The sequence below is a fragment of the Hakea prostrata genome, chromosome 3 (assembly GCF_041222555.1).
Source record: "Hakea prostrata isolate BN-2017 chromosome 3, UWA_Hpros_2, whole genome shotgun sequence".
Classification (NCBI taxonomy): Eukaryota; Viridiplantae; Streptophyta; class Magnoliopsida; order Proteales; family Proteaceae; genus Hakea; species Hakea prostrata.
The window spans coordinates 50,550,696-50,622,784 of NC_142602.1; the positions used below are offsets into that span (position 1 = coordinate 50,550,696).

The 72,089-nt window shown below is 39.5% G+C and overlaps 1 protein-coding gene, 1 non-coding gene and 1 pseudogene across 2 annotated transcripts; 2 read left to right on the forward strand and 1 right to left on the reverse strand.

Moving 5' to 3' along the window:
- Positions 1-2,705: 2,705 nt before the first annotated feature.
- On the forward strand, positions 2,706-43,673 carry LOC149022418 (two-component response regulator ARR9-like). Its single transcript, XM_089147620.1, has 6 exons — positions 2,706-2,838; positions 3,120-3,208; positions 3,345-3,422; positions 3,514-3,584; positions 3,684-3,788; positions 43,283-43,673. Exons 1-6 carry the CDS (start codon positions 2,706-2,708, stop codon positions 43,671-43,673), a joined length of 867 nt encoding a protein of 288 aa, XP_089003746.1.
- A 2,265-nt stretch (positions 43,674-45,938) lies between these two features.
- On the forward strand, positions 45,939-48,738 carry LOC149022419 (pentatricopeptide repeat-containing protein At2g40720 pseudogene; annotated as a pseudogene).
- A 7,096-nt stretch (positions 48,739-55,834) lies between these two features.
- Positions 55,835-55,941, reverse strand: LOC149022420 (small nucleolar RNA R71). Its single transcript, XR_016172605.1, has one exon. It is a non-coding gene; the product is annotated as a small nucleolar RNA R71 (small nucleolar RNA).
- Between the last annotated feature and the right edge of the window lie 16,148 nt (positions 55,942-72,089).

The following is a 72,089-nucleotide window of genomic DNA, read 5'->3' on the forward strand; positions in this document are numbered from 1 at the left end:
CTTCGGATGTTTGCATATCGTAGGGATTTTCCTAATATGTTGTATATACTTGTTAGGACCTCTCTCAAGTTTGCCAAGATCTACTTGATTTCTTAGGATTTTTGCGAGTTATAAAAGGTAAGGATGGTTATTTCCTTAATTACATAGATAGCATGAATCTAGTTTCTATATTTGAATATCATTAATATGTTCTTAAATTAGATTCTTACAATGATATACTACCGTTGCATAACTTTGATTACGGTAGCATTACTTATTCATATTGAATTGATCATGTATGATTTACACCAATGTTATACAAATGATTGTAAATATTGATCTTCCATATATGGAGTTACCATATATGTGATGATATGAATTGATGCATGTGTATGCTTACGTATGGTTTGGAAAGGAGAGGTGTCCTGACACGCCTTGGACTACTACGGGAATATTATGGGATGTTCCGGAGATGCCCTCTGGACACCTTCCTAAACTGTTGGATGACAAATAGGATTGTCTAGTAGTGTTTGGCAGGATGTCGTATGCGACCCAATCGGAGGGGTATTGAGACCGAACGACCCGTGTAGCAATGGGGATCATGGGCGCTCAAGACCGGTAACCAACCCGTGAGAGGACAGAATCACATGGGGCCAATGTAGGGTTGCAATGGTAGACTGGGCCACCGCAAGACCGGTAACCAACCCGTGAAAGGACGTGAGAGCTTCCGACCAATGTGGATGATCGATAGGGTTGGGAGTCCGTAGTCGGGACATGAGGACTCTAGTGTGAAGGATACCGAAAGGATCGCGGGGACGAGGAATGAAGTATCCGGATCGACGATAACCAAGTAGAAGACTGCATTTGGCTAGGAACCACGACATGCGCAGACTTATACCAAATGGTGTGAGAGAGTGTGTGACAACCCCCCCAAGGTTTGTCCGAGGGATAAGGACCCAACCAATCGGTCGCGAGATATCTTAAATGGTTGGAGGAATCCAAGATATCTTAAATGGTTGAGGATGTGAGTGGACTTCCTAAAGAAGTATGGTGCTATGACTTAAAGCATTCCCCAAAGAGACCAGATACATAGAGTTAGAATCATTCATTCATGTTGTCTCATATCATATTGCAATGTGTCGGAATTCCATTATGTATATGATAACGCCGAGCTTAAACTCATTCCATTGTACAATGTTGTTAGACATCCTCAGTACGAAACTATGACGGTCCCAAAACCAACGAAGAGACATACTCCGGAAGGTGATTCGGTACCACAATACTCAAGATCCCACGGTGTAGCTCCGACGATGCTAGTCCGACCATTGAGTGGAAGCGCGTCAATGAGATCACACCACAAGGATGCGCACAAAGTGAGAATAAAGTTACCCAATGTACCCCGGGATTAGCTATCTAGATCGAGCTACCGGGGAAAGTGGATTTCCACTTTACATCAACACTCGAATATCATTATCGCAGATCCATCTATATTGAATCTATGATTTACCCCACTATGCATGATAGAGAGGGAGGGATCACCGAAGATCGGACAACCGTACAAGCCGGGAGGCAGATAAACACCAAAACCTCACACCAACAAGGTGGGGGATCGAAAAAAACTACCAGACCGAGTGAAACGAAACCAAATACCGCCATCAGATCACTTCCGTTTCTCACCTAGCGCCGTTGATTAAGTTCATAACCGACTTAGCCTTCGAGGTGGACTCGACCCAGCGGTCGGGCCACACGCTGTTGGACATCACCCGGAGATCCAAGGGTTGAGCAGATTTTGGACGCATCAATATGAAAATTACATATAGACCCCTAGATCTACAATCAATTACAGCTAATTACCCTAAAAAGAAATCAATTACAAATATTTTTTTTACTATTAGGTAATAAAGTTCAAGGGATGATATTAATTAAAGGTAGCAAATATAATTAATCGCAAATCTAGGCTGGGAGTTTATATGTAATTTACCCTTTAATACATTCTCCAACTTATATAGTTATACCAAAAAAAAAAAAAAAAGTGGAAGCTTCGTTTGAACGACTTCCTCAATGCCCAATTCGAAATGAAGGGCAACTCACGAGTGAACCATTTATAGCTAGTAGATTTTTATTTTTATTCTTATTTTGTCTTATTTTTTGTTTTTGAATATAAATTGTAGATCACGAGTCACAAATACTTATTTTTTTCGTAAAATTAAATACTTTTGGTGGGCCCACATGGTTAAAATAGAATTTTATTTAAAATAAAAACGAAAAAGAAAGAACATTAAAATCTTTTCAGAGAGTTCAATCGAATGGGCTGGAAGAAAAGATATTCTGATTGTCGGATATACTGGAGAAGAAGATATGAGAGACGTAAGTGATGAGATACGGATACACTGGAGAAGAAGATGAAGAAGTAAAAACCCAGAACAAGATATTCTTCTCTTCTGGAACCCAGAAGATTTAGATTTGGTTAGAATTAACTTTGGAATTTTTGAATTTTCATCCAAAATAGCTTTTAAACCATCACGGAATATCTGTGAACCCATTGATTCCTCCCTGATTTCTCACCTTTTTTAACTTACAGTCGTCTCTATAATAATATTCTTATTACATCCACATCAACTCATTCGTTTCCCTTTCTCTCTCTCTCTCTCCTTGATCTGTGTCTCTTTTTCTAATTTTTTGTTTTCTTCCATTTGATTTTCTATTTCTGGTTTTGACTTCGAATGATGACAAGTTCGACTTCATCACGGTTTAAAATTGATGAAAATGTTGGTGAAGAGCTTCATGTTCTTGCTGTAGATGATAGTATCATTGACAGGAGGCTTCTGGAGATGTTGCTCAAGAAGTCTGCTTGTAAAGGTGCCACTTTCATGATTTATATTCTTCTGTGTATTATGTACAGATGATAGATGAGAAGGGATCCTATTTTTGTCTGTCTTATATCTCTCTGTCAGAAAGGACCTCTGTTAGTCTCCTTATAGAGAGGGGAGTCACATTTGAATTTAATTTCTTGTGGAACCTTCACTCTTTTTTATTTAAAGATAATAAAACCTCGCCCTAAACATAAGTTGATTGAGGTTTCTTTGTCATGGATGTAGGCTACCACGTTAATTTGGGTTTTGTGTGAATGTTTCTTACAGTGACTATGGCAGAAAATGGGCAAACGGCACTGGAGTTTCTGGGTTTGGGTAGCAGTGATCAGAGTCATGCCTCTCCAATAATAAACACTGTAAGTTAATTTCTTTCTCTTCCTTTAGGAACTCAGATTCCTCGAAGCTCCAAATCTGATGGAATGCATTAAATCATGCATTTTAACATATCTGATGCTTTTTCTCTTGCTAAATCTATATTAATTCTTCATGCAGGGAGTGAAGGTAAACCTGGTTGTCACAGACTACAGTATGCCAGGAATGACTGGCTACGATCTGCTAAAAAAAATTAAGGTTAGTAATCCTTACTGTTTATCACTTCGTTTCTCTCTTAACAGAAGTGAAGCTCACTTTGTTGGATACACTAATTAATATCTGCGAGCAGGAATCATCAACCATGAAGGAGGTTCCAGTAGTGATTGTATCTTCTGACAACATCCCAACTCGAATTAACAAGTAGTTCTCATTACCATTCATGTACTTCTGTTTCACATTCTAATTAATTTATTTTTTCGTTCTATTAATGTGTGAGTTTTGTAACTTTCTTCTGGATAGGTGCTTAGAGGAAGGCGCACAGGAGTTTATACTGAAACCACTTCAACAATCAGATGTAAAGAAACTGACAAGTCATATGATGAAACCCCAAGTAGGAATAGCTAGGTGAAAGATTAGTTATTTTTTTTTGGTGAAATAAAAGGTTTCATTAGAAAAGAAATTAGTGCTGGAAGCACTTACATATAGGGTCTATACTTAGACTAGATTGCGAGCCCGACGGCGCATACATGCATATTTCAAAAATAATTGGAGCACGGGTTTGGAGAATGCAGCATATTCATATGTTTGGTAGCGTTAGCCAGCTCCATTAGTGTTGTTAATTTGTCAAGGGGCCATCCATAGTGTTGTTAATTGCAAGGGGCCACTCGCTATAGATGGCCATGGCAAGAGCTGTGATTAGGTGGTGATTAGTCCATATTCATCAACTTGTCCCCCCTCGCAGCTCTTATCATTCCCCTGTATTGCATAAAGTGTGGTGCCAAAATCCCTTAGTCTCCTTTCCAAAATTGACGGCCGTAGATGTCCGTCTCTGCATATCCCAAAGCTCCACCCGACCCTAGTGTTGGTGAGATAGCCCCGCACATATCAAAATATTTATTAGTTTGGGGCAAATAACACACCAATTCTTCCATTCATCAGTTGACAACATGAAGTCATAATCAAGGTCACTCGGTGCCCTATTCTTTTGAAGCCAAATCCTTAATCCAGGATTGTATAATACCACACCGGATTCGGTGTTGTTGTTAAACAGCTTCTCATTTCTTCTCCAAATAAAGTAACAAGTAAATGAACACCGACAATACCCATCGCCTATCCTGTGCTCAATGTGTGGACATATCATGACAGAATGATCAACGATGAGTCGCGCGTCGACGCAACCAAGCGGCCAGAGCAGGATCGCCCCAATCACATGAAATAAAATGTGCCAATCGTCGGATTTCCGCATATACACACCGCATATGCCGACCAGGGCAAGTAGCCCGATCGGATCCCTCATAATACACGCCAAAAGAAAACAAAGGGTGAAGGTAGATCCACATTGGGTCCACCACGGCCAAGAAATAATCATGGTTTGAGAACCTGTTTAATATTCAAACGCCAACAAAAACCCAGGAGAAACGAGAAGACCACGAGTCTTCATGTTCCTCAAGGTGAATGGAATGGATTATAGTTGAAAGAGAGAGAGAGAGTTTGAGTAAGGCTCCCTGTGTTGATTTTGATGTTCGTCCACCATGCACCGAATATGTCTGGCCATCTGCTGAAGTCCTGATTTGTTGCTATCAGTTGTGCTTGGTGTTGTTGTTCCCATGGGTCGAACCAGAACGATGTGTTTTGTTCGTTTCCTATCCTCCTTTCCACCATCTTCCTCAGCTGTGGTAGAATGCTTGTAATGCTATTCCAAATCCAAGATCCCCTTTTCTTCCGAACCATTTAACCATGAAAAGAGGTGTATCAGTCAATAGAAGAAAGAACTTGCATATATAAGGATATCTAGTTATAATTGCTTTGAGTACTCATATAATTGTGTGGCTTGAATGTGATCAAATTGAGGAATGTGTTTAAATGGAATAAGTTGTTATCTTCAGTGTTACTTCTGACCAGCTAACCCTAAACCTAAACAAGAGATGGTGCAGTAAGGAGACCTCAACAAAAAATCATTAGGGTTTGGCTTTCCTGATCCCTAACTATATCCATTTGCACTTGGTTGGGCAATAGGTTGGGCTTGGCTCATCTTGGACAACCCAAGAAGTTGTGGATTAGGTTTGACAGTAATATTACGCTTGAGAAAAAGTAGTTGTTGCTCATGACCGGCCGGCGGTTGATACTATTTGACCGATATATCAATTGGTGCTCGGCTCATGCCTGTTGGAATAGTAGCTCTTGCCATCAGTTGGTATGTAGAAGTTGGCTGATTCACAATGCCATGGTGATACATATGGGGTGGCAAATGGGGTATTTCAGGGTCCCGGTCTTGAAATGGGATGAAATTCGTTATGTTGATCCAAAACTAGCTTGTGAGAAGGAAACACCAATTTGCAATGATGGTCATTGTTTTTTCACATTTCGGACGTTTTGGGCATTTTACTGTTTCCAGTGGCATTTTCATAATTTTGTATTTTTTTTCTTTTTTAGGGTTTCTTGGCACTATAAAATCATGTTTTGTATGTCTTTTGGAGGACAACTGAATATTGTTGTTTCTGAAGAAACTTTTGAGAGACAAAGTTTTCCATTTTTCTATCCATTCTTCTATTTGGCCTTATTTCTTTGTCATTTTGGCGTCACATGGGGTGCATGAGGAGCACTTGAGCTGCATCAACCAATAGGTACTTGTTGTTTGATGGAATCTTTGAGTAGTGATTACTCTTAGCTCTAGAGTATTGATAACTCCAGTTGATTTTATTGATGGAAGCTTAGATCAACTCCATTTTGCTTCACTTTCATCATGCCTCAAATGGTAAACTTAATTGAGAAGGATTGATATCCTTCTGAACGTGAGATTTACTTCTACAAAATTTGATGGGGGGAACAAAGTGGAATACCCATCGAGAACCACAAGCTTATCTTATCTTTAATTGGTTTTTTCTCACTTGAATGCTGCATGCAATGTCAGAATATTAATAAAATATTCTACATAAGATGGGTTTCATTGATTGTGTTACACTTTGATTTGGTTTCCCTATTGGTCTGATATGGGTAATATATAGTTACTAAAATTGTTTTATGGACTGGCTAGTGTGGGCCATTAGATCTTGATGGGCGATCTAACAAGTTTGCCTATATAAAGGATGCTAGGTCCTTCTTCTAAACCCTAATTTTTATCATAGGGGACGGGCGGGCGGTTGAGTCACCCAACCGGCTACTCAACCAGTCCATGTTTAGACCCCCATCCGGAGTCCGATTCCATTGATTTTCTGTGAAATTGCTCACAAATTCTAATTCGAAAATCTATGTTGTAGGTCTAAAGACCCAAAGTCAAGGTAGAAGACAGTTGTGGACCCTCTCTGTTGAACCCATTGGCTCTGACCTAGAACCAATGAAGATTGATAGTAAAGATCCCATTATGGAAACCTTGTTCAGTTTTGAGAGAAGATGTAGCCTGAATGATGATGGACTTGGGAAGTGGACTTTGAGTACACTATTGACACCTTCGGAAGGTCATATGAAGTCAAGTAAGACCCTTCATTATGTTGGTTGAGGACCCAAGTGGTGGTTTTGGCTTCTGGGAACCAAAATTCAGTAGTTTGACCTAAGGCATTGCCTTAGTCAATTGCTAATGTGAGATCCCACCTATTTCTAACCATGCTGTTGTACTAAATACATATATACCATATGCATTGTTCGATTTATTCTCTGCGTTGTACGAATTGCCTAGTTTTGTTTGGTAGAAGTTTACCCCAAAACTGAACTATTCTCTCCACGATTTCTTCGTGTGCCTTACATTCCCTTTGATATGAGGATGATCTTAAATCATTCCCATGACTGATCCTTCTATCCCTGCTGTTCTAGAGTGGATCTCCATACACTCTATAACCTTGTGAATTCTCCACATGATGATTTCGAAGAGAAATCAAGTGTGATCTTCATGATTTGTTATTCCTTCTAATTGTTTCAAGACTTCAAGCTTTTCATCTCCTATTCTTCAATCAAAGAATTGTAATCTCTCTTGTGTTGTATTGATCTACTCTTGCTATGATTTATTCTTTGAGATTGAGATTATGAAGTAGATGTTGCATCCTTGCAATATATTGATCCTTGCAACCATCTCTTCTACAATCTACTTTCATTCTTAAGTTTTATGATCTTCATATTAATCTTCGCCATGATCCTTGTGAAATCTTCATGAAGCCATGATCATACTTTCGATTTGATTTCAAAGCATGTCAGATATATTCCTTGTTTACTTACATAAGACTTATTGTTATTTGTTTTTCGTGGACTTTGGGTAAAGGAAGCCAAGATAATAGGAAAGTACCCCTGCCTTTTTAAAACCAAGCACTCTCCCAATTTTGAGGACGAAATTATTTTAAGGGGGGCGGAGAATGTGAAATCCAGCCCAAACCTAGCCAGGGCACCCTATCTGTTTTGGGTAAAGAAGGGTTTGTTTAAATGTTGACTTTGAAGTTGGACTGTGATTTCAGTTTTACTATCTTTGAAAATCATAGGAAGCCATGTCAGACCTTTCTCTTAGGGTTGATCCAATGTCCCAAAATGAGGGATGATGTCTTTGTGGGCCATCTCAGTAGAAGATATGGTGTTTGACCCAAATCCCATGGATATTGATGATGGTGTTTCCTTATGGAAACCTTAATTGATTTGGTATTGAACTACTCACTAGTGAAGAAGAACTTGGTTGATGGACCTAAAGCTTAGTTGGACCTGGTTTGAAGACATCCCTCCATACTAGGTAAGTAGTATGATGTGTTGAAAGAAGCCCATCCAAAAATATTGAAGTTAGGCCCATTAAATCCCTATTTTTGAACAAGCTGTCAGGCAGTGGCATTTTGGTAATTTTCTGTTTTTAAGGTTTTTAAAAGCTTTATTTCTTTTAATTTCGTGGTAAACATTCCCACTAGGTTTCTAACTCTCTAGAGAATGTGGAAAGGACCTTAGAACTTCCTCTTTGGCAACCAATCAATCAACAGGGTCAGTTTGGTCAGTTTGGTGAAATCCTAGTAATTCTTGGACACTGTGTGCTATTTAAAGAGGGGGAACTCCATGTTTTGCCAATCACAATTTGTTCTAAAGCTTTGGAGAACGTGGGAAGAGCCCTAGATTCTCTCCTTCGAAGCCAAGGAAGACCCTCAAGCATCTGTTCAGATTTCTTCATCAGTTTCTCTTCTAAAAGGTTAATATTCAATTCGCTTCTTCTTTAATTCATTCTTTCTTCTCTACTTCTGATATTCTGATTATGAGAAGGGTATTACACTGCTGTAATGACCTCTTCTCTAATTCTTTTAGCCCTAGAGTGAATCCCCCAATTCACTCTATGTTCTTGAAGCCATATGGCGATGATTCTTGAATTTGACTCCACCAAAATCTTGATGATACTTTCCCTGAATTTTCTACCTATCTTTATGATTGTGGGGAAGGTCTCATACAATTACCATGACCTTCCCTTGTGTCCTCATGATTGAGGAGTTGATCCTTGTTTTTCCTTGGACCATTGGAAACCAAAAGGGTAAGATTTTGAGGGGAAATTCTTGGGTAACTCTCATGAGAGGGTAACCAATTGGAAACCCTTCTATTTTTATTAATTCATTGGATCCTTCCCAAGACTTTCTTTATTATGAATTCTTTATCTTTATTCCCTAGGGTGAATCTTTATTCTCCCTAGTCTTCCCATGGGATATTAGGATTTCTTTCCTTTGAATTTATTTACATTCTTTTCTCTCATTGGTAGACCCTTCCTAATTCCATTCTTGATTTTGAAATACTAATGAGATGTTCCTTTATCTATCTTGAGTTGTTTTTGTGAGAGTTAATTATGGGTAACTCTCATGGGAGGTAACCAACTCTTATGAGAGGTAACCATATCTGAGACCCTAATGTTCTTTTATCTGTTGGAAACTTCCCAACACCTTTTTAGATTGTGCATTCTTTGTTTCTCTTTCCCTAGGGTGAATCTTGATTACCCCTAGCCTTGCCATGAGAGCCATCAGTTTTGTTCTGAATTTGCGCACCGAAGATGGGTGAATTAGTTGAAATACCTAATGAACTCCTGTGCTCAATCCGATTATATTTTCCGAAACTAGACTTCTTAATGGACTTCCAGGAGAAAACCCCACTCAATTTGATCCCATATAACCTTCCAAATCCCTGTCCGAAGTTGCTGAACTATGTCTGTCAAATCCTGCTTGCGCATCAAAGAAGATGAGCTTAGTTGGTGGACCTAATGAACTCCCATTCTTAATCTGAAAGTATCTCTGGAAACTATACTTCTTGATTTACTCGTAGAAGAAAACCTCACTCAATTTGACCTTGTATAGCCCTCCGAATCCCTGTTTGAACCTTGCTGTCCTGATTGGTCGATTCATTGGTCGATTGGACCAACAGACCAATCAATCGACCAATGGTGTCTGAATTTACCAATTTGGTCCTGTCTCTTCTATTTAAGTCTAATCTCGGGAATACTCTGCCTCCTCTGCCTCCTATGCCTCTGGAACGAGTTAGAACCCTAATCTAACCCATTCCCTTGCATTCTTTGGTGATTTCTCGCAAAGACTTGAAGAATTCTTCATCTTCCTACGGCAAAGGTATGTTTCACTCACTCTGTCTTCTATCTCTGATTTTTTTTCTTTTATTCTGTTCTTCATTGAGATCAGAAAGATGATGAAGCATTCTTGTAATCATCAATTCTCTGATCTCACCATATTCTTTAAGACTCATGATCATCATCATGATCTTAAACCCTCCCTGTTGAATTCTTGAAAACCTAACCCTAATTCTTTGAAACCATAACTTGTGTGATTGTCTGGAGAACTTTTGGTAACCTACCTTGTGAAAGGGAAATCCTTTTTGGGTGACCTTGTGTTAACCTAAAACTTAATCATCTATATTTTCCTGTTTTGATTTGTCTTTGTTCATTCTGATCTCACAATTATTTGTCCAGGGAGCCAAAAGGGTGAAACCCTAATTTTTCTTGGATTAAACCCAGGAACCCCCTTGTTGATCATGTTAACCCAATTATTATGTTTTCTTTAGTAGATCTGAATTCTTTCTTATCCTAGTTCATTATCTTTAATTTTTCTATTTTTCCCTCCTAACCTATGTTCAACCAAATTAGGTTAACCTCATGATTTCTAGGTTGTAACTTGAGAACTTGTTTTGATTTATGATTTGATATTCTCTATACCCTAGAATACTACCATGAGAATTCCCCTCTGATTTGTATCCTTTTGAACCATCGAATTCGGTTCTGGATTCTCAAAATTCGGATTCTTGCAGGCCACTGTCTGCATTGGTCGACTGGTCCAGCAGACCAATCAATCGACCAATGAGTACAACAACCTCAATCTTGGTCTATTTCGATTGATTTATGATCTTTTCCTTTATGCATCTTTCCTAACATGTTGTGTGCACTTGTTTAGGACTATCTTCTCAGGTTTTGTCAAGATCATACTTGATTCTTTAAGATTCCATTCAAGTTAGAAGGTAAGGACAGTTATCTCCTTAACTACATAGATTGCATACTCTCTGGTTTCTACTTTACGAAACTATGAGTTGTTTACTGTTTGTACACTTTATATTCTGATTTACTACTGTGAGAACATTAGCTCTTTATCATGTTTCTTTTATTACTTAGACTTATGTGAGATTGCTTATTACTATATTGTTTATGAATTGATCATGATCTTATATTCTCTTTTATATGATGAAGTGTTGACTGTGTATGTCATGACTGATCTGAATGTGTTTGTTTAAGTTTGGTTTGGGATTGGGGAGTATCCTTTTGATGCTTCTGTCCTTGGACATCGGAGGGAATAGTATGGGATGTTCTTCGAAGATGCCCATCGACGCTTTCCCGAATCAATGGTTGTCATACCTAGGGATGTCTAGCAGGGTTTGGCTAGGATACACCCCTGTTATATCAGACCCGATTCGGAAGGGTATTGAGACCGAACGACCCGTGGTAGAATTGGGGATTCACGGGCGCTCAAGACCGGTGAAATGATCCGTGAGAGGACGGGAATCACATTGTGGGGGCCATTTATTGGAGGGTTGCATATGGCTAGACTTGGGCTCATGGGCGCTCAAGACCAGTGAAATGATCCGTGAGGGGACATGAGAGCTTCCAGTTTACCATATGTGGATAACCAATAGGGTTGATGAGTCCGGTGAGTAATATCCGTGACTCTAGTGGAAAGGATGTCACATCCTCCCAGCCGGTACCCTATCTGGCATACCCGAGAGTGTGATCCACAGCCCGAAGATCAGGTATCGAGTAATCAACCTCCCACATAAACAATAACATAATCATGAACAATAAATAATAAAAGTGCGGAAGATAAACCATAGATCCAAATAAGAAAAGATGAATCATATATAACTCAGAGTACTGGATATAATCAGAGTGTCTAAATCAGATAAGTAAAGTGAGGCGAAATCCCACTCTACAACCAGCGGAAAAGTAGTTCTAAAAGAGAATAAGCAAGATAGAATCTAATCCCAATAGCAGGTACAATAGGTAACTAAATTGTTCTCAATCTTATAGACAACATCCCTATAAGTATAAATCTCATAAACAGCACAAGGGCGCTTCCACTCTATGGTCGGACTAAGCATCGTACGGAGCATAACCACCCGCGGAATCTTCAGTGTAATTGTTGTAACCGCAATCACCTTCCTGGAGATATGCCTCTTCTCCTTGCGCTTCTTCATACGGGCCGTCATGATATTCAGAACCTGTAGAATAGTCTAACAAACATTGTACAATAAAGGAATGAGTTTCAAAGAAACTTAGTAAGGCAGTTAAATCCATAATAACATAAATGGCAGGATTTCAGAACAAACATAAATGCAATATGGTATGAAACAAACAATGAATGTATGAATCTAACTCTACATATGCTGGTCTCTATTGGCAGACATGCTTTAAGTCATAGCACCGTACTTCTTTGGGAAGGTCTCAATCACTCATCATCAGTTGGTAATGGGTCCGGCATCCCTCGGGACATTCCATGGCTGGGGGTATAGGTCACCACTCTCTCACATCACCATTGGTCTAAGTACCGGCGCATGTCAGGGTTAAAGCCTAGCCAAATGCAAGTCTTCTACTTAGTTACATCAAGTCAGATCCAGATACGTCCATTCCTCGTCCCTGACGATCCTTTCCGGTATCCTTCACACTAGAGTCCTCATAGTCCCTGACTACGGACTCATCAACCCTATTGGTCATCCACATATGGTAAACGGGAAGCTCTCACGTCCTCTCACGGGTTGGTTACCGGTCTTGAGCGCCCGTGAGCCCAAGTCTATCCATATGCAACCCTACCAATAAATGGCCCCCACAATGTGATGCCTGTCCTCTCACGGGTTGGTTACCGGTCTTGAGCGCCCATGAATCCCCATTGCTACCACGGGTCGTTCGGTCTCAATACCCCTCCGATTAGGGTCTGACATAACGGGACATCCTAGCCAAACACTACTAGACAGTCCTACATATGTCATCCAACAATTTAGGAAGGTGTCCAGAGGGCATCTTCGGAAACATCCCATAATATTCCCGTAGTAGTCCAAGGATAGAAGTGTCAAAAGGACACCTCTCCTTTCCAAACCATACTTAAGCATACACAAGCATCAATTCATAACATCACATATATGGTAACTTCATATATGGAAAGAAATCAATAATTACAATCAACTTGTATATAACTGGTAAGTAAATCATACATGAGTCAATTTAATATAAATAAGTAATGCTACTGATATCAAGACAGTACCACAGTAGTATAACATTATAAGAATCTAATTAAAGAAATAACTTAACAAGATTCTAATACAGAAACTAAGATATGGAATTTATGTTGTTAAAGAAGTAACCATCCTTACCTTTTATAACTTGCAAAGGAATCCTAAGAAATCAAGTAAGATCTTGACAAACTTTAGAAGAAGGTCCTAAACAAGTCTATACAACATATTAGGAAAGATCCCTAACAGAAAAGATACCAAAACATCCAAAACAGACCAATTCTGGAGTTGCTGTACTCATTGGTCGACTGGTCCAGTTGACCAATCAGTCGATCCAATGCAGACAGTAGCCTATAAAATCAGAGTTTTAAGATATAAAATCCGAATTTGGTGGTTCAAAAGGGTACTAATCAAGGGGTAAACTACATTAGTAGTATCCTAACATATAGGGGATCTCAAAACACTAATCAAATCAAGTCATCAAGATACAAATTAGGAAACAAAAAGTTACCATAATTAGATCAATCATGGTTCTTGAAGAATTCAAGATAGAAATCAAAGACAAGAACAATAGGAGAATGAATCATTGATTCAGGTAAAGGTATCATGAAAAGCATACTTAGATCTTCTAGAAAATAGACCTAAGAGCATTAATCTAAATAAGGAAACAAAACCTACCATATATGTAACTATCATGATTCATGAAGAAAACATGGTATGGTAGAAGAGAAACAACTAGAGATTGATAGATCATGGATCATGAAAAGAAAACACAGCAATTGACTACTAACATGATCAATATAGTAGATCTAAGGAGATCAGAATTCAAATCAAAAGATAAACAAAGACTAGATCATGGTTTGATCATGATTCCTTCAAAAGCTTGCAATGATCATGGTTAAGATCATTGCATTAGCCATTAATCCTTAGGAAGATCATGAGAGACAAGTCCAGAGATGTTTGCAACAGAGAATGCAGCATCTCCTCTACTGTCTCAACTCAAAAAGGAAAGAAAAATAGAGATGGAGAAGAAGAAGAGAGTGTAGACATACCTTTGATGCAAAAGGAAGAGTTTTGACGAAGATCCGTCAAGAAAAACACCAAGGATGCAAGGGAGATGACTTGCAGAGGTCTTTGGTTCGTTCCAAAGAGTTTGGAGGCAGAAAATACGAAGTAGACTCGAGATTGGACTTAAATAGAGCAAGCAAGACCTAATTGCCAAAGACAGCACCCATTGGTCGAGTGGATTGGTCGACTGGTCCAGTCGACCAATCAGTTCAGCAACTCCTAAACATGGAATTGAAGACCTAGATCAAATCCAATCCTAAAGGGGTTTTGCACACATATCAAGTGACTTACCAAATAAGTAGAAATGCCTTCAAACCATGATAGAGCGGACTCCAAGTCCATCAACTAATCCGATCTTCATCAAGATTCAATTTCCATAAATAGAACCTCATCATCAACTCTCATGGATTCAAAGCCAGACACCAAGTCCTCCACTGGGATGGCCCAAAACTGACTTCTTACTTTACTTCGGGTCACTGGACCTACAAATAACAAGGTTTCCGGGTCAAGGTTAGGGCTGGGTTTTACAAAGGATATCGGAAAGGATCGCCCGGGGCGAGGAATGGAAGTATCTGGACCTAAGTTGATGTAATTGAGTAGATGACTTGCATTGGGCTAGGCTTTTCCTTGACATGCGCCAGTACTTATGCCAAATGGTTGTGAGAGAGTGTGTTGACTTAACCCCTGCCATGGTTTGTCCTGAGGGATGAAGGACCCATTACCAACCGGCTGCCCAAGATACCTTAAATGGGTGAGGGAACCCAAGATATCTTATATGGTTGAGGATGTGAGCGGACTTTCCCAAAGAAGTACGGTGCTATGACTTAAAGCATGTCCGCCATAGAGACCAGCATACATAGAGTTTAGATGCATACATACATTACTTGTTTCATATTGCATTGCATCTTGTTATGGTTTGCTTCCATGTTGTTTATGTTGTTATGGATTAACTTGCCTTACTGAGTTTCTTTCGAAACTCATTCCTTTTTGTACAATTTGTTGTTAGACTTCTCTATAGGTTCGGATTTCTTTGACGGTACGTATGAGGAAGCACAAGGTGAAGAAGATGAAGACTGAAGAGCAAGAAGAGATGACTGAAGATGTGGATTAGATTTCTTTTGTTTCTTCTAGACTTATCTTTTACTTTACTTGTATTAGCTTAGAGCTTTATTTAGATTTCGATCTACCTTCCGCATGTGTTTGTAGGGTATATTTCCGCTATACTCTACAGTTGTCTTTTGATTTGGTATCTTGTTATTCCGCACTCTGATATTCTATAGTGATCCTTCTAAGATCCTTTCTTGACTTTTATTATAAATTACTTGAACATTATGATTTGTTCTTGCTTTTGATTATGTTATTGTGCGAAATGGATATGATCGTTCCTAAACTTGATGTTTTGGGCTATGGATCACACTCCCGGGTATGCCAGTTAGGGTACCGGCTAGGAGGATGTGACAGCTTTGGTCAATCCAATCGACCAAGACTACCGACCAAAGCAAGCCCAGGGACATAATCGACTATTTTGGGAAATTTAGGTTTTTGGAGCCTTATATATTCAAACTTTGATATAATTCGTACCACTTTGCCTCTTAGCCTCTAGAGAACATGAGAAGAACTCTAGAGCTTCCTCCTCAAGCCAAAAGTTGATTCCAAGCATCCAAGCAAAATTCCTCCATTGAATCTTCTTCTACAAGGTTAGTATTCGATTCTATTCTCTATTGATCTATTCTCTCTGTTGAAGTATATGTAAATTTGGTAGTTTTACTGTTCACGTTACTATTCACGTTACTATTCACGTGAACAGTGTTTTTACTGTTCACGTGAACAGTAAAACTACCAAATTTACATCCTATCTTTACCTATATTGCCCTTTTACCTACCTACTTGATCTGTAGTTACCCATACTACCTTATCTACTTGGTCCGTAGTAACCCATACTGTCTTTTACCTTACCTACTTGGTCCGCAGTAACCCATACTGTTTTCTACCTACCCATACTTTACCTGTTACTTGCCTTCTTGTGAAGCATTTAAACAGTAACGTGAATAGTAAAACTACCAAATTTACATATACTTCAACACTCTCTACTGTTTCTACTATTCATTTTGATTGTGGGGAAGGTCTTACACTACTATAATTACGTAATCTTAGATCCTCATAGTCTTGGAGTGAATTCCCATTCACTCTATTCTCTTTGTAGACAATACAGTGTGATTTCGATGTTTTGACCTAGCATGAGATGATGATCTATTCTTACTGTAGTTATTTGATTATAATCTATGTTAAATCTATTCCTAGGTGGTTTTCTATGCATGATCTACTGTTTTCTTATCTCTAGAATGAGTCCCCATTCATTCTAGTCTTTCAGTAAGAATCCACGGATTAAGCCTATCAGGTTATTTATTAGATTTCTATTCCAATGACCTTATTTGATGTGTAGATCATCATAGATAGTCTCTATATGTTACTTTAGAATTTTCCTATTAATTTTGTAGTGTTCTGATGTCGTTCAAAGAGTTTCCGACCAAAGTTGGAAGTTACTGTCCGTAAATAGTAGCTTTTGGTCGATCGCTTTGGTCGATCCAATAGACCAAAGGCCAATCGACCAAAGGGGGCTCAGATAACAATTTTGTTTGTTTTGCCTTCGTTTCATATCCGATCATTAGAGTCCCTTATACTCTCTACATGTTTGTTTAGGTTGTTTTGGTGATTTTGGACTTGCTCTTTGATCTCTTACTTGGAGTGAAGTTGAATATAAGGTGAGTACGTTCATTCACAATTTGCCCAAACATATGCTTTGATATGTTAGGACTTATATGCATGAGTTAGCTACACCTGTGAAATCCAGCCCTATCCTAACCCTGACCTTGACTCCAAAACCCGGTTGTTTGTAGGTCTGAAGACCCAGAATAAAGGAAGAAGCCAACTATGGGCCATTTCAGTGGAAGACATGGTGTTTGACCCAAAACCCATGGAAGTAAATGATGGAGTTCCATACTTGGAAGACTGCGCTGATCTGGAAAGGAAGCTGCAGTTTGATGAAGGTGAGTCAAGTTGATGGACTTAAAGTATAGTTGGACATGATTCAAAGGCATTTCTTTATACTAGGTAAGTCATATGTTGTGTTGGGAGAAGCCCATGAGGTTTGGACTTGAGTTGGGCTTCCAATTCCCTGTTTGGACCTTACTGACCAGCTTGGTCGACTGGTTGGTTGATTGGGCAAATCGACCAACAGGTCCAGTAATCTCCTTCCATTCTTAAGGGTTTATGATCATCATAGTGACGTTAACCCTAACCCTAGTAAATTCTTCTTGAAACCCTAGTTCTTCTTTTGGATCTAATTTCTTAACATGATTGGATCTAATTTTAATGATGGAATTGTGAATGACTTCTGATTATTTCCTACTAGGATGAGATCTATCATCTCTAGTCTTTCCCATGGATTCATAGTATATATTTTTCATCGAAAACTAGGGTTTTCACCAAATTAGGGAATCATGATTTCAAATTGGGAGGTAGTATTTTAATCATTATTAATGCCTAATCTATACTCCTTTAGTGTTAGAATACTATTCTAAAGGTTTCCTCCAAGTTTCGTAGAGTTTCGAATCTCGTAGATTGAGTTTCGGATCAAAATCCATGTTTTTGCTTCATACTGACTCAGTTGGTCGACTAGGTTAGTAGACCAACCAATCGACCAAGCAAGTCAGTAGCTCTGTTTTCCGCTCGATTTGATTTGTTTGCTCTCCAATCTTTTGGGCCTCTTTCCTAATGTTGTATCTATGATTGTTGGGGTTTATTTGCTAGGTTTGGAACCTCTCTCTTTGATCTTTGGATAATCATCAACGCTATTAAGGTAAGGACAGTTATCATCATAATAACATAGACTGCGTGTAGTTTAGTTTCTGATTTCGAAAACTCTTAGATTCGCTACTGATATTGTACTTTCTATTTATGATGTATTGCTGTAAGTACAGTAGCACCTTACTTATATTTTCTCTTTCATTATTCGAGCATATATGCATGCTTACTCATGTATGTTGTTTAATGAATTGATCATGCTTTTACATATTCTTTTATGTGATGATATGTCAGTTATGTATGATGTGACTGATCTGAGAATGTGTATGAATAGGTATGATTTGGGATTGGGAAGTGTCATTTTGACACTTCTGTCCTTGGACATTAGTGGGAATAGTATGAGATATTTCCAATGGTGCCCCTTGACGCTTTCCCGGATTATTGGTTGGCATACCTAGGGCTATCTAGCAGTGTTTGGCTAGGATGTCCCCGTTATATCAAACCCGATTCGGAAGGGTATTGAGGACCGAATGACCCGTGGATGCAATGGGGATTCATGGGTGTTCAAGACTGGTAACCAATCCGTGAGAGGATAGGAATCATATTGTGGGGGCCATTTATTGGTAGGGTTGCATATGGATAGACTTGGGCTCACAGGCACTCAAGACCGATAACCAACCCATGAGGGGACATGAGAGCTTCCTGTTTATCATATGTGGATGACCTATAGGGTTGATGAGTCAATAGTCAGGGACTATGAGGACTCTAGTGTGAAGGATGCCGGAAAGGATCGCCAGGGGCGAGGAATGGACGTATCTAGATCTGACTTGATGTATCTAAGTAGGAGACTTGCATTCGGCTAGGCTTTGACCCTGACATGCGCCAGTACTTAGACCAATGGTGATGTGAGAGAGTGGTGACTTAACCCCCATCCATGGAATGTCCCGAGGGATGCCGGACCCACTACCAAACAACGTTATGTGATGAGACCTTCCTAAAGAAGGACGGTGCTATGACTTAAAGCATGTCTGCCTATAGAGACCAGCATACATAGAGTTAGATTCATACATTCATTGTCTGTTACATATTGCATTGCATCATGTTATGTTCTGAAATCATGTTATATGTTGTTATGAATTAACTTGCCTTATTGAGTTCATTCGAACTCACTCCTTTTTGTGCAACCTCTTGTGTTAGATTACTTTACAGGTACTGATTACTATGAAGGCCAATATGAAGAAGCACCAGTTGAAGAAGCGTACTACACGCAAGGTGTTGGCAACAATGAAGATCAAATTGATGATCCCACGTTTGATCACGTTGCGTATTATGATTAGACCTAATGTGGAGTGGGAACGTCTGAGTTGGATTGATGAAGTCCATTATTCGTTATCTATAAACTAGAAGACTCTTAGTCTAGTTGATTTCCATTTCTTTACTTTCTTTAAGAATAGTTGTATTTCTTTTTAGACTTACGTGCTACATTCCGCTGTAATTGTGGAGTGAGATTCCGCCTCACTCTACTCCTTTTTGATGTTAACATCTGGTATCATTTTTCCGCACTCTGATTATTTTGTCATTCTTTTCCTTATTTGGATCTCTTATTTATAATATTATACTTTGATTATAACCGTTCATGATTATGTTATTGCTTATGTGGGAGGATGATTTCCTCGATACTTGATCTTCAGGGCTGTGGATCACACACTCGGGTATGCCAGATAGGGTACCGGCTGGGTGGATGTGACAACATCAGTTATACTTTTTTATATTGTTATATTTCTGTAATTACAATAGGCTATTCATGATATGATTTTCATACTATATGAATGATGTGATTGTGAGTTGGACTCTATTGTGACATTTATGGAATCATGATGTGTTGTGATTGCCTAAGTGTGGTTGTGGATTGGGGAATGTCCTTTTAGCGTTTCTGTTATTGGACATCAGTGGAGGTGGAATGGGACGCATTCCTATGGTGCCCTTTGACACTTTTCTCAACTACTGGATGACATAACTATGATTGGTATAGATGAGTTTGGCTAGGGAAACCCTGTCATATTTGACCCTATCAGAAGGGGAAAGACCGAGTGACCCGTGGCAACAATGGTGATTTCTCAAAAAACGTGCATAAGAGTCGTGAGAGGACGTAAATCATATTGTGGGGGCCATTCATTGGTAGGGTTGCACATAATAAACCTGGGCTTATGGGCGCTCAAGACCGGTAACCAACTCGTGAGAGGACATGAGAGCTTCCTGTTTATTATATGTGGATGACCAATAGGGTTGATGTGAAACCCAGCCCTATTCTAACCCTGACCCTGACCCGGAACCCTTGATGTTTGTAGGTCCAAAGACCCGGGAGTGGAAGAAGGAGAGACTTGTGGGCCGTCTCAATTGAAGATTTGGTGCTAGATTCTGAGCCCATGGACATTGACAGTGATGCCCCTTACTTGGATACATTGTCAGTGTTCAGTGAGAAACTACACTTAGAAGAAGGGAAGCTTAGTTGAAGTGCTTGATGCGCTTCTGGTCTTGTTTTGAAGGTATTTCTCTAATCTAGACTTGTTAATTGACTTGTAGGAGAAAACCCACCTCAATCGGATCATTCTAGCCCTTCAATTCCCTAATCAAGCTTGCTGTCACTACTTGGTCCACTGAATTGGTTGACTGGGTCAGTCGACCAAGCCAGTCGACCAAAGGATTCCAAAATCCGAGTAAAAGATGCTTTTTGGATATTCTCTTCTCTACTTAAGTGAGCCTCGTGTCTTGAACCCTATTTTACACTTCTAGCTTGCCGAGAATGAGGGGAGAGCTTCCCAAAGCACTTCCTTGGTAGTGGTGAAGATCATTCCATTCAAATCATTGCCTCTTGTCTCCATTAGCATCTACAAGGTATGATTCCTCTCTCTTGCTCTCTATTCTACTCTTTTCTCTTCTTCTGTTTGCTATTGTAACCTTGAAGTTGGGGCTGCAACCTTGCAGCCACCACTTCAAGTGTTAATTCATTGCTAATGCATGATCTCATTCCATTTCTACCTATGCTATGCTCTCATTTTGATTCTTGCATATGCACTTATATGATTCTCTTCTTAGCATATTGTATACTTGTCCTAAACTAAAGTATGAAGCATGCTAAGTCTGATTTCTATGCTAGCATATGATCCTAATCTATTGCTTATCAATTCCTCTAGCTAATTCCCTAATTCCCCTTGCAACTTCCTTTGATTTCAATTGATGTTATGATTCCTATCTTTAGAACTTAGGGTTTCAATTTGGGGATTCCTAATTAGACCTTTAGATTATGCTAATTACTTGCTAGATAGCGTTCTTATACTGTTACAATCAATCCCTCAAAGTTTCGGATCGATCTGAGCCCCGGAAGCTAGGTTTCAAATCAAATTTCACTATTCATCCCCGCACTATTCACTTGGTCGACTGACCCCAGTTGACCAAGTCAGTCAACCAATTGATTGCTAAACTGTGTGCTTCGCTAATTTGATCCGTTCGACCTCCGATTTTCCCGATTTCTTCTCTAATCTTTTATTTATGTTTGTCTAGGGTCTATATACCATCTTTGGATCATCCTCTTGTGACCTTTGGATTAGGTTCTCATCGACTCAAGGTAAGGACGATTATCACCATAAATGAATAGACTATGTGATTATTACATTGATTTTGACAACTTAGTAGGCTTAGCTTATTGGTTGTATTTAGACATTATATGACTATTGTAGGTACCTTATGATAGTAGTATCATGTTTACATACTTTTGCTTATCATGATTATTATTTCTTGTCAATTTCATATATGATTGATCATGTGATGTTATGACTTATCTTTCAATATGATGAAGTATCATGTATGTATGAAATGGTGAGATTGAGAATGTGATTGGATAAATATGATTTGGGATTGGGGAATGTCCTTTTGACATTTTTGTCCTTGGACATCGAAGGGAATAGTATGGGATGTTCTCCGAAGATGCCCATCGACACTTTCCCGGATTATTGGATTACATACATAGGACTTGTCTAGTGGTGTTGGCTAGGATGTCCTTGTTGTATCAAACCCGAATCGGAAGGGCATTGAGACCGAACGATCTGTGGTAGTAGAGTGATTTGATGGGCGCTCAAGACTGGTGAGTTATATCCGTGAGAGGACATAAATCACATTGCGGATACCCGAAAGAGGCCATTTATTGGTAAGGTGGCAAATGGATAGACTTGGGCTCAGCGCTTGAGACTAGTTAGTCATATCCGTGAGAGGACGTGAGAGCTTCCTGTCTACTATTTGCCGATGACGAATAGGGTTGGTGAGTCCGTATTTGAGAGAGTCGGATACGCTGACTCTAGTGTGAAGGATACCAGAAAGGATCCCGAGAGGGGAGGAAGGAAGTATCCGGATCTGACATGATACGACTGATTAGATGACTTGCATTGGGCTAGGCTTTACCTTGACATGAGCCAATACTTAGACCAAATGGTGATGTGAGAGAGTGGTGACTGAAACTGTCACATCCACCCAACCGGTACCCTACCTAGCATACCTGGGTATGTGATCCACAGTCCAAGGATCAAGCATCGAGAGACCATGCCTCCCACATACGTGATAACACAATCATGAACAATAATAATCAAAAAGCAATAATAAAAGCAATCATGGGTATGATAAGAACAGATAATCAGAGAACGAAAATAGATATGATACCAAAAGTTTAAGTGTGATCAAAAGAAAGAGAGAGTGAGCGGAAGTCACTCCCTCAGTGGTAGCGGAAAAGTAGTAAGAAATCAATTAAGTTACAATCCAACATCTAAAGAGTAACTCAGTGAAAGTTAATTACATATCCAAGTGTTTAACAAAATCCAGGGGTGGGGGACTAGACAAGTGTTTCCTCCATCTTAATAAGTACGTCCTCATAAGTGTAGAGGAAGAAATCCCAACACGGTCGCTCCCTCACCACTGTAGAGCTAACCCTGGTACGTAGTGTAATCCTCCTCGGTACCATAACCCTGATCTTCATAGTAGCCACCACCCGGAGGGTAGTATGCGAAATCATGGTCTGTCTCATAGGTCGTACCATCTAGGTCTTCAACACCTGTGGAATAATCTAACAAATATTTGCACAAAAGGAATGAGTTCAAAAGAACTCAGCAAGGCAATTATTCCAAAATTCATACACCATATGAGTACAAATCATAACAGGATGTAATATGATATGAGACACATGATGCAAATATGATTCTAACTCTATGAATGCTAGTCTCTAAGGTAGACATGCTTTAAGTCATAGCACCATACTTATTTAGGTAAGTCTCAGTCACTTAACACCGGAGGGAATTGGGTCCTGCATCCCTCTCGAACAATCCATGGCTGGGGTTTCGGTCATCGCTCTCTCACATCACCATTTGGTCTAAGTATTGGCACATGTCAAGGTAAGGCCTAGCCCAATGCAAGTCATCTACTCAGTCGCATCAAGTTAGATCCGGATACTTCCATTCCTCCCATCCCGGGATCCTTTCCGGTATCCTTCACACTAGAGTCACGGATATTACCCACCGGACTCACCAACCCTATTGGTCATCCAAAAATAGTAGACAGGAAGTTCTCACGTCCTCTTATGGATATGACTCACTGGTCTCGAGGGCCCGTGAGCCCAAGTCTAGCTATTTGCAACCCTACCAATAAATGGCCCCTTTCGAGTATCCGTAGCATGGTTTATGTCCTCTCAAGGGTTGGTTACCGGTCTGGAATCAAACCATACACTACCATGGGTCGTTCGGTCTCAATGCCCTTCCAATTCGGGTCTGACACAACAAGGACATCCTAGCCACACAACTAGACAATCCTATGTATGTCATCCAATAATCCTGAAAAGTGTCGATGGGCACCTTTGGAGAACATCCCATACTATTCCCTCTAACACCCAAGGACAGAAGCGTCAATAGGACACTCCCCAATCCCAAATTATACCTAAGCAATCACATGCTCAAGTCCATTATACCATACACAAATGATACATCATCATAATAGAGTTAAGTCATAACATCGCAATGATTCATCATATATATAATTAACAAGAATGACTAACCATTATAACAAGAATAAATATAAACACAATACTACTGTTCTAAGCATGTATAGCAGTCCTATGATATTCTAAAATAATAAGGAAACTATGTTCACTAAGTCATGAACATCAAGACATAGTCACATAGCCTATGTATTTATGGCGATAACCGTCCTTACCTTACGCTATGATGATGATGATCCAAAGGTCACACAAGAATAATCCAATGATGGTAATAAGACCCTAGACAAACATAAATGAAAGATTAAAGAAGAAATCAAGAAAATCGGAGGTCGAACGGGTCAAAATGGCGAAGGACACAATTTAGCAGCATGCTTGGTCGATGCTCCTTGGTCGATGGGATCGACCAAGTAGGATCGACCAACGACAGTCTCGGGGCTGCATAGTGGATTTTGGGATTTTGGTCGGAAACCGGTGTTCCGGGGCTCGGATCGATACGGAACTTGGAGGGATGATTAATAACAGTATTAGAACACTACTAATCAAGTAATTAACACAATATAAAGGTCTAATTAAAAAGCCCGAAATTGGATTACTAAGTTCTATAGACAAGAATCACAGCATGGATTGAAATCAAATGAATATGCATTGGAGATGAATGAATTAGCTAGGGGAACTAATAGGAATTTGGTTAGAATCATATGCTAGCAATAAACATAGACATAGCACACTATATACCTCAGTTTAGGACAAGAATGCATGAAGTTAAGAAGAGAATCAAAGGAATGCATATGCAAGGATTGAAGTGAGAGCATAGCATCAATGGAAATGGAATAAGATCAATGATTAGCTAAGAGTGTACACTTGGAGTGATGGTTGTAAGGTTGCAGCATCAACTCCAAGGTTGCAATAGCAAGAAAAGAAAAGAAAAGAGTAGGATAGAGAGTGAAGATGAGAGTTCATACCTTGTAGATGAATATGGGGCAAGAATCAAATGATTGGCAATGATTAGAGTAGAATCTCCTTCACCAATACCAAGGAGGAGCTTTGGGGAACCTTCTCCATGTTCTCAGGTGTTGCAATGATTAGAATAGGGTTCAAAACACGAGGCTAGCATAAATAGGGTAGGGAATATTCCAAAGGAATCATTAACTTGAATCTGGCAGCCTTGGTCGATGCTCCTTGGTTGATGGGATCGACCAAGCATAGTTCAGCAGAAAATCAACACTAGTTCAGCAACTTCGGACAAGGATTCGGAAGGCTATACGGGGTCAAATTGAGTGGGGTTTTCTTCTACAAGTCAATCAAGAAGTCTAGTTTCAGAAAATACCTTCGGATCATAGACGGGAGTTCATTAGGTACTTCAACTAGTTCACCCCTCTTCGATGCTTAGATTTTCACTAAACACTGACAATGTGCTTAAGTAAGGGGCATCATTGTCAATGTCCATGGGATTGGACTCTAACACTAGATCATCAAATAGTAGGGTCCACAAGTCTCTTCTACCACCCCTTTGGGTCTTCGGACCTACAAACATCAACGGTTCCGGGTCAGGGTAAGGATAGGGCTGGATTTCACAGAAACCCCAGCCATGGATTGTCCGAGATGGATGCAGGACCCATTACCAACCGGAGCTGAGTGATTGAGACTTACCCAAAGAAGAATGGTGCTATGACTTAAAGCATATCTACCATAGAGACTAGCATGTATAGAGTTAGAATCATATTTGCATCATCTGTTTCATATCATCTTGCATCATGTTATGTTTTGTATTATATGACTTATGTATTATGGAATAACTGCCTTGCTGAGTTCTCTAGAACTCATTCCTTTTTGTGAAATTTTTTTGTTAGATTACTCTGTAGGTATCGAAGAACCTGATGGCTCCTTCATCGAGATGGACCCGTATGCCTCATACTACTCTCAAGGTCTTGGCTACTATGAAGATCACATTGAAGATCCCGAGGGTGGTTACCCTCCGTACCAAGATTAGCTCGACCTTAGTGTGGGAAAGGCCGTGTTTGGTCCCTATGTTTATACCTATGAGGATATCTTGTATAAGACCGAGGAGACCTTAGTTTAGACTTTTATATGGTTATAGTCTTTTAAAGTCTTGGATCTGTAACCTTAACTTTAACTAATCTACATTCCGTTGTTATTGAGGGAGTGATTTCCACTCAGTTCCTTCTTTTTGACTATATATATTGGTATCGTTTAATTTCGCACTCTAATTATCTTGTTTTTATCTTATTCATGATTTCTTTTATTATATGCTTTAACCTTGATTATTATTGTTCATGATTGTATTATCGCGTAAGTGGGAGGCATGGTTGCTCGATACTTGATCCTTGGGACTGTGGATCACATACCTGGGTATGCCAGGTAGGGTACCGGTTGGGTGGATGTGACGGTTGAGAGTTTACATATCCGAGAGGGAGATGGTGACTCTAGGGAGGGAGATACTGGAACAAACTGCCTAGGCACGGAAGGGAGGCTAGGAGACGAGGCTATCATACCGGAATAGACTGTCTAGTGCACGGAAGGGAGGCATCCGACTCCGAGTAGATGTGATTCAATAGATGACTTGCATTGGGCTAGGTATAACCCTGACACATGCCAGTAGTCAGACCAATGGTGGTGAGTGATAGTGTTAACCTAAACCCCAGCCATGGAATGTTGAGAAGGATGCTAGGACCCAATTACCACCGGAGATCCCAAAAGACGTGCATCAGAACCGTGAGGGAGAGTGATTTAAGAACTACCCAAAGGAGTGTGAAATCAAGCCCTAACCCGAAGCCAAAACATTGTTGTTTGTAGGTCCAAAGACCCAAAGTTATGGAAGAAGGCAACTTTGGGCCATCTCAATGGAAGACACGGTGTTTGTGACATCCAGCCCAAACCTAGCCCGGGATACCCTATTTGTTTTGGGATAAAGAAAGACTTGTTTAATGTTAGACCTTGAAGTTGGACCTTGATTTCAATGTTGTTGTCCTTGAAAGCCTTAGGAGGCCATATCCGACCTTATCCTTACCCCGGACCCGGCCCGGAATTTGATTGTCTGTTGATCCAATGACCCGAAGTGGTGGGAAAAGTCCTGTATACCCTTTGGTTGATGATTTGGTGTCGGAGCCCAAGCCCATGGACATTGACGATGATGCCCCTCACTTGAGAGCGTTGTCAGTGTTAGTTTTGAATCTGCGCACCGAAGAGGGGTGAATTAATTGGTAGACCTAATGAATACCTGTGCACAATACAAAAGTATTCCCGAAACTAGACTTCTTGATGGACTGTAGGATAAAACCCCACCCAAGACCCCAATAGCCCTCCAAATCCCTGTCCGAAGTTGCTGAACTATGTCCGGCAAACCTGCTGCGCATCGAAGAAGGTGAGCTTAGTTTGTAGACCTAATGAACTCCCATGCTTGATCCAAAGGTATTTCTGGAAACTAGACTTCTTATTGACTTGTAGGAGAAAACCCACTCAATTTGACCTTGTATAGCCTTCCGAATCCCGTGAAGTTGCGAACTATTCCGAGAATTCTGTTGAAACGCGTGGTCGATACTATTGGTCGATACCATCAACCAAAGGTATCGACCAAAACAAGCAGAATCGTGAGAAAGATGCTGTTTGGATATTCCTTTGTCCTTTAAGTGAAACCTCGAACCTAAATCATTATTTCACTCATTTCAACATCTAAGAACGTGGGAAAGCTCCCTAAGCCCCTCCTTGGCTGGGTGATGATCTTCTACAAGAATCATTGTTTCTCTTCTCTAATCTCTTCTCCAAGGTATGTAATCTCTCACTCTCTCTCTAATCTACTTCTACCTCATCTTGTTCTTGCTACGAGTTCGTGGAGAAGGTGCTGCAACCTGCAACCACCTCTTCTACAAGCCTCTTGGGTTGATTAAACCTCTCTTCATTCTTTCCATGCTATGATTCTCATACATGATGTTCTTGCTTCTTATTTTGATTTTCCCCTTTACAACATGAATTCATCCTTAATCTGATTTCTCTTCAATTAGGTCTGATTATATGTTAGTAATTGTCATATCTGCTGCTCATCATCTATTGATTAAATTCCTAAGTTCTCTTGCAATTGTAATGGTTTTCATTGAAGAACATGGGTCTTGCAAGTTTGAACCTAGGACCTCAAATTGGGGTTTTCAACCGACCATTGGATCATGTTAATTCTTCTACGTAGTCTCCGCACTGTTCTTAAGCATCCCTCCAAGTCAATCGATCCGAGACCCGGAAGACCCATTTGAGCAAAAACCCAAAAATCCCATTCCGTCCAAGACTCGTTGGTCGATACTATTGGTCGATACCATCAACCCAATGTATCAACCAACAAGGCCGTCGAAACTTTTGCCCAGTTTGATCCGTTCGATCTCCGATTGTTTGATTTCTCTCTAATCCTTCATATATGTTTGTTTAGGGTTTAAGACTATAGTTGGACCATTCTCTTGTGACTTCGGATCACTCTCACAATTTGAGGTAAGGATGGTTATTGCCATATAACATAGCCGATGACACACCGCTGTTGGTAACTTAGTAGACTTAACATTAATTGATTTTAGACATCATATGACTACGAGTTACCTTATGACAGAACACCATGCTTAATTACTTGATTTATCATGTTTACTTATTCTTGTCATTTATTTATATCCCGTATTATGAGATGTTATGACATGTTTTCAATATGATAATGTATTGTTGATATGTAATGGATGGAAATAAGCATGTGATTGCTAGGTATGATTTGGGATTGGGGAGTGCCCCACGGTACCGTCCTTGGACATCGGAGGGAATAGTATGGGATGTCTCCGAAGATGCCCATCGACGCTTCGGATCATGGATGACATACATAGGACTTGTCAGATGTATGGCTAGGATGCCGTCATATCAGACCCGAATCGGAAGGGCATTGAGACCGAACGACCCGGGAGTAGTATGGATTTGTGGGCGTCAAGACAGGTAACCACTCCGGAGAGGACATAAATTGCATTGCGGATACCGGAAGGGGCCATTTATTGGTAGGGTTGCAAATGGCTAGACTTGGGCTCACGGGCACTCAAGACTGGTGAAATGATCCGTGAGGGGACGGAGAGCCCGTACCATTGTGGATGACCAATAGGGTGATGAGTCCGGTGAGTAATATCCGTGACTCTAGTGTGAAGGATATCGGAAAGGATCCCGAGAGGGGAGGAATGGACGTATCGGAACCGACATGATATGACTAAGTAGATGACTTGCATTGGGCTAGGCTTTACTGACATGCGCCAAACTTAGACCAAATGGTGATGTGAGAGAGTGGTGACCGAAACCCCCAACAGGATGTCCGAGAGGGATGCAGGACCCAACCCCCCGTGATGAGTGGCGAGACTACCTAAAGAAGTATGGTGCTATGACTTAAAGCATGTCTACCATAGAGACCAGCATACTTAGAGTTAGAATCATATTTGCATCTTATGTCTCATACACGCATCAGTCATGATTGATATCATATGGCTTATGTATTATGGAATAACCCCCGAGTCGAACTCACTCCTGCAACATATTTTGTTAGACCCGGACTCCCGCCGTGACGGTTAACACTTGAGGACTAAGTTGGTGACTCATACCACGGCACGGGACACACGGGAAGGCACGCAAGACTCAATTGCGGGAGAGATCCGGCCGGCAGTTCTTATGATTATGTTATTGAGGAGACATGTATAAGTAGAAGAAAGCGAACAGTGCTTAACTTTATTCCCTGGAGATTTGGTGTAACCCCACGCTACCCCGCACGTTGTCTTTTGATTTGGTACTGTATCCGCACCGAGCGGTGATCCCGGATCATTCTTAACTTATTATTAGATTACTTGAATACTATAAATTGCTCTTGCTTTTGATTATATTATTGTGATAAGTGGATATGATCGTCCTAAACTGGACGTTGGGTGTGGATCACTCCAGTAACGGTAGGGTACCCCCTGGGTGGATTCAGGGCGGGATGTGACGGTGTTTGACCCAGAACCCATGGAAATTGATGATTGTGAAATCCAGCCCTATCCTAACCCTGACATTGACCCGGAAACCCGGTTGTTTGTAGATCCGAAGACCCGAAGCAAAGGAAGGAGCCAACTATGGGCCATCTCAGTAGAAGACATGGTGTTTGACCCATAACCCATGGAGATTGATGATGGAGTTCCATACTTGGAAGTCTGTGCAAATTTGGAAAGAAAGCTGCAGCTTGATGAAGGTGAGTCTAATTGATGGACTTGCAGTATAGTTATACATGATTTGCAGGCATTTTCTATACTAGATAAGTCTTATGTTGTGTTGGGAGAAGCCCATGAGGTTTGGACTTAAGTTGGGCCTCCAATTCCCTGTTTGGGCCTTGCTGACCAGCTTGGTCGATTGATTGGTCGACTGGGCCAATCGACCAAGCAGTCGACCAACAGGGTGTTAAATCCAAGAAAATCCAATTTTAGGGTTTTTCACTTTCTTTTTAAGTTAACTTCGTGTTTCTTAGTATCCTCTGCCTCCAAAACTCTCTAAGAACGTGGGAAGACTCTTTCAAAGCTCTCTTTGGTGATTTCGAAGGATCTTTGCGAGATCTGAAGCTTCTCATCTCCGATCTGTCAATCCAAGGTTAGTGATCCTTTATGTGTTGTGAATTATTCTTCTACGATCTTATTCTTGATTGAGATTGAAAAGAAGATGCTGCATTCTTGCAACCATCTCTTCCATGATCTCATTCTTTTCTTTAGGGTTTATGATCAACATTATAATCTTAACCCTAATCCTTGATAAACTCCTTTTGAAACCCTAATTTTACCCTTTTGATTCACTTTCTTAACATGATTGAATCCAATTCTCATGACGTACTTGTGTTTGATTTTGATTACCTTCTTCTAGGATGAGATCTGATCATCCCTAGTCTTTTCCGTGATTTCATAGTATATTTTTCATCGAATTCTAGGATTTTCACCCAATTGGGGAAACCATGATTTCAAATTGGAAGGTAGTGTTTTTAATCATTATTAAGGCCTAATCTATACTCCTTTAGTGTTAGAATACTGTTCTAAAGGTTTCCTCCAAGTTTAGTGAAGTTTCGAATCTTGTAGATTGAGTTTCGGATCAAAATCCACTGATTTGCTTCATACTAACTCAGTTGGTCGATTGGTTGGTTGATTGGGTCAGTAGACCAACCAATTGACCAAGCAAGTCAGTAGCTTTGTTTTTCACTCAGTTTGATTCGTTTGCTCTCCAATCTTTTAGGCTTCTTTCCTAATGTTGTATATATGATTGTCTAGGGTTTATTTGCTAGGCTTGGAACCTCTCTCTCTTTGATCCTTGGGTAATCATCAACGCTATTTAAGGTAAGGACAGTTATCTTCATAATGACATGGATTGTGTCTATGTTAGTTTCTGATTTCGGAAACTCTTAAATACGATATTGATATTGTACTTTCTATTTATGGTGTACTGCTGTAAGTACAGTAGTACCTTACTTATGTTGTCTTTTCAATATTCAAGTATATATGTATGCTTACTCATGTATGTTGTTAATGAATGCTTTTACATATTCTTTTATGTGATGAGATGTCGGTAATGTATGATGTGAATGATCTGAGAATGTGATTGATTAGGTATGATTTGGGAATGGGAAATGTCCTTTTGACATTTTTGTCCTTGGACATCCGAGGGAATAGTATGGGATGTTCTCCGAAGATGCCCATTGACACTTTCCCGGATTATTGGATGTCATACCTGGGGCTATCTAGCAGTGTTTGTTTAGGATGTCCCCGTTATATCAGACCCGATTCGGAAGGGTATTGAGACCGAACGACCTGTGGTAGCAATGGAGATTCATGGGTGCTCAAGACCGGTAACCAACCTGTGAGAGGACATGAATCATATTGTGGGGGCCATTTATTGGTAGGGTTGCATATAGTAGACTTGGGCTCATGGGCGCTCAAGACCGGTAACCAACCCGTGAGGGGACATGAGAGCTTCCCGTCTATTATATGTGGATGATCAATAGGGTTGATGAGTTCACAATCAAGGACTATGTTGACTCTAGTGTGAAGGATACCGGAAAGGATCATCAGAGTTGAGGAATGGACGTATCTGGAACTTAGTAGATGACTTGCATCGGGCTAGGCTTAACCTTGACATGTAGCAGTACTTAGACCAATGGTGATGTGAGAGAGCTGACCTAAACCCCAGCCATGGATTGTCCCTAGGGATGAAGGACCCACTACCAACCGGCGTTGTGTGATGAGACCCTCCTAAAGAAGTACTGTGCTATGACTTAAAGCATGTCTGCCTATAGAGACCAGCATACATAGTGTTTAGATTCATACATATATTGTCTGATTCATATTGCATTGCATTTTGTTATGTTCTGCAGCATGTTATTTATGTTGTTATGATTTAACTTGCCTTACCGAGTTCATTCGTACTCACTCCTTTTTGTGCAACCTCTTGTGTTAGATTCCTCTACAAGTACTAATTACTATGAAGGGCAATATGAAGAAGCACCAGTTGAAGAAGCGTACTACACACAAGGTGCTGGCTACAATGAAAATCACATTGATGATCCCACGTTTGGTCACGTTGAGTACTACGATTAGACCTAATGTAGAGTGGGAACGTCTTAGTTGGATTGATGAAGTCCACTATTTTGAAGACGTTATCTATAGAGTAGATGACTCTTAGTTTAGTTTGAGTTCCATTCCTTTACTTTCTTTTGAGAACATTTGTATTCTTTTAGACTTACGTGCTACATTTCCGCTGTAATTGTGGAGTGAGATTCCGCCTCACTCTATTCCTTTTTGATGTTTACAGCTGGTATCATTTTTTCACACTCTAAATATACTATTATTCATTTCCTTGTTTGGATCTTTATTAATAATATTACACTAGATTTTTATTTGTTCATGATTATGTTATTGCTTATGTGGGAGGAAGATTTCCTCGATACTTGATCTTTGGGGCTGTGGATCACACACTCGGGTATGCCAGATAGGGTACTGGCTGGGTGGATGTGACAATGATGGTGTTCTATACTTGGAAACTTTGTTTGAGTTGGAGAAGAAACTGCACATTGATGAAGGAGAGCCTGGTTGTTGGACCTAAAGCCTAGTTGGACATGATTTGAAGGCATCCCTCCATGCCAGGTAATTTGTTTGATGAGTTGTGAGAAGTCCATTCAAAAATATTGAGGTTTGGACCTTGAATTCCCTATTTTGGGCTAGTTGTCAGCATTGGTCGACTGGCCCAGTCGACCAACCAATCGACCAACAGTGACAGTACGGTCAAAATTGTAAAACTCTGATTTTTTTAAAGGGTTTTTTTTTTTATATTTAAAGGGGTACTTCGTGTTTTTTACTCATTATCAATTCTAAGCCTCTGGAAAACGTGCGAAGAACCCTAGAACCTCCTCTTTGAAGCCAAGGAAGATCCCAAGCATCCGTCTGAGTTTCTTCATTGAATCTTCTTCTATAAAGGTTAGTAATTGAATTGTTTCTTCTTTGATCTATTCTCTCTTCTATTTCTTCAGATTACTTGATGATGAGGAAGGTATTACACTATTGAAATGGCCTCTCCTCTGATCCACTTAGCCTTAGAGTGAATCCCCCATTCACTCTATGTTCTTGAACCCATATGGTGATGTTCCTTGTATTTGATCTTACCTAGATCTTGATTACTCTTTCTGTGAAACCCAGCTATAACCTAGACCCGGAAACCCTATTGTTTGTAGGTCCGAATACCCGAAGTAAAGCAAGAAGTCAGTTATGGGCCATTCCAGTGGAAGATTTGGTGGCTGGCTTAGAATCCATGAGAGTTGATGTCAGTGTTCCATTTATGGAAACTGCACCCTGATGAAGATGTAATTAGTTGATAGACTTGGAGTACTCTCTGGCTTGGTTCGAAGGCACTTCTACCTACTAGGTAAGTCACTTAATGTGTGTCCAAAACCCCTTTATGTTTGGATTTGATCTGAGCCTTCATTTCCCTGTTTTGGACTTGCTGTCCTAATTGGTCGACTCATTGGTCGACTGGGCCAGTCGACCAATCAATCGACCAATGAGATCTGATTTTGCTGATTAGGTCTTTGCTTGCTCTATTTAAGTCCAATCTCGAGTCTACTTTGTATTTTCTGCCTCCAAACTCCTTGGAACGTACCAGAGCCCTCTGCAAGTCATTTCCCTTGCATCCTTGGTGATTTTCTTGACGGATCTTCGTCAAATCTCGTGCTTTTACACAAAAAGGTATGTGATCATCCTCTTCTATGTTTCATCTTTGATTCTCCATTATTTTTATTCCTTTTTCTGATTGAGGACAGTAGAGATGATGTTGTATCTCTGTTGCAACTATCTCTTTACTCATTCCCTCTCTTTTCCTAAGGATCTAAAGCTTGGTGGATGATCTTCATCAAGATTATCACTCGCTTTTGAAGGAAAACTTGTATCCATTCTCTTTCCTTATTTAGATTGATGTTCTTCAGTCTTAGATCTATTTTTCTTGAAGATCTATGCATGCTTTTCACGATTTCTTTATCACAATTAGTGATCCATCATCCTATTGTTCTTGTCCATGATTTTTACTATGAATTCTTCAAGAACCATGATTGATCTAATTATGGTAACTTTTTGTTTCCTAATTTGTAACTTGAAGACTTGATATGATTAGTGTTTTGAAGTCCTCTGTATACTAGTATACTACCATTGTAGTTTCCCCCTTGTTTAGTACCCTTTTGAACCACCAAATTCGGTTTTATATTCTAAAATCTCTGATTTTGAAGGCCACTGTCTCTGTTGGTCGATTGAGGCAGTAGACCGATTCAATCAACCAATGAGGACAGTAACCTCATATTTGGTCTGTTTTAGATGTTTTGATATCTTTCCTTTTAGGTATCTTTCCTAATATGTTATATATACTTGTTTAGGACTTTCTTCCCAAGTTTAGTCAAGGTCTTACTTGATTCCCTAAGATCCTTTGTGAGCTATATAAGGTTAGGATGGTTATTTCCTTAATTACATAGATTGCATGAATCTAGTTTCTATATTTGAATCTCCTTGATTTATTTCCTTAATTAGATTCTTACACTGATATACTACTAATGCAACTACTTTGAATTATAGTAGCATTACTTGATTATGACAATTGATTCATGTATGATTTACTTACCAATTATATGCAAGTTGTATGTTGTTATTGATTTCTTTCCATATAAGAAGTTACCATATATGTGACATGATGGATTTATGTTTGTGAATGATTAAGTATGGTTTGGAAAGGAGAGGTGTCCTTTTGACACTTCTATCCTTGGACAACTACAGGAATATTATGGGATGTTTCCGGAGATGCCCTTTGGACACCTTCCTAAACTATTGGATGACATATTTAGGGCTATCTAGTAGTGTTTGGCTAGGATGTCCCATTATGTCAGACCCTAATTGGAGGGCTATTGAGATCGAACGACCCGTGGTAGCAATGGGGATTCATGGGCGCTCAAGACCGGTAACCAATCCGTGAGAGAATAGGAATCACATTGTGGGGGCCATTTATTGGTAGGGTTGCATGTGGATAGACTTGGGCTCACAGGCACTCAAGACCGGTAACCAACCCGTGAGGGGACGTGAGAGCTTCTTATTTACCATATGTGGATGACCTATAGGGTTGATGAGTCCATAGTCAGGGACTATGAGGACTCTAGTGTGAAGGATGCCGGAAAGGATCGCCGGGGGCGAGGAATGGACGTATCTAGATCTGACTTGATGTATCTAAGTAGGAGACTTGCATTTGGCTAGGCTTTGACCCTGACATGCGCCAGTACTTAGACCAATGGTGATGTGAGAGTGTGGTGACTTAACCTGTCACATCCTCCCAGCCGGTACCCTATCTGGCATACCCGAGAGTGTGATCCACAGCCCGAAGATCAGGTATCGAGTAATCAACCTCCCACATAAACAATAACATAATCATGAACAATAACAATAAAAGTGCGGAAGATAAACCATAGATCCAATAAGGAAAGAATGAATCATAAATAAATCAGAGTACTAGATATAATCAGAGTGTCAAAAACAGATATGTAAAGTGAGGCAAAATCCCACTCTACAACCAGCGGAAAAGTAGCTCTAAAAGAGAATAAACTAGACAAGATCTAATCCCAGTAGCAAGTACAATGGGTAACTAAATTGTTCTCCACTTTATAGACAACATCCTTATAAGTATAAATCTCATAAATGGCACAAGGACGCTTCCACTCAATGGTCGGACTAAGCATCGTACGGAGCATAACCACTCGCGGAATCTTCAGTGTAATTGTTGTAACCGCAATCACCTTCCCCGGAGATATGCCTCTTCGCCTTACGCTTCTTCATAGGGACCGTCATAATACTCAGTACCTGCAAAATAGTCTAACAAACATTATACAATAAAGGAATGAGTTTCAAAGAAACTCAGTAAGGCAGTTAAATCCATAATAACATAAATGGCGGGATTTCGAACAAACATAAATGCAATATGATATGAGACAAGCAATGAATGAATGAATCTAACTCTATGTATGCTGGTCTCTATTGGCAGACATGCTTTAAGTCATAGCACCGTACTTCTTTAGGAAGGTCACAATCACTCATCATCAGTTGGTAATGGGTCCGGCATCCCTCGGGACATTCCATGGCTGGGGGTATAGGTCACCACTCTCTCACATCACCATTGGTCTAAGTACCGGCGCATGTCAGGGTTAAAACCTAGCCAAATGCAAGTCTTCTACTTAGTTACATCAAGTCAGATCCAGATACGTCCATTCCTCGTCCCTGACGATCCTTTCCGGTATCCTTCACACTAGAGTCCTCATAGTCCCTGACTACGGACTCATCAACCCTATTGATCATCCACATATGGTAAACGGGAAGCTCTCACGTCCTCTCACGGGTTGGTTACCGGTCTTAAGCGCCCGTGAGCCCAAGTCTAACCATATGCAACCCTACCAATAAATGGCCCCCACAATGTGATTCCTGTCCTCTCACGGGTTGGTTACCGGTCTTGAGCGCCCATGAATCCCCATTGCTACCACGGGTCGTTCGGTCTCAATACCCCTCCGATTAGGGTCTGACATAACAGGACATCCTAGCCAAACACTACTAGACAATCCTAGATATGTCATCCAACAGTTTAGGAAGGTGTCCAGAGGGCATCTCCGGAAACATCCCATAATATTCCCGTAGTAGTCCAAGGACAGAAGTGTCAAAAGGACACCTCTCCTTTCCAAACCATACTTAAGCATACCCATGCATCAATTCATATCATCACATATATGGTAACTTCATATATGGAAAGAAATCAATAATTGCAATCACCTTGTATATAATTTGGTAAGTAAATCATACATGAGTCAATTCAATATGATTAAGTAATGCTACTGATATCAAAGTTATGCAACAGTAGTATATCATTGCAAGAATCTAATTAAGGAAACAACTTAACAAGATTCTAATATAGAAACTAAGATATGCAATTTATGTTGTTAAAGAAGTAACCATCCTTACCTTTTATAACTCGCAAAGGAATCCTAAGAAATCAAGTAAGATCTTGGCAAACTTGAGAAGAAGGTCCTAAACAAGTGCATACAACTTATTAGGAAAGATCCCTAATAGGAAGGATACCAAAACATCCAAAACAGACCAATTCTGGAGTTGCTGTACTCATTGGTCGAGTGGATTGGTCGACTGGTCTAGTCGACCAATCAGTCGACCAATGCAGACAGTAGCCTAAAAAAACAGAGTTTTAAGATATGAAATCCGAATTTGGTGGTTCAAAAGGGTACTACTCAAGGGGTAAACTACATCAGTAGTATTCCAACATATAGGGGACCTCAAAACACTAATCCAATCAAGCCATCAAGATCCAAATTAGGAAACAAAAAGTTACCATAATTAGATCAACCATGGATCTTGAAGAATTCTAGATAGAAATCAAAGACAAGAACAATAGGAGGATGGATCATTGCTTCAGGTAAAGATATCATGAAAAGCATACTTAGATCTTCAAGGAAATAGGCTTAAAAGCATAAATCTAAATAAGGAAACAAAACCTACCATATATGTAACTATCATGATTCATGAAGAACACATAGTATGGTAAAAGAGAACAACTAGAGATTGATAGATCATGGATCATGAAAAGAAAACACAGCATTTGACTACTAACATGATCAATATAGAAGATCCAAGGAGATCAGAATTCAAATAAGAAGTTAAACAAAGATTAGATCATGGTTTGATCATGATTCCTTCAAAAGCTTGCAATGATCATGGTTAAGATCATTGTTCTAGCCATTAATCCTTAGGATGATCATGAGAGACAAGTCCAGAGATGTTTGCAACAGAGAATGCAGCATCTCCTCTACTGTCTCAACTCAAAAAGGAAAGAAAAACAGAGATGGAGGAGAAGAAGAGAGTATAGACATACCTTTTGATGCAAAAGGAAGAGTTTCGACGAAGATCCGTCAAGAAAATCACCAAGGATGCAAGGGAGATGACTTGCAGAGGTCTTTGGTTCGTTCCAAAGAGTTTGGAGGTAGCAAATACGAAGTAGACTCGAGATTGGACTTAAATAGAGCAAGAAAAACCTAATTGCCAAAGACAGCACTCATTGGTCGAGTGGATTGGTCGACTGGTCCAGTCGACCAATCAGTCGACCAATGCTGACAGCAATTCCAAAACAGGGAATTGAAGACCCAGATCAAATCCAATCCTAAAGGGGTTTTGCACACATGTCAAGTGACTTACCTAATAGGTAGAAATGCCTTCAAACCATGATAGAGAGCACTCAAAGTCCATCAACTAATCCGATCTTCATCAAGATTCAGTTTCCATAAATAGAACTTCATCATCAACTCTCATGGATTCAAAGCCAGACACCAAGTCCTACACTGGGATGGCCCAAAGCTGACTTCTTACTTTACTACGGGTCACAGGACCTACAAATAACAAGGTTTCCGGGTCAAGGTTAGGGCTGGGTTTCACATAACCCCCAGTCATGGAATGTTCCGAGGGATGCCGGACCCACTACCAAAAGGCGTTGTGTGATGAGACCTTCCTAAAGAAGTATGGTGCTATGACTTAAAGCATGTCTGCCAATAGAGACCAGCATACATGGAGTTAGAATCATATTGCATCATGTGTTTTATATCATATAGCATTTTACTCTGTTTTGAAATCCTGCTATTTATATTGTTATGGAAAACTCACTCCTTTTTGTACAATATCTTTTGTTAGACTACTTTACAGGTACTGATGACTACGAAGGTCAATATGAGGAAGCGCAAACTGAAGGGGCGTACTTCATGCAAGGTGCTGGCAATCATGAAGATTACATTGAGGATTCCTTAAGTGGTCTTACTTGTTACCAGGATTAGCCCTACTGTGGAGTGGGAACGTCTGAGCATCATTGATGAACTCTATGTTTATGAAGATGTTCTTTATAAAGTATAATAGACTTTAGTTTAGTTTGTTATATCTTTCTTTCTTATCTAAGAACCAGATGTAATCTTTCTTTTGACTTATGATCTACTTTCCGCTGGTTGTAGAGTGGGATTCCGTCTCACTTTACTTATTGATCTAGACATTTTGATTGTCTTTTATACTCTAATCGGTGGCAAACAAGAATAATATGGTGGATCGTAACAGAAGATTTTATGGGCTTGCTCCATACCCTGCACATACATATTAGCCTAGGGGTGCTAGCACTAATTTAGCTCTGGATTGAGTTATGGGTCGAACAGTGGACCGGTACATCCGGCTGTGGGAAGTCATGCTACTTGATTTATATGTGCTAACCCTACTCAGTAGCGAGTAATCAGAGACCTGTAGTTCCAACCCCAATAGCTTCAGTAGGCACCAGAGATGTTACTTGCTTCACTTGTGGAAAAGAAGGCCACTATTCTCGTAACTGCACTCATTGACTTAATCCTTAGATGTTAGCTATGACAAGACTAGCACAGAATCCTCCAGCTGGGAAAGTCTTTAGTGTCTCTGGCACTTAACTTGAGTCCGATCATGATGTGGTCACAGGTATTATTCCAGTATCATCTATCTCCGCATTTGTACTATTTGACACTGGTGTATCTTATTCATTCATTGCATCTTCATTTTTGAGTCGTATCCCTGTAATACTTGAGAAGTTGGAAAAGGGACTTATTATTAGTACTTCTACCAGGTTTGTTGTGAGATTAGATGAGGTGGTAAAATCTTGTCCAGTGACCATAGCTAATAGAAACTTGGAAGCTTGGTTAGTGAAGCTAGATATGAAAGACTTTGATGTGATACGTGGAATGTATTGGCTAACGAAGCATCGGGCTGTTATCTTATGCTCTGATACCAATTCTGTCACACCCCACCCATCGGTATCGGTTCTACCCGACAACACGTTGGTGCAATCCTGAGTCACAAGATCTATAGTTTAGCCATCAATGATAATAAATACACATAATAATAAATCAAGAGCAAAAATATTCCAATAATTGAATAAAAAGGGAAATACATATGTCCAATGTAAAAAAATGAAGGAATCAAAGGAACGAATAAAGTAAATGTGTCCAAAAAGGAATCTCAACAGAAGTAGAAGAAATCAATTTTTAAGTGTTTTGTTATTCTTTCTCAAGGGCGGTACATTTTTCCTCAAATTTCTCGATGAATTGAGTCAAATGTAACAACTCCCGTAATTCTAACCTAGGATCCATATTGCAGGTTTGAGTACCCGAAGTTCCATCTGGAATAAGTTGTGGACTATTCGGATTGAAGCCTATGATCCATACCCTGAGCCAATGGATTTGGATTCTGCCGATAAAGAACCTGTCATATTGGGAACCCAATGAAGATCTAGTAGAAATCCTGATGGACTGGGAAAATGGATCTCTAGCCTGAGTCAAGTTGAGTTTGAAGATGTTTGTGATCGAGGTAAGAAACCCCCCACATGTTGGTTGAGGTTAGGTTAGTGTTGGGGATCAACCGGTTGAGCAAAACACCCAAGTATTGAAACATACTAGGGGCGGTTGCTTAAGCCGGTTGATTGACCCAACCAACTGCCCCAAGTGATCGGCCAAGTCCAATTGTGGGGTTAAACCCTAATTTTGCTCCGACCCTCTATAAATAACCATCCACGACTTAATTTCGTATTATTTTAATTGTGAGTGAACGTACTCACCTTATAATCAATTCGTAAAATCCAAAGAAAGAGGTTAGAGCATAAGTGTCAATGGTGGGTTAGTAGGGCGGTTAAAAGCCCAGACTCCCATGGGGAGGTCTTGGGTTCGCATCCATTCGGCGACGTTTAATTTCCAGTATTAAAAAAAGCACCAGTACCAAAAAAAAAAAAAGAGGTTAGAGCATAAGTCCAAAATCACCAAAATAACCCAAACAAACAAGTATAGAACATAACGATCGAACCCTAACGATCAAAGACGAAACGGAGGCAAAACATAGCAAAGTTGCTATCCTGGCACCTTTGGTCGCTTGGGGCGACCAAGCATGCTGTGTACGGATAGCAAACTCCGAAATTGGTCGAAAACTCATCGTTCGAGTTCAAAACACTCCGAAATTATTAGGAAATTTCCAAAATAACATATAAAGATTATTTATGAAGATCTAATAAATCACATAATAGGCTTGATCCGTGGATTCTCACGGAAAGATTAGAATGAATGGGGATCCATTCTAAAGATAGAAAAATATAAAATAGTAGATCATGGTTATAAAACAACCTAGGAGCATATCTAACATAGTTTAGAAATCAAACAACTCAAGTAAGAATAAATCATGGTCTTCATGCTAGGTTAAACACCAAAATCACATCGTGTTGTCCATGGAAAGAATAGAGTGAATGGGATTCACTCTAGACTATGAGGATTAGAGATTAGGTTATTACAGTAGTGTAAGACCTTTCTCACAATCAAAACGAAGAGTTGAAATAATAGAGATAGTAGATCAATAGAGTATAGATGCGAATACTTACCTTGTAGAAGGAGATTCAATGGAGGAATCTCTCACGGATGTTTAGGATCAACCTTGGCCTTGAGGAGGAAGCTCTAGGGTTCTTTTCACGTTCTCTAATAGCTAAAAGGCAAAGTGGTATGAATTAGATCGAAGTTTGAATATATAGAGCTTCAAAAACCTAATTTTCCCCCAAAAGAGACAATTCTATCCCTGGCCAGCTTTGGTCACCTGGGGTGACCAAGGCAGTGGCTTAAGGTCAATTGCTGAATTTTTGTTCTCAGAAGCCAAATTCACCACTTTGGTCCTCTACCAACTTAAGAAAGGGTCTTACCTAATTTCATAGGACCTTCCGAAGGTGTTAACATTGTACTCAAAGTCCATTTCCCAAGTCCATCTTCATTCAAGTTACATCTTCTCTCAAAGTCATTTAGGGTTTCTATAATATGATCTTCATTATCAACCTCCATTGGTTTTAGGTCAAAGCCAATGGGTTCAAATGAGAGGGTCCATAGTTGTCTCCTACCTTGACTTCGAGTCTTCGGACGTACAATATAGATTTCCAGATTAGGATTTGTGAGGGATTTCACAAGGCATGAGGAAAGGTATTTGGACCACATGTAATGTGTTACTTTATGACTTTGAATTGGGTTTAGAATCTCCGACATGTGCCATTACTCAAATCAATGGTTGTGGTGAGAGAGTGTGGACCTAAACCCCAACTATGGTTGATGATGAGACCTAATCCCAATGCCACAGAGAACCCAAAAGATGGCTTGTCGTGAGGGAGAGCGACGAGACCTACCTAGAGGAGAGTTGGTGAATATCTTAAAGCATGTTTGCCTAGATTTTGTGGATTTTCTTTATTTTTTTTTAGATACCTTTGCAAAAATAGGAGAAATTCCCTATTCAAAGAAGAACCCCACTGAAGAGATACTGGAGGGGCCAATGGGAACTAGTTATGATGAACACGAAGCTTCATGTAGATGCATGGAGTGCTTTTACGGGGCCCATTGGTGGGAATAGAGCTTTAGTTATTCATTGCTGGGATAAGGGAACGGAGGAGGGTCTTATAATTCCTTTCATAGAGAAATTTGAAGAGCAATACCCTAAAAAACTAAAAGATAACTGTAAACCATAATGAGACATTTGTTTTGCTTCAACTGATACTTTCCAGTTGTTTTATTCAATATTCATTCTCGGGATTTTAGAACCTTTACCTCCTTAATTTATTATTGAGCTTTTCATTTTGCTCTTGATTATGAGAATTGTGTCTTCTATATTACTGATAGTGTAACTGAGATCTTGTGGCTGTGGATCACACCCAAGGGTTGTCGAAGTGGATCCAATACCATCATGTGGGGTGTGACACCTATTGTGGCAACACCTCAGATTTTGGAAGTAGCATCAACCTCAGTCATACTCCTAGGGCAACTTGTAGGGTCAGTTGTTGTTACGCATGATATATCTCGGTCTTTTAATTCTCAAAAGCCTTCAATGGAAGAGGAGAATAGTATATATATTTCTGAAAATCAGTTTTCTAATGAGCTTTCAGTTGAGCATATGCTTGAGGTTGTAAGTCAAATTGGTAAGGAGACTTCTGAACTGGTAGTGGATCTCTTGCAGCCTAATGAGGTTCAAATGGTGGCTGACTTGGCAGTTCAGGTGGGGAAAGTTCAATAGCATAGGAGAAAGGAACTCAAGTGATTCCAGGGGCAACAACTCAACCCATACCTACAAGGGTATGTTATGAATCTAAAGGGGCTGGTCGTGCTGTTTCTTCTAGAGGTCGTGGGAGAAAAAAGGGGCAGCGGAGGCTTTTGAATTGGCATCGGATGTAGTAGTGGCAATGGGTGGATAGCAAGAATTGGTAGATCCATCTGTGAATCCACATGGATGCTTCAAGCAATGGATAATCACCTATCATAAGGCAATGCCGTGTAGGGACTGGAGTGAACTTGGCCAGTGGAGAGGTGGATTTGAACAACCGTTTTTCATCACGAAGATTCTACAACAGAACATTTGAGGGATGAAGAAAGAAGTAGTTGGCAGAGCTTTGGGGCTGTTCTGCGGCAACATATTCTAGAGATTTTTTATATAGTGGCCATGATAGAATTAATCGGTGCTCCTCTACTAGTTTTTAATCATCTAGGGTATGTTAATTAAATTTTTGTGAATAACCGTGTAGAGGGGATTCCTAATCTTTGGGTTTTTTGGTGGCAAGAAATTGCTTTTCTAGTGATTTAGTCTAGCTCTGACCAATTTTTAGCTATGGAAGTGCAATGGCATGATAAAATTTTGGGTAGGGTGTGTTCATGCTAACTGTTTAAAAAAAAAAACTTTTCGTTTCTATGGGAGGATCTACACTGAATCATTTCAAGTGGGAGGGCTTGGTGTGTATTAGAGACTTTAATGCTGCCTTCTTGTCGGGTCCTAGGAGATTAAACAGTGCATCTGTAGCAAGGGAGAAGGTGGTGGCACTGACGGTGGCAGTGGAAGACGTTGGTGTGAATGGTGACCAAGGTTTGAGCAACAAGGGACAATTGGGTTCGAAGGGGACTCTTGCTACAACAGAGTCTCAATGCATTGAGACTCCTATTTTTTCGTAGTCTTTTCCAGCTCAGAAGCCATCGGATGAGACTCTAGTCCGCGATGGGGAGTTTAATCAGGAAGTGAGTTCAATTTTCCTTCTTTTTTTTATTATTTTATTTTTTTATTTTTATTTAAAAAAATCGATGGAAGACAATGTTGTGGATGGTGCACAAGGTTCTTGTAACAAGTGGAAGTTGGGTATGGAGGGGACTTTGGCTACAATAGAGTCTCAATCGGTTGAAACTCCTATAATTTCTCATTCATTTCCATCTCAGAAGTCGTCGGATGATATCTTGGTTTAGGATGGGGAGTTTGATCAAGAGGTGAGTTTGAAATGTTTAAATTTTTAATTTAAAAATCCCATGGATGAGTATAAGGTGCCTGAGTCGTTCTGTGAGTCATTTGGGGACTTTGGGAAAGTTGACATTTTGTGGACTTTCAATTTGAAGGCTTTGAAAATCAAATTGAAAATTCTACGGATGAGGGGTGTGAGGGGTGGAAATGTAGTGGACTACTCTCAAGGTGAATGATTTGAAGTTCAAAAAGTTAATGTGGTGGATGGGGGATGTGTGAGAGTTGGAAATGTAGTGCTCTCAAGAGAAGGTCTTGAAATTCAAAATGAGAATCCAAAATGAATTTGACTCTCGATATGAAGGATGTAAATTTCAAACTGATAATTTGGTGGATGGGGTATGTGTTGAAGTGGGCCATCCCTAGTGGATGATGATGATCGTGAGTTGGTGGAGGATCTCCCGAATAATCAACCCAAACAACGGACTTGGTCAAGTCTTATGAGGTTGCCCTTGCATTTTCAGTGGCTGCTACTTGTCTGAAGAGAGCTGGGGTGAATTATGCATTGAAGAGAGAAAGTTGTGGAACTTTCAATGGACAAGGTCGGGGTTGAAGGCATTGCCCAACAAGTTGATTTCAGGGAAGGTGCAATGTGCTCTTGTTGATGGTCGTTTGGTTGTAGCTCATAGGAAGTTGGTGAAGGTGAACAATACAATACTCGATTTGCCTATGATTACTTGATTTGTAATTGTCTGATGGTATTCAAAAATCAAGATTTCATTTTGGTTTGGAGACTTTGATTTGTAATTTTTTGGGAGATTTTATACTTTGATGCATAACCCTCGATCAGTCTTGGATTTTTTTCTCCTTATTAATAAATTTAATCTTTTAATTGGAAAAGAAGAAAAAAGAATTCAAAGAGAAGAAACAGTGTATATTTTCCACATAAAATTTACTAGTGGAGATTTTCTCAATTCAGCTTCGCTAATTCACCTTTATAGCCCTCACAAATTTTTATGAAAGTAGATTTCATATTCGTGTGGGTGTGGCTGTATTAGTAGAGGGGTAGCCGCAGAAGGAACTAGAGCCTAGACTCAATATTTTTGGTGTAAAATTCAAGTGCGTGGATATCACCAACCTTGCGCGCCACCCCCGGCGCTCAAAGGAAAAAGGGAAATTTCTATCTGAGAATTCATCGTTTACTGCTTCTCTTTGGAATTAGGAATTCCGAGAAGTTAGCCACGAAGATGATATGCATCTCCGTCTAAGTTCATTTTTGAAATTCTCTAACTTAAAGCAATTTGATCCGTTATCGTCAACCAGTGCGAATATAAGGTCTTTAGTTCAAAATGGGCTTTATTCGGAAGCCCTGCAATTGTACTCCAGTAGTAGAGCGTCATCGCTTTCTGCTCAGAAACCTGGTAAATTCATCTTTCCTTCTCTCCTCAAGGCCTGTGCTGCCCTTTCGGATTACTTCCATGGAAGCAAGATCCATGCCACCATCATCTGTATGGGTTTCCAATCTGATGCCTACGTCGCGAGCTCGCTCATCAAAATGTATGTTAAATGTGGGTCTCTTGAAAATGCGGTCAAGGTGTTTGTTTTAATCTCTGAATGTGAGGATTTTGCAAAGGATGTCACCCTTTGGAATTCCATCATTGATGGGTATTTTGAGTATGGATTAATCCATGATGCTTTACATCAATTTCGCCAAATGCAATCATTAGGTGTCAGGCCGGATGCATACTCCCTGAGTATTGTCCTTCAAATCTGCAGTAAATCATGTAATCTTGTGGGAGGAAGGCAGATTCATTCCTATGTTATCAAACAATTACTTGATGGGGATCCTTACTTGGAGACAGCATTGATTGACATGTATGCAAAATGTTGTCAACCAATGGACTCATGGCGAGTGTTTGATGGAGTGGAGGATAAGAGCAATGATGTTCCATGGAATGCAGTAATTTGTGGGTTTTGTGAGAATGGAATGTGGGAGAAGAGCTTGGAGTTTTTTGTAATGATGACCGGTGAGAATTGCAAACTTGGGTCAGCAACATTCGCAAGTGTGTTGACAGCATGTGCTCATGGAGAAGATACCGATTTTGGCAGGGCAGTTCACTGCAAAGTAATTAAGATAGGTCTTGAATGGGATCCTTACGTTTATTCTTCTCTCCTCAGCATGTATGCCAGGGGTAGGACCATAGAAGATGCACGGAAAGTTTTTGACCAGAAATCTAATAAAGAAACCGAATTGTGGAATGCTATGATCTCAGGTTATGTTTTTAATAATTGTGTTGAACCGGCTTTGGATGTTTTCACTAACATGAGGTTTTCTGGGCTAGCACCGGATTCCTTCACGATCTCTAGTGTGTTGGCAGCTTGTCATTTGCTTGATTTACATGATTTTGGAAGGAGTGTCCATGGGGAATCAATCAAAAGACCTCTCCTGGATAATATGGCTGTCCAAAGTGCACTGCTGACATTTTATGTAAAATGTGGAAACACTGAGGATGCTAATTCTGTTTTTAATGAAATGGAGCGAAGAGATGTTGTTTCTTGGGGGTCCATGATATCTGGACTATGCCAAAATGTGAATTTCAAGGAAGCTCTGAACTTGTTCAAGGCAATGAAGGCTGAAGGACAGAGACCAGATCCCATGCTAATGGGAAGCATCATTAATGCTTCTGTGGGGCTCCAGAATTTAGAACTGGGTTGTGGTTTCCATGGTATTGTCCTCAAAAGTGGAATGGGTTTGGATGCCTTTGTTGGTTGTAATCTGATAGAAATGTATGCCAAATTTGGTTTGCCAGAGATTTCTGGGAATGTATTTTTGGAACTGCCACAAAAGAATTTGGTGTGTTGGAATTCAATGATCTCCTGCTACATTTGGAATGGTCTTCCAGAGCAGTCAATCAATCTTTTGCCACAATTGGTTCAGCATGGTTTGGCCCCAGACTCTGTTACCATTACAAATATCCTTGTTGCTATCTCTGCAGTAGCAGCATTACTAAAAGGAAAATCTGTGCATGCATACCAGATTAGAAATGAGATAGAGATAGATCTACAAGCAGGAAATGCTCTAATAGATATGTATATGAAGTGTGGATGCTTAAAGTATGCATGGGAAGTGTTTGAAAACATGCCTGAAAGAAATGTAGTGACATGGAATTCAATGATTTCTGGATATGGATCTCATGGAGAGTGCATGAATGCAGTTGCATTATTTGATGAGATGCAAGGGTTGGGAGTAGTACCAGACGATATCACATTTCTTGCCTTGATTTCTTCCTGCAGTCATTCAGGTTTTATTGAGAAAGGTTTCAATATATTCCAATCAATGACAAGAGATTATGGCATTGAACCTAGATTGGAACATTATGTGAATTTGATTGACCTATGGGGTCGCTCTGGACATTTAGCTGAGGCTTATAGTTTCATCCAAAGCATGCCTATTGTACCAGACAAGAGTGTTTGGTTGTGTTTGTTACATGCCTGTCGTGTTCATCGCAACGTTGAACTTGCAGAATTAGCCGCTCATAACTTACTAAATATGGATCCTGATAGAGGCAGCAATTATATTCAGTTGTTAAATTTGTATGGAGAAGCAGCATTGTGGGACAAGGCAGCAAATTTAAGGGTGTCAATGAAAGATAAAGGATTGAAGAAGCATCCGGGGTATAGCTGGATTGAGGTGAGGAGTAAAGTTGATGTTTTCTACTCAGGGGATTCATCTTCCCCAAGGGTAGTTGAGATTTATGATACATTAAGGACTCTCAGAACAAACATGAGAAGGGAAACTGGTACTGATGAAATCCTTGCTTGACTAATGGGCAAAAGCAAATAAGGAGAATCAAAGATTGAGGTTGGATCCATGGTGCTTTCAATTAATATTCTCAAATTGCCTCAGTGGGCTCTGTTTGTGCGTAAGTCTTTGGGGTTAGGTTTGCCCTTTTGGAATAAGCAACTAGAACAAGTATAATGCTTGTTGTCACAGGAATGGACTTAGTCTGTAATCTCGCTGAAGGCATTTATTTCCTTCAAGTGACATCGCTGCACATAAAAGTGAGGCGTATGAAATGGCACCATCATGCTAGATCAGGCATTCAGAAGTAAACCCACTGGTCACCTGGATGAGAAATGAAATGATAATAAGATGAATGTGCTTACCTAGTTCTTTTTAACTGGTACAAATGTTTGAGTTGGATTGAAAAATGAAAATTATTCAGAAATTATGAGCTTCAAACCTAATAGTATTCTGACAAGGTTGTTAAAACGGGCATAAAAACATAAAACAAAATAAAAAGGTAAGTTTCAGGTAACCCTCAATTTAGATAACAAAATATGATGTTCCACCCCTATTTTGGAACAATATCAAGCACACCCTCAAAAACTAAGAGAATAAACCTTAAACATGAAAGAGAAAAGAAGAAGAAGAAAAAACACTTTATTCTTTATACACTCTTTGTTAACCCATCTTAATTTACTATTTCCTTTTCTTTCTTTCTTTTTTGGTCTAAAAACTTAATTTTAATAGTAATTTAAGGGGATTACTCAAACTTACTTTTATTATTTCTTTTTTTATTTTTTATGCAAGAGTAGTTTTGGAATTATGAATGATAATAGTGTTGTAAGTTTTTTTTTTTTTTTTCCTTTGCTGCTAAAAGGTCATTTACAATATGTGAAAAAAGTGAAACTACATCAATATTATTAGAGCATCCTCTTCAAGTCCAAGGTTGATTCCAAGCACCCAAGCAAAGTTCACCATTGCTTCTTCTTCTACAAGGTTAGTATTCAATCCTATAATTCATTGATTTATCCTCTCTACTGTTCCTTCTATTTGTTTTGATTGTGAGGAAAATCTTACACTACTGTAAGGCCTAGTTTCTGATCCTCATAGTCTTAGAGTGAATTCGCAGTCACTATACTCTTTCCTTAAACCATATGGTGTATTTTCAATGATTTGATCTAGCATGAAACTATGATTTATTCTTACTGTAGTTATATGATTCTAATTTATGTTAGATCTGTTCCTAGGTTGTTTTCTATGCATGATCTACTGTTCTCTTACCTTTAAAATGAATCCCCATTCATTCTAGCCTTTCCGTGAGAATCCGCGGATTAAGCCTACTAGGTGATTTTCCACCAAAAAAAAAAAAAGAGGGTCTGTTAGGTGATTTATTAGGATTCTATTCCAACGACCTTGTTTGATGTTTAGATCATCATAGATAGTCTTAGCATGTTGTTTTATAATTTTCCTATTGATTTCTAAATGTTCTGATGTGTTTTGAAGAGTTTCTGAACAAAATTGGGAGTTACTGTTTGTGCTTAGTAGAGCCTTGGTCGATACCATCAACCAAGGCCATCGACCAAGGGTGTGCCTGAGAGCAACTTTGCTCCGTTTTGACTCCGTTTCGTCTCTGATCATTAGAGATTGTTCCTTATACTCTCTACATGTTTGTTTAGGGTTATTTTGGTGATTTGGACTTGTACTCTGATCTCTTTTTCGAAGATTAAAAAGTTGAGCATAAGGGGAGTATGTTCACTCACAATATGTACAAATACGTGCTTTGATATATTATGACAATTCATTGTCTTATATCATTACATCCTTGTGCTTATGCTTTGATATATTATGACAATTCATTGTCACTCACAATTCATTGTCTTATATCATTACATCTAATTTGCTTTGAATTGCTTGTAGTTGTTTATTGTGAATTGAATTACTTGTTGAGTTCTTTTGAACTCACCTTTTGGGAAATATGTTTTTAGATGACTTTATATGTACGGAAGCGATCATGTGTGCCAGTACAGAGGACATTTCCTTATATGGTACAGCTACGGACATCATTGGAGAAGATAATGAGCAATGGTACGACCAGTACACTACTATGGACAACACTGATGGCTCCTATTGATAGTAGCAGACATTGTCTCATTTGCAAATAGGATCTTGAGTTAGAAGCCGATCCAAAGTTACAAGAGCATAAGCCCAATGTGAAGATTAAGACTGAAGAAGTAGAAGAGCCCATGGAAGAATAGAACAGTTTTCTGTATGTTCTTAGTTTATTGTTGATGTAATAGCTAGTTGCTTTAGAGTTTTGATCAACTGTTCTGCATTTGAACTATGGAGTTATTTCTGCCATACTCTATAGTTGATCTTTTGATTGGTATCATGGTATTCTGCACTCTAATTATGCGATGATTATATCCTTACTATATTTCCAAGTTATCTCTTTGAATCATTTCTTAATAAAGGTAAACACTGATTATTCTTGTTAATGATTGTGTTATTGTGTTATGTGGTTTTATGGGTTCCTAGACTTTACCGTGAGACTTGTGGAATCACACCTCCAGGTATCGTGGTTAGGGTATTGGCTGGAGGGATGTGATAAGGTGGTATCAGAGCCCAAAGTATATGGACAATCATAACCACAAAACACAGTAATGGAGCATTCTTGAGTCATAAATTCAAAAGTGACTCAATCTTCTTAGAAGTGAATAATAGAAAACTTCTGAATAGAAACATGAATTAATGAAGCATAATGCACTTAGTTTGAATAATACACAATAAACATGGTGAAACAGGTATACATATAAATGCAATAAAGGAAATGCATAAAGTACAATAAGACAAGTGAAACAAACTGAACTTTATTAATTTCATAGGAAATTTTTTTTGCAAGATGAAGAATAAAGTAAGTACATATGTGATAAATAAAAGAAAATAATCCTAGTACTATCTATTTAGGCGATCGTCTCTGAGAACCAAGTTGATCTCTCATAGCTCGAGACTCCTCCTCTAGTCATGTCAAACGATTTCCCAAGGAATACATGTAAGTCTCTATCCTCTCTAGTATGGAAGTAATCGCTGACAACTGAGAAACCACACCCTGAGCCTTTGAAGTTGAATGCGAAGAACCTCCAACCTCAAAGTATTGTGGCACAATAATATCCTCATGCCTCTGATCATCCTCATCCACATCATCCTAAGCCTGATCCTGATCCTGAGCTGGAATCTCCTCCTCATCATCGTCCTCACCCTCGAATCTCACTACATCATAAAGTTTCATTTTCCCAATCAACCAGGAACTGATGATCTCTCCTAAGTCCCGATGGAGCACCTCTGTATCTTAAGACTCACGTCAAAATGTTTGAAGATGAGTGTCATAAGTTGACCGAATGCTAAGTTCCTGAGCCCAGTACACTCAACTCGATCGATCATGACATGCTGCATGATGTAGGCAATATCTAGCTGATAACCGGTGTAGATGCTCTAGATGACCAGAGCCTCCATCACTGACACCTCACTGTGATAATCGGCTTTCAGTATGATGTTTTGCTCGATGATGCGAGGGATAACACGAGCCGACGGAAGCATCTCAGTGCCGCTCCTTAGACTATAGCACTGAATGTCATCCTAGAGTGTCATGCATATCTCGTGAAGCTCCTGTAGATATAGTGCCTCAGTATTGTCAATGCCTATCGGGATCCACCAGTAGGAATCCAAATAGTGTGGTACTCCTATTATGCAGGCCAATACTCTTGTAGAAAATCTTATCTCTGTCTCTTTGACCCAAGACTGGATGACTAATCTTGTACCCCCGTGGTTGTCTTTCTCCGTATGGTAGGTTAGGTTACTGTAGAAGTACCTAACTAGATCTGGGTAGATCGGGTAATTAGTACTGTAGAGATGAAGCCACTGCATTGCCTCTTGTCTCTGTCGTATGGGAAATGTACGAAGATCGTCTATGATGACCAATTGGCCGTACTCTATAGGGCTCATCCCTTGCTTGTTCGCTCATGGAGTTTCTTCTTTTCTTCGCTCCAGAGTTTGCTGGGTGGAAGCAGGCGGTAGGGCTTGCAACACCGGATACATGGAATCGGGATCTCTCTCGCATACCAATTGGTCATCACAGACGATCTTCGTACATTATCTCGAGCAAGAACTTTGACTCTGGTGTAGTAAATAGATCCTGTCTAATGACTATCGGACGAGGAACGTGACCTCGACCTCTATCCGCATGTCTCCCACGTCACGGCATAGTCAACCTGTTGAGACAAGGCAAAGATTGCAATGGGTTAGTACAATATGCTTGTTTTCACTAAAGAAGGGTATTTTGGTAATTTTTTGAAAATTTTCGATTTCGATGAAAACAGCGTTTTGGAAAAGCTAGTATGTGGATAATAGTTGATTTAGCATGCTAAGTGAGTTTGTTTGGTGAAAGTCCCTCAAAACCCTTGTTTTTTTGAAGAAAATTCAGCAAGAGAAAATTAGGTAAAAACCCACTTTTGGGTGAAGTTTTGAGATTTTTGAATTTTTGGAATTTGGTCGAACAAAGTGTGTGAGCACCTTACCGATATTGAATCAGGTGTGTGAGAAGTGTTTTGACCTTAAAATTCCATTTGGATTGAAAATGGGACAAAAATTTCAAAAGATGGCTTTTTGTGTGGTGAATAGTGAAAATGAAAGTATTGAGTGTTGAGTTTAAAGTGTTGAAGCATGGCATTGAAAGGAAAATACTTGGAGCATGTTAGCAAATGTTCCTAGATATATTTTATACCTATAACAGCAAGCATTAATTTCATGAACTTGAGAAAAAAAATCAAGAGGAACATGCCATTTGAGAGCGTGAACATCACTTACTAGTTGTTGTTGATCAAAGAATGGAAGTAGGTTGTTATTGAAGCCTCTTGAGAGCCTAGAAACCCTTAGAAAACCCTAGAAACCTTTTCTCCAGAGCCCAAACCCTAAATGTGAGAAGTTAGAAATGAGATTGAGTGAGCCAAGTGGGCCCATTTAAGTTGATTTTTTTGCGTAGAAGACCTTTGGTCGATTGGATCGACCAACACCATCGACTAAGGAGACCCTGATTTCTGGGTTTTGGCCATTTTAAGTAAAATTTGATTTTTGATGACTATGCTAGGATTTTTATTGGCCTATGTTGCTGATATAAGTGTTTTGCATGTTGGAAATATGAGTTTGATTTTTTGATGAAATTTCTTGGATTTTTTATTCTTCATTGGATTAAAAGGATTGGTTGATACAAGGAATTGTGGTGCCTCTGGACGCCATGATGGATATAGGGTTGTCCCCAACGGTGGTGCATCTATTGATGGTGCTAATGACCAGGTACTTTTGAATGGTCCAACTATTGAAAATCCACCTAATTGATAAGCATGCATTTACCATTATTTATTTGATTTAATTCCCCATACTTATTTAATTAAAGAGATCTAATTGAGTATTTTTGTGTATTTTTCAGGAATAAGGAGATTTTGGATATTAGAGATAATATGGAGTAAAATTGGCAAATATATTAGATATTGGTGGATTTTAAATCATGACATTCAATCTTGCTGCTCAAGAAATCATGAAAAGTGAGATCTTAGCCAAATTGGAAATAGGTGGAGGTCTAAGGAACAAAATTGGTAATAAATCTGAAAATCGGGTAAACAGACCTACCTTCAGTATTTTGGGCATATCTCTCTCGTATGAGCTTGGATTTCGATGATTCAAGATGATATGAAACGATATTGAAAATATCTACAACTTTCCAGTTTTTAGTTTTTCCAAATTCCGAAAGAATAAAGGTCAAATCGACGGGTAAAGAGAGGGGATTCATTGTGTGCGGGAGACATAAAAGAGAAGCCAACCACAGAAAAGAGGATGGCGAATGCGGCTCGATCTCTCTCATTGCTGAAGAAGAAGACCACATCTCTCTCTCCCTTCCTATGTTTCATCTTTATTTTTCTTATGAACTTTGTAATAATGAGTAGCTAGTTCCTTTGCTTTGGGATGTGGATGAACCATGCTTATTTCATTAAGTTGATTGTTCTATATCTTCTAGTTGATTGTGTTTGAGTTTGGCCAAAGATGTTCTATAACTTAGCGAACTAAGCGTGCCAAGCTTCCGCGAAGGACGATAGTCTTGCGAAGATAGGGCATATCTAGGAAGACCATCCCTAATTTATTTTGAAGTATAGAGTTATATCGGTTAGGGAAAAGCATTGGGGATTCGAAATCCCAAAGATCTTCACATATTCACAGTTAACGTTTTACATTAGTTAATAGATTTAGTTTAAATTTAGTTTTGTTAAATTTAATCTTAGTAACTTAGCTTTTTAGTGCCCCATAGTTCGACCCCGTACTTTCTGCTTGCTAGATTAGTATAGGATTTTATTTTTGATTGGTTAGCGACACGATCAAATTTTGGCGCCGTTGCCGGGGAACCAAAGCACGGTTGCTAAGATTGATTTTTGTCAATAAGGCATAATTTTTAGAGTAATTTTAGTGTTTTTTAATTTTTAATTTTTCTTTGCTTATTTAACTAATCTCTTTTTCTTTTGTTTTGTAGGTAACTGCAAGAGTAGCGATTCGATAATTAGTTTAGGTTGTTATCTTTTCTTTCTTAGATATAATTGTATTTAGGACTTTTCAATTGTAATATTTGCATTAGATTGGGTTGTTTAGGTTAATTTTTAAAAATCCCCATCCCTCAGATCCCACATGTGTAACTTTTGTTCGAAAGATCACGTGGATTGCACTTCAGGTACGTCCTAAACTCTCCCTTTTGCATACACACAGAAGAATAAAAAAAAGAATAAGCTAAATAAGGAAAATTAAAAGAACGATATATACTCCGGTTTCTTGTATTAAGTTGCCTAACATAGAGGCGGCTCAATATGAGATCAAATTTAGTGTGATTCAAATGCTACCATCTTTTTATGGACTTGCCAATGAAGAGCCCTATCAGCACTTAGATGAGTTTTTAGAGGTGTCCTCCACGATTAAAATTCAAAACCTCTCAGTTGATGCTTTAATGTTATTGCTTTTCCCATTCTCCCTTAAAGGTAAAGCTAAGCATTGGCTTCATTTTTTAGATAATGTTAAAATTTCCACTTGGGCAGAAATGCAACAGGAGTTCCTTAAAAAGTTCTTCCCCATTGGTCGTACCAATAGCATTAGGAGAGCAATAACAAGTTTCTCCCAACAAGAAGGAGAACAATTTCATGAGGCATGGGAAAGACTAAAAGAATTACTTCGAAAGTGCCCCCACCATGTTATTCCTAAATGGCAATTGGTTCAATGCTTTTATGATGGCCTTAGAGACCGACATAGGCAAATGGTTGATTCTTCTTGTGGTGGGACTTTCATGCACAAGAATGAGAAAGAGGCATGGGAATTCTTTTGAGACCCTTAGTGAAAATTCCCAATACCATGCTTCAGCAATTAGGACTGAGATTCCACCCATTGGGCATCCAACGAGGAGCGGTCTCTATGAGATCAATCCTACTGTTGAAATGAACACTAAGGTTGACTTGCTATCAAAGAAATTGGACCATCTCTTGTCATTAGGACAACAAACCCCATATCCACCTCCATTTAATATGCACCAAAATGCCTATAGGAATGAGCAACAACTCTCACATAATTATCATTTGAGGATAAGGTACTAAAAACACTTAGTGGATTAGAGCAAAATACTCAATTGTTGCATTTCCATTCTCAGTCCATTAACAAATTGGAAACCCAACTTGGTCAACTAGCTGATGCCATCAGTAGGAGGGAGGCTAGCCAATTACCTAGTCAACCAATAGGTAACCCTAATCATCAAATTGGGTCTGGGAAAGAACAAGTCCAACCAGTGTCTGTTGTGACACGTAGTGGGAAGAAATATTATTCACCTTTGTCCATTCCTAAGCCATTGCCCATCGATCTTGAGAGTCAAGAAGAGGTTGGTTTGACCCATGAGATTGGTGATGATGCACACAAGCCTAGTAAAGAGATACCACCTATGAGTATTACCCATCAATTTCCTCGTAAGGGGTTGCACATTCCAATTGTAGATGGTCCTACTCCTAAATCTTACACTCCCAAAGCCCCCTTCCCTGAAGCTCTTAAATCCTCAATTCCAGATCCTAGAAAGAATGCTAAGATGCAAGAAATGATTGATTTATTCCAACAAGATCATATCAATCTCCCACTATTGGATGCTATCAAGCAAGTCCCAGCTTATGCTAAATTCTTAAAAGATCTATGCACCCAAAAGCGTAAGATGGGAACTCAGACTTTAAAAACTGTGCACCTAACTGAACAAGTTAGCTCTATAATTTCCAACCAACTGCCCCCTAAGCTTAAAGATCCTGGTACACCTTTAATTTCATGTGTCATTGGAGATCTATCCATAAGCAAAGCATTGCCTGATTTGGGAGCCAGTGTGAATATTTTACCCGGCTCAGTTTATGATAGGTTTGGCCTAGGAGATTTGAAATCCACTGATGCGATACTACAATTAGCAGACCGCTCAATCAAACGACCTCGTGGGCTACTTGAAAACATTTTGGTGAAGGTTGATGATCTATATTTTCCTGTCGATTTTTTTATCCTAGATATGGATAATCCAACTACCAATAAGTTACCACTAGTCATTCTTGGACGCCCCTTTTTAGCCACTGCGAATGCTTGCATCAATTGTAGATCGGGTGTCATGGATATATCATTTGGAAATAAGAAACTTAGAGTCAACATTTTCAATGCATCCTTAAGCCCAAATAGAGATGAAGAGTGCTTTGTGAATAACCTTATTGATGAGGAAGTGGCGGATTATACTCCAAACATGCTTATTGATGATCCCCTACAACGTTACTTGTCATCTGGAGAATCTGACCAACTTATTGAGGAAGTCAACACATTGTTGGACTCTTCCACTCCTTTGGAGCAGCCACCATTTCCAAAGAGATTTGAGCCTCTACCTCCATTAGCTGCATCTCCCCAACCCTCATCCCTCATATCTCCCCCTAAGTTGGAACTTAAACCTCTCCCTTCCAATCTAAAGTATACATTCTTAGGGGAAAATGAAACATTGCCTGTCATTATTTCTTCTGATCTATCACCTAGGCAAGAAGACCACCTTCTAGGAGTGCTTTCTGAATTCAAGTCAGCCATTGGCTGGTCCTTAGCTGATCTTAAGGGCATAGACCCTTCCATATGTATGCATAGGATATATTGTGAGGATGAAGCAAAACCTCGTAGGGATCCTCAGCGTCATCTGAATCCTAATATGAGAGAGGTGGTGAAAAAAGAGGTGATTAAGTGGTTAGATGCCGGAATTATTTACCCAATCTCTGATAGTGAATGGGTCAGTCCTACCCAGGTTGTCCTTAAGAAATCTGGCATTACTGTGGTTCCGAATGACAATGGTGATCTCGTCCCAACTCGTACCACTACAAGTTGGCGTGTCTGCATCGATTACCGAAAGTTGAACACAGTCACCAAAAAGGATCACTTCCCCTTGCCATTTATTGATCAGATTCTAGAGAGACTAGTCGGGCAAAGCCACTAATGTTTTCTTGATGGTTACTCTGGTTACAACCAAGTTCCCATTTGCCCTATTGACCAAGAGAAAACAACCTTCACTTGCCCCTTTGGTACATTTGCATTTAGACGCATGCCTTTTGGATTATGTAATGCTCCAGCCACCTTTCAAAGGTGCATGATGGCCATCTTTTCTGATATGGTTGGCCAATCCTTAGAGGTTTTCATGGATGATTTCTCCGTCTTTGGATCTTCCTTTGACGAGTGTCTCAACTGGTTATCACAGGTTCTTAAAAGATGTGTGGAGACCAACCTTGTTTTAAGTTGGGAGAAGAGCCATTTTATGGTTCAAGAAGGAATTGTCCTTGGACACATAGTGTCTGCACGTGGTATTGAGGTCGATCCGGCCAAGGTTGAGGTTATTGCCAAACTACCCCCTCCCACTTCTGTTAAGCAAGTCCGATCATTTTTAGGCCATGCTGGATTCTATAGGTGTTTCATTAAGAACTTCAGCTTGATTTCTAGACCCTTATGCAATTTACTTGCAAAGGATGCCCCTTTTACCTTTGATGAGAAATGCCTTCATGCTTTCCATACCCTTCGAGAATTATTGTCTAAAGCACCTATCTTGAAATCACCTGATTGGTATCTCTCTTTCGAGATTATGTGTGATGCATCTGATTTTGCTCTTGGTGCTATTTTGGGTCAAAAGGTAGATGGGAAACCAGTCGTTCTTTACTATGCTAGTAAGACCCTCTCAGATGCTCAAATGCATTATACTACTACTGAGAAGGAATTACTAGCAGTGGTTTTTGCCCTTGATAAGTTTCATTCATATCTTTTGGGCTCAAAGGTGATTATCTATTCAGATCATATAGCTCTTCGGCACCTTCTCTCTAAGCCTGATGCCAAGCCTAGGCTCATCCGCTGGATTCTACTCCTTCAAGAGTTTGACCTAGAGATTAGAGATAAGAAAGGCTCAGAGAATGTTGTAGCAGATCATTTATCTCGGATTCCTCTTGATTCTATCCCCTCTAAGTTGATTAGTGAGACATTTCCTGATGAGCAATTATTCGCTATATCTTCTACATCTACACCTTGGTATGCTCATATTGTTAATTATTTTGTTACGGGGAGGATTCCTTCTGCTTGGGATAAGGCTGCTAAAGACCGCTTCTTCTCCTCACTTAAATACTATTATTGGGAAGATCCTGAGCTCTTTCGTTATTGTTCAGACCAAGTCATTTGTCGTTGTGTCCCTGAGAGTGAGATTCAAAGTATTTTATCCTTTTGTCATACTCTTGCCTGTGGGGGACACTTTAGTGGTAATAAGACCGCAACAAAGGTGCTGTAGAGTGTTTTTTTTCGGCCTACATTATTTAAAGATGCCCATTCTTTTTGTAGAGCATGCCTTAGATGCCAACAGGTTGGCAATATTTCCCATAGAAACATGATGCCCCTTAGCCCCATTGTTGTTGTTGAAGTTTTTGATGTATGGGGTATTGATTTTATGGGACCTTTTCCTAAATCATTTGGTCATGAATACATACTTGTAGCAGTTGACTATGTCTCTAAATGGGTAGAAGCTAAAGCTACTAGGACCAATGATCATAAGGTAGTGATGTCCTTCATCCAGAGCCATATTTTTAGCCGCTTTGGCTTTCTTAGAGCTATTATTAGTGATGGCGGTAGTCACTTCCGTCATTGGCGAGTTGGATCTTTGCTGAAGAAATACTCCATTACCCATAAGGTTGCCACTCCTTACCATCCTCAGACATCTGGTCAAGTGGAGGTTTCTAATCGTGAGATCAAGCGCATCTTGCAAAAGACCGTTAGACCTGACCGCAAAGATTGGTCTGTTAGATTAGAGGATGCATTATGGGCTTATCGGACTGCTTATAAAACTCCTATTGGTATGTCACCATACCGTTTAGTCTTCGGTAAAGCTTGTCATCTTCCTGTTGAGTTAGAGCATAAAGCATTTTGGGCAATTAAGACATTTTATTTTGATATGTCTGACGCTAGTTCTACTCGCCGTCTTCAATTATCTGAATTAGAAGAATTGCGCAATGATGCTTATGATAATTCGCGCATTTATAAGGACCAAGCCAAAGCTTTTCATGATAAGCATATTACTCGGAAGTCCTTTGTACCTGATCAGCGAGTGTGGTTGTTTAATTCTAAATTGCGCTTATTTTCTGGTAAGTTTCGATCTCGATGGGATGGTCCTTATGTGATTGTTCAAGTATTTCCCCATGGTGCGATAGAGATCCGTAACCCACTCAATGGGCAAACCTTTAAGGTAAATGGCCAACGACTAAAGCCCTATATTGATGGCTTGTTGATGGCCTTGCTGATGGCCAACTTATTGAGGAGTTGGACCTAGAAGACTTGCCTCAAGGCTCTTCATGAGTCTCTCACTGAGTCTGGCTGAAGACACTAAACTTAGCGCTTTATGGGAGGCAACCCATTTGTATAGATGTTATTTCTTGTTCTTTTTCTTCTCTTTTCTTTGTTTGTTGTTAGGTTTTACTGTTGCGTGCTCTATCATGATTTCAAACATCGGGTACACTCTTTCCTCTATTTGCTTCTATTATTTTTTTTGCATGCACTGAGGTCATTGCATAATTTAAGTGTGGAGGGGTGTCAACTCGAGTAAGACTTGTTGATAGTTGGTAGAGCATTGTCACAAAGATAAAAAGTGCCCAATTTTTTCTGGCTTTGGTAAGATAAATGTTTTAATTCCTTGCTTAGATACAAAATGAGAGTTTAAGTGTTTTAGAAATTCCATCTGATGTAATGAACACCCTCTTGAGAGAATAGTAATGGGTTTTACATTTTGAGACTGAGGTTGAATCGGAAAATAGGAATTCCAGGTAGTCCAAAAAGTTTGACCATCTAGTTATCTTGTATTGCCTTGTGCTTATGGTGACAAGTTGAGACCGATTTTAGACTATTTAAATGTGAAGTGAATTGAAGTATAATGTGAAAAAAGAAAAAGAAAAAAATATGCTGAAGTTTAAAGGTTAGACCTCCTTCTTAGTAACCGGGTCTCGGTGTCACCAACATTGTGCCTCGCGTCAAACAGTTGGGGTGTCTTTGGTCCAGTCTTGGCCTGTAGCCTAGTTGGCTTGAGTAAGTAAGTTCGAGGGGTATTCTACACCTAGTCCCTTAAAGCCATCTGGCTTGAGAGCAGCTGACCCAACACTCGTTACATAGGCCATCTAGAAAGCTTAAGAGGCAAGACATTGCACGGACTAGAACTGTGACCATTAAAGAAAGAAGTGAATTAATGTGCTTATAAAGGTGAAATGTCTAAGAAGGTCAATATTGCTTAGATCTTGAGTTCTTGGTATTATTTGGTACATAGTTTAGTCTTATCTGAGGGTGAACTGGTAGACTGAAGATAAGAAGAGACTTCTCGATTGAACTGTTTGCCTAGAGCTAGACTCAAGAGAGGGTGTAAGAACTTAAGTGTGGGGGTGCCCATATTCCCTTTAATCTTTAGTGGCGTGTCTTTGTCTTGGAATCTATCTTTCTACTCTTACTACTGCCAGAATAATTAGAAGAGCACTTAAGAATTTTGTGTGTATATTCTCTGCAAACACTCACGAGACACAACTCGTCCACTAGGGTAACCTAGGGGTTTAAAGGCTTGTTGCACATTCTAAGTGCAACTGTGATTCCTACGAAAGTGAGTTAGGTTTTTCTTTCTTTATTTTCTGTATTAGTTTTATTTTTTTTGTTTTGCTCGAGGACTAGCAAACACTCAAGTGTGGGGGTATTTGATAAGCATGCATTTACCATTATTTATTTGATTTAATTCCCCATACTTATTTAATTAAAGATATCTAATTGAGTATTTTTGTGTATTTTTCAGGAATAAGGAGATTTTGGATATTAGAGATAATATGGAGTAAAATTGGCAAATATATTAGATATTGGTGGATTTTAAATCATGACATTCAATCTTGCTGCTCAAGAAATCATGAAAAGTGAGATCTTAGCCAAATTGGAAATAGGTGGAGGTCTAAGGAACAAAATTGGTAATAAATCTGAAAATCGGGTAAACAGACCTACCTTCAGTATTTTGGGCATATCTCTCTCGTATGAGCTTGGATTTCGATGATTCAAGATGATATGAAACGATATTGAAAATATCTACAACTTTCCAGTTTTGAGTTTTTCCAAATTCCGAAAGAATAAAGGTCAAATCGACGGGTAAAGAGAGGGGATTCATTGTGTGCGGGAGACATAAAAGAGAAGCCAACCACAGAAAAGAGGATGGCGAATGCGGCTCTGATCTCTCTCATTGCTGAAGAAGAAGACCACATCTCTCTCTCCCTTCCTATGTTTCATCTTTATTTTTCTTATGAACTTTGTAATAATGAGTAGCTAGTTCCTTTGCTTTGGGATGTAGATGAACCATGCTTATTTCATTAAGTTGATTGTTCTATATCTTCTAGTTGATTGTGTTTGAGTTTGGCCAAAGATGTTCTATAACTTAGCGAACTAAGCGTGCCAAGCTTCCGCGAAGGACGATAGTCTTGCGAAGATAGGGCATATCTAGGAAGACCATCCCTAATTTACTTTGAAGTATAGAGTTATATCGGTTAGGGAAAAGCATTGGGGATTCGAAATCCCAAAGATCTTCACATATTCACAGTTAACGTTTTACATTAGTTAATAGATTTAGTTTAAATTTAGTTTTGTTAAATTTAATCTTAGTAACCTAGCCTTTTAGTGCCCCATAGTTCGACCCCGTACTTTCTGCTTGCTAGATTAGTATAGGATTTTATTTTTGATTGGTTAGCGACACAATCACTAATGCTACCCGGATCATCAACATTCAAGATATTGCAAGTATCATGGGGAACATCATGCAATAGCAGAGTGTTCAGTTCAATCAGATGATGACTGGAATCTTGGCTGTGCACAATGAGACCTGTGTTGCTACCCATGAGCTACCCTAACCAGGTTGTTGTGCCGAATGCTGAAAGGTATGCGGAAACTCCTCATGCTAGGCTGATGGAAAATTTTCTAAAACTTCAAGTCCCAAGTTTCACTAGTGTGACGAAGGGTACTCTCTTCCCTAATAAATGGGCGAGGGAATTAGAGAAAGCTTTCAGGAATCTGTAGTACACTGAAGCACAAAAGATTTTGTTTGCTGAATAGAAACATCAGCAGGAAGCAAATGCATGGTGGAATGCAACCAATCCTATTTTGGAAGCTTTGCATGCTGATGGCATTACTTGGGAAATTTTCAAGGAAGCTTTTTGTAAGAATTATTTCCTTGAATTTGTGAAGGATGCAAAAGAGTTAGGGTTCATGGCTCTTATGCAAGGTCCACTTTCTGTGCTGGAGTATCAAGCAAAGTTCAAGGGACTATTTTTCTTCGCTCCTGAGTGTTGAAGGCAGATCAAGCTAAAGCGAAGAAGTTCTTCAAAGGACTGAGACCCTCAATCAAGACTTATCTAACTATTTTTCTAATTGAGAGTTATGCACAGATTGTTTAGAATTCGAAGAAGGTAGAAGAATCTGAGAAGGAACATTTTCGTCTCCAAAGATCCCTACAAAATAGGAACCCTAGCTTTGTGAAAAGGACTGACAGGAAGTTTGTTAGACCTACTCTGTATCCTACCTTGACATTTCAGCCTAGGAATGTGGGACAAAGGTTTGGGAATGCTAAGACTGAACAACAAAGTTAGAATGGTGTGAACAGGCCAACTGGGAATGTTCAAGTTTCCAGGCCAGTCTATGGTAACCCTAGGCCTGTGAACCAGAAGCCATCAATGGCAGTGCCTACTCTTCTATGTTTAGAGATCCTATCTCTTTCCTTTGTAAGCATACTGGACATATTGCCCGCACTTGCCTTCGAAGGAATGCTCAGTCGGTAGCAACTGTTGTCACATCCAGCCAACCGGTACCCTATCAGGAATACACGGAAGAGTGATCCACAACCCCAAAGATCAAGTTTAGGAACGATCATATCCACTTAGCACAATAACATAATCAAAAGCAAGAACAAATCATTGTATTCAAGTAATTTAATAATAAAAGTCAAGAAAGGATCTCAGAAGGATCATAAAAAGGAACATCAGAATGCGGAAAATGATACCAATAGAATAAATCAAAATGTAGAGTGAGGCGGAAACTCACTCCATAGCAGTAGTGGAAAAGTAGATCAAAAAGATTACAAACGGTTCCCAAAGGAAAGGGGAAAAACAAATAAAGTCTTAACGAATCTAATAAAGATAAAAAAGAGGATGAAACGATATCCCATTGCTGGCACACAAGTGCAAAGGTCAAACTACTCCTGATAAGTATCAGTCTTGTACTGATAGTCTTCACCAACGTAGTCACCATAGCTAGTACTGTATGAGTCATCAACCTGGTCTTCATAGTACTGACCACCATAATCAACAATAGTAGTAGTACTTGCAGGAAAGTCTAACAAAAGATGTTGCAAAAATAAGTGAGTTCGAAAAAACTCAACAAGGCAGTTCAATCCATAATAACATAATAACACATGATAGCAAATCATACAGAATGCAAAATGATATGAAACGGATAATGGAGATATGCTTCTAACTCTATGTATGTTTTAAGTCATAGCACCATACTCCCATGGGTAGGGTCTCAAATCACTCTCCCTCAACCTTCCCAGCATCTTGCGTTCTCTAGTTGGCAATGGGTAATGAAACCTTCTCAGACAACCTTCGTTGGGGTTAAGGTCAACACTCTCTCACACCTCCGTTTGGTCTGAGTATTGGCACATGTCAGGGTTAAGCCTAGCTAAATGCAAGTCTTCTACTTAGTTATATCAACTTAGATCTAGATATTTCCATTCCTCGTCCCGGGCGATCCTTTCCGGTATCCTTCTGCTTAGAGTCAGCTTATCCTATGGCTACAACCAACTCGGACTATGGACTCATCAACCCTATTGGTTAGTTACATCAAGTTAACAGGTAGTTCCGTGTTCATCTCATGTGTTGGTTATCGGTCTTGAGTTCTAGGGCCCACGTTCCACTTTTGCAACCATACGAATGAATGGCCTCTCACGAGTATCTGCAATGTGATTCATGTCCTCTCACGGATGTAACTAACCGGTATCCGGAGGGCCCACAAATCCCATTGCTACCACGGGTTGCTCGGTCTCAATTCCCTTCCGATCGGGTCTGATATAACAGGGACATCCTAGCCAAACACTTTTAAACATGCCCTAGGTATGTCAACCAGTAATCAGGGAAAGCATCAAGGGGTACCGTAGGAAAATATCCCATACCACCTCCACTGGTATCCAAAGACAGAAATGCCAAAAGGGCATTCCCCAATCCCCAATCACAACCTAGGTATTCACGTCACACAAGCATATCACACTTATCAAAATCAAGTCCAAACCATATTCACATCATTCATATGATGGCTAGGATTACCTTGTTATATTAGACCTGATTCATAAGGGAATTGAGACTGAGTGATCCATGACAACAATGGGGATTTGTGGTCGCTCAAGACCGGTAACAAACTCATGAGAGGACATGAATCACATTGTGAGGGGCCATTCATTAGTAGGGTGCATTAGTAGACTTGGGTTCATGGGTGCTTAAGACTGGTAACCAACCCGTGAGAGGACATGAGAGCTTCCCGTTTACTTATTTGTGGATGACCAATAGGGTTGATGAGTTCGTAGTTCGAGTTGGTTGTAGCCATAGGATATGCTGACTTTAGGGTGAAGGATACCGGAAAGGATTGCCCGGGCCGAGGAATGGAAGTATCTGAATCTAAGTTGATGTAACTAAGTAGAAGACTTGCATTTGGCTAGGCTTAACCTTGACATGAGCCAATACTTAGACCAATGGTGATGTGAGAGAGCGGTGACTTAAACCCCAACCATGGATTGTCCGAGAGGGATGCCTTGACCCAACTACCCTGACAGACCTAAGATACTAGGATGGTTGAGGGGGAGTGATGAGACTACCCAAAGAAGTATGGTGCTATGACTTAAAGCATGTCTGCGAATAGAGACCAGCATACATAGAGTTAGAAGCATATCTGCATTATCCGTTTCATATCATTTTGCATTCTGTATGATTTGCTATCATGTGTTATTATGGATTGAACTGCCTTGCTGAGTTTTTTTGAACTCACTCTTTTTTGCAATGTCTTCTGTTAGACTTCTCTGTAGGTAATACTACTACTGTTGACTATGATGGTCTGTATTATGAAGACCAAGTTGATGACTCTTACAATACGGGCTATGGTGACTACGCTGGTGAAGACTATCAATACGAGACTGATACATATCAAGAGTAGTTCAGCTTTTGCACTTATGTGCCAGCAATGGAATATCATTCCATCCCCTTTTTGACGTTTATTAGCTTCTTTGAGACTTTAGTTGTTCGTTCCCCTTTTTTCTTTTGGGAATTGTTTGATCTACTTTTCCGCTATAGCTATGGAGTGAGTTTCCACCTCATTCTACATTTTGATTTATTCTATTGGTATCATTTTCCACACTCTAATTTTATTCTTGAACCTTATCTTGATATTTTGATTAATAAAGTTAAACATTTGATTTAATCTTGTTCTTGATTATATTATTGTGAATGTGGGAGGATGATTTCCTCGAATACTGGATCTTCGGGACTGTGGATCACACACTTGGTATTCCAGATAGGGTACTGGCTGGATGGATGTGACAATATTACCCACAATATGATATCAGTTCTAATTTTAAACTTAATGGAAAGAGGTTGGAGTGCCAATAAAATTACAAGACATGCTAATACATTGTTTGAAAAAGATTTAATGATTACCAAGAGGTAATCAATTTTTTTTAAGGCATGCATGATATACATCTTACAATTGTATAATATCATATAAAACATGCTCACAATACAAAGCCATATGATAAAATAAAATAATCATATTAAAAAAGTTCACCCAACAGTGAAGTTACATACACAACAAAAACATGTCATTTTCCTGTTTCATATATATAGAAATTAAATTTGGTCCTGAAAATAATTTCATTGAGTTCGGAAGGGTCCAAAATATACAACCCAAGAGAACGCTTTAAAATTCCTTGCGGTTTAGACCAAAATAAAAAAAATACTAAATAAATTGCATTCCAAATTATCGGCTCAGCCAAAACATGATATAACATATTTCACATATGTAGTGGTAGAATTGGGTCTTAAAAATGGTTCTATTGCGTTCTGAAGGGTCCAAAAAATAAAACCCCAAGAGAACACTTCAAAATTCCATATGGTTTGGTGAGAAATTAAAAAATACTAAAAACATAGTATTCTGGATTTTTTTTTAATTAAACCGGTTCAGCAGCAATATAAACGGTTCAAATCAAAACAGAATCATATTTGGTTTAACTGAACCAAAATCGAACCGTTAATGGGATAAAGCGACTTGAATCGCGGGTCGACTCGTTGGGTCAAACCAGAGTTGGGTTGAATGGTCCAAATTAGGAAATCGGTTCACCCGAATCCGGTTCATTTAGGTAGACCGTTGACTAGTCAACCAGGTGGACTTGGATGACCCGATAGGCTCATATTTGGGTCATCTTGATGGGTCTTGGGTCAGGTCAACCCGACCCGTTGACCGGTCAAACTGCCACGTCAGCCATTATATTAATTACAAAAACAAATAAAATCAGAAAACCGTTGCTGGATTCCGGCAACAATTGGCGGCGCGTCTGAAGTCCGGTGATGACCCATAATATATCGATCTCTTTGTTTTTTCGAGATCTACATAGTGGTGTTTTTATATTTTCAAGATCCTTCTTAGAAAAAATGTTATTGACTAAAATTCCTACAATTTCGATGAAAAAATCAGGAGAAAAATTCACAAGTTGCATAGGTTTCATTCTAGAACCCTAAATTCATCATTCAACATTACTATGGGTCTCTAATCGATTCTAAGTAGGCTCTGATGCCACATGTAAGAATATTTTATCCAAAATGGCATATATCAATTAGAAAAAAAATACTTTAGTATGATAATAGTAAAAGATTATGATGACCATACCTTCTTTAGGATCCATTGGAGACGAAGCGCAACGGAATCTCTTCTTTAGTCTCCCACTTGGAACGAACTTAAGGTGAAAGTTGATTCTATGATTGTCACATCCACCCAGCTATCTGGCATACTCGAGTGTGTGATCCACAGTCCACAAGATCCAGTATCGAGAAAATCAACCTCCCACATTCACAATAATATAATCAAGAACAAGACTAAATCAATGTTAACAATATTATTTAAATGAATCAAAGCAAAGTAACGAGATAATCATCAGAGTGCGGAAATGATACCAATAGATATATAAAATCAAAATGTAGAGTGAGGCAGAATCTCACTCCACGAGTACAACGGAATGTAGATCAAAAGTCAAAGGAGATTACAATTAGTTCTAAAGCCAAGAAAGAAAGATATAATCAAACTAAGCTAGAGTCTATTCTACTTTATAAAGAACGTCTTCATAAAAATAGACTTCATCAATCACGCTCAGACACTCCCACTCCACAATAGGGCTAATCTTGGTACAAAGTAAGACCACTCGAGGAATCCTCAACGTAATCTTCATAGTTGCCAACACCTTGTGTGAAGTACGCTTCTTTAGTTTGCGCTTCCTCATATTGACCTTCATAATCATCAATGCTTGCAGAGTAATCTAACAAAAGATATTGTACTAATGAGTGAGTTTCAAAAGAAACCTAGTAAGGCAAGTTATTCCATAATAGCATAAATAACATGATAACATAAACAAAGCATAATGTGATATGATATGAGACAGATGTAGCATGTATGAGTCGAACTCTATGTATGCTGGTCTCTATAGGCAGACATGCTTTAAGTCATAGCACCATATTTCTTTGGGTAGGTCTCAATTCACTCATCCTCAGTTGGCAAAGGGTCCTTCATCCCTCTCGGACAATCCATGGCTGGGGGTTAAGTCACCTCTCTACCACATCACCGTTTGGTCTAAGTACTGGCGCATGTCAGGGTTAAGCCTAGCCCAATGCAAGTCATCTACTTAGTTACATCAACTCAGATCCAGATACGTCCATTCCTCCCCTCTCGGGATCCTTTCCGGTATCCTTCACACTAGAGTCAGCGTATCCGACTCTCTCAAATACGGACTCATCAACCCTATAGGTCATCCACCTATAGTAAACGGGAAGCTCTCATGTTGTAATATCTAGCCCTATTCTAACCCTGACCCTAACCCGGATCCACTATTGTATTTAGGCCCGAAGACCCGAAGCGGTGGAAGAAGAGATTTGTGGACCCTTCTGATTGATAACTATGATGCGGAGACCGAGCCCATGGACATTGACGATGATACCCCTTGCTTAAATGCATTGTCAGTGTTTAAGGAAAGTCTATGCATCGGTGAAGATTGATTTAGTTGAACTACTTAATGACCTCCCGTGCACAATTCGAAGGTATTCCCCGAAACTAGACTTCTTAATTGAATTGTAGAAGAAAACCTCACTCAATTTGACCTTGTATAGCCTTTCAAAATCCCATTTGAAGTTTCTGAACTAAACCTGTTTTTCTGCTGAAAAATATTTTGGTCGATCCTCTTTGGTCGATGCCATCGACCAAAGACCATCGACCAAAGTTTCCCAGTCAGCCAAGTTAATGATTCCATGGAATATTCTCTTTTCTAATTATTATAACCTCGAGCCTTGAGCCCTATTGCAATCATTTTCACTCCTGAAAACGTGGGGAGAGCTTCCCAAAGCAACTCCTAGGTATATGTGAAGGGTACTCCACCAAAAACACATTGTTTATTGTTGATTCTTGCCTTCATCTTCAACATCAAGGTATAAATCATCATTCCTCTCTCTATTCTACCTTTTTCTATTCTTTTCCATTCCTCTCTTGCTGTTGAGACATTGGAGATGGTGCTACAACCTTGCAACCATCACTCCAAGTGTCTACTCATGATTAATCTATGATTTCTTTAGCCATCTATTGATGCTATGCCTCTATCTCAAGCCTAGCATTTGTATTTCTTGATTTTCCTCTCAACATCATGTCATTTTGTACAAAACTGAGTTGTATGGTATACTATGTTCATGTTTATCACTATTATTTGTTTCCAAACGAATTTCTATAAGTTCCCCTAGCTATTTCATGCCATTTCTATGTCAATGCAATCAATCCCAAGCCATGCCATAATGCTTGTCACTTGAACTTGATAGCTCAAATTGGGGCTTTCTATTATAGAGCATTGGATTATGTTGTTTTCTTGATTTATAGTGTCCTACTACTATCTTTAAGCAATTCCCCAAGTTTCAGATCGATCCGAACACCGGAAAACCAATTTCGGATGAAAACCCCCAAAATCCACTATTTTGTCCCGAAGAGAATTTTGGACGATCCTCTTTGGTCGATGCCATCGACCAAAGACCATCGACCAAAGTTGTTGCTGATGGTAACTTTAGCCAGTTTAGAACCATTTCACACTCGATCTTTCTGATTTCTTCTCTAACTTATTATTGATGTTTGTTTAGGGTTTTAACAATTCTTTTGGACCATTTCTTGGTATTCTCAATTCATCATCAACTCAACCCAAGGTAAGGATGGTTATCTCCATAAACAATATAGGCCATAAACTTATGAATTGTGTTCTTACTTAAAGAATAGAATCTCTTGAATTCTTTTAATTATCGTAAGACTGTTATACATGTGTTAGGACAGTAGCATCGGAATTCTTATACTTTTGTCATGCTAAATTATTATTGTTTACTTACGTATATGATGATTCATTTCAATATCATGATGTAACTTTTATTATGAAGATGTATTGGATGCATGAGAAATGATGAATTTGAATATGTGATTGCCTACGTATAACTTGGGATTGGGGAGTGTCCTATTGACACTTCGTCCCTGGGGCATCGGAGGGAATAGTATGGGATGTTCTCCGAAGGTGCCTATTGACACTTTCCCGGGTTATTTGATGACATACATAGGATTGTCTAGTGAGTGGCTAGGATTTTCCTTGTCGTGTCAGACCCGAATCGGAAGGGCATTGAGACTGAACGACCCGTGGTAGTGTATGGTTTGATGGGTGCTCTAGGCTGGTAACCAATCCTGTAGGAGACATAAACCATGCTACGGATACCCAAAAGGGGCCATTTATTGGTAGGGTTGCAAATGGCTAGACTTGGGCTCACAGGCGCTCAAGACCGGTAACCAATCCGTGAGAGGATGTGAGAGCTTCCCGTTTACTATTTGTGGATGACCAATAGGGTTGATGAGTCCGAAATCTGGGATTTCGCTGACTCTAGTGTCACATTCACCTAGCCGGTATCCTATCTGACATACCCGGGATGTGATCCACAGCCCGAAGATCCAGATCGAGCGGCCATGCCTCCCGCATACACGATAACATAATCATGAACAATATAATCAATGTATAAAACAAGCAATAAATAGATCAATTGAATAAGAGAAGATAGTAAATCAGAGTGCGGAAATATTAAATGTCAATTTCATATAGAGATACTCTCAAAGAGAAGAAGTGATCAGAAGTCACTCCTACAAAAAAAGCAGAAATGTGGTAAATCAAGTTAAGTTACAACCAGTGTTATGAACAAATCCATAGGAACTAGAGAGAGAATATCCAAATGATTACAGTCATCCAGGGAAATGGGACCTACACATAGGTTTCCTCTATCCTAATGATATCCTCTTCATATGTGTGGATGAAGTAAACCCAACATGGCCGCTCACTCACTAATGTGGGGCTGACCCTGGTACGCACTATAATCCTCCTCGGTATAGCAATCCTGACTCTCCGCGTAGCCATCACCCGAAGTGTTGTATGCGGGATCATAGCTCGGGTCATAGGACGTGCCATCAAGGTCTTT

What these genes read in the sequence shown, in the direction of transcription:
- LOC149022418 (XM_089147620.1), top strand. Translation starts at nt 2,706, where the DNA reads ATGACAAGTTCGACTTCATCACGGTTTAAAATTGATGAAAATGTTGGT. An exon ending in CCTCTCCAATAATAAACACT is followed by an intron (nt 3,209 to 3,344) that starts GTAAGTTAATTT and finishes TTCTTCATGCAG; the next exon opens with GGAGTGAAGGTAAACCTGGT. An exon ending in CCCCAAGTAGGAATAGCTAG is followed by an intron (nt 3,789 to 43,282) that starts GTGAAAGATTAG and finishes TATTACTGATAG; the next exon opens with TGTAACTGAGATCTTGTGGC.